Source organism: Meriones unguiculatus, chromosome 7, assembly GCF_030254825.1.
Source record: "Meriones unguiculatus strain TT.TT164.6M chromosome 7, Bangor_MerUng_6.1, whole genome shotgun sequence".
In the NCBI taxonomy this organism is placed as follows: domain Eukaryota; kingdom Metazoa; phylum Chordata; class Mammalia; order Rodentia; family Muridae; genus Meriones; species Meriones unguiculatus.
Window position 1 is genome coordinate 100,460,858 of NC_083355.1, and position 72,089 is coordinate 100,532,946.

Below are 72,089 nucleotides of genomic sequence, written 5' to 3' on the forward strand. Positions count from 1 at the left end.
ATGCCCATTAGGTATTAGGGTTGTCCCCCAGGGAAACTGCATCACACTGCTGACACAATTGAGGTCCTTAATACCAGGGACTTAAAATACCTATTGTTGAGTTCTTGTCATTTCCTGATTTTTTTTTTCTTTTGATATTTTTCTAAGCTTAAGGTTCATGAAAAGGTGAACATTAATCACAACATTTGAGAAAAATCCCTTAGCTTGTTATGTGTGATGAATATGTTTAAAAAAAAAAAAAAAGGATTAAGCCCGGTGCCAGAAAAATGTTACTTTTGACTTTTTTAGTTAATCATGATAACTGCTAGAATCAAAGGAGGAACAACTTTGAACTTCCAGTCTTCTGTAGCTAGGAAATTGTGTTTTTACACATGAAGACCTTCACATCTTTTTGATTTGCATCCTGATTAAATTATAGATTAATCACTATATGTATTTTAAACATTTTGTTAATAATGCAGTTGAGTAAATTTACAACTTACAGAACCCAGTATAGACCTCTGTTTAAGCAAGTAAGTACTCAGTTGGGGGTTGGGAGGTTCAGTCAGAGAAAAGTGCCCTGATGTAAGTATGAAATGCCATAGAACAAGCTTTATTTTACATTTAAGCTAAATTAATTAGTACAAACAATAAGCAGCACTTTCAAATATATTTAAAGGAACTAATAGTACCTATATTTTTGTGTTTTTCCTCTTTTAAAATCTATCTACAATAAATTAACCTATCTAACAACTTTTGCTATGTATAATAACCTATTAATTTTTGCTATGTATAATAACCATAAAACAAAATAATTTTATTTAAAGAGACTAGATCATGCTCTGTTATATGTACAATTTTATGTTGGATACTTTGTTTATTTTATTCAGTGTTTTCTCCTAAAATAAGGATAAGATATTTAAGTAAGTTGGCAAAAGTATATTGTATATTAACTTTGTATCTAATTAACAGTCAAAATAAACATTAAATTGGAGGAAATCAGAGCTGATAAAAACCTTAATGTTTTAGTTTTTATTTTTTAACTAAAATAAAGTTACATTGTTTTTCCCTTTTCATTTCTTCCCTCTAATCTTTCCATGAACCAACCACCTTTGCTACTTCTCAAATTTATAGCCTCTTTCTTTTTATAATTGTTTTGGTTATACACATATACTCATGTACACAAACACACATTATGCACATATACATATATGACTAAATATATAATACAGCCTGCTCAGTCTATTCAGAGTTATGTTACTTATATGTCTACAATACAGAAATATTTATCAATACATACAATTAAATTAATATCTAAATTAATGTCAAGTTACTTATAAATTCTAAATTCAATACGTTCAAAGAGTAGTTACGTATTATGCTTATAGCCTTCTGTAATTGATTTAATTCTTCTCTGAGAGTAATCTAATAGTAAAGATAAAGTAAACATTAGTTTGTCCCAAGGCAAAAACTAGATGAATGCCAATTTTTCATAATCATTCAATAATGAAGCATTACGTACACAGTTAAATGAAGAGCTCAAATAATCTTTCTCTTTTGTGAAGCTGGGTTGGCCATTCTAAGGGAAAAACAAATATAGCAACGCAATCAAGGTTAACAAATTACGCATTTCAGGCCATTGTTTTAGCTCTAGTGGCTCTCCCCCTGCCAAGAGCAACATAAAGGAATCTTTAGTCACCAAGAAAGTGGTGACAGGTAAAAACTGTCTTCAGAAATGCTAACATGTTTCAATGTTTATACATGGAAGAGAAAACAGACTCCTCAGGCTTCCTTTCATGTTGATTTTGAACTTGAAAATTTAACAGCTTCAAAGAGGTATATAGGACAGTGTAGTAACTGATGGCAGATGCTCCACAAACACTCATAAGTGCCATCTTTGCCTTTTGCAATACAATAACAAGATGCATTTTCATAGGATATTCATTATTTAAGTATTTGAAAATGTCTGTGCTAGTTTCTCTGCATTGAAGCCGCCCTTCTATGCATGAGGCTGTCTCCAGAAGCCAGCTTTGGATCCACTAACTCATTTTTCTGCAGCTGCATCTGACTATATACCTCTGAGCAACTCTACAGGATATAGTTGGCTTTGCTTAACAACGAGTTCTGAGAGAATTATCAATGTGTTCTCCTGGGTAAGATTAATCATTGGGCTTTCTGGCCTCTTGGCCAAGTTTATTAGCAATAATAAATCACTTTCGGCCACCCTCTCCCTCTGTCGTCTCTCTTTGCCAGCACACACAGGCAATCTTCCTTAACCCTCACTGTCTTGGCACTAGGATGGAATAGGTTTTGGTCTTATTCTGCCATTCAGAGAACACTGACTAATTTCAATGCACACTCATTCTCTGGGGTCATCTGTTCCACATATATACTAACTTTAAAGCAAGACCATGGCATTTTGGGGGACATACAGTTTACTCAGAAGTTAAAAGTATTCACTGCTTTTTCAGAGAATACTGGTGTAGTTCCAACCATCAGTATGATGGCTTACAACCATCTGCAACTGGAGTTCCAAGGAATTCCACACTGTACTCTGGCCTCAGCACAAGACATGCCACGATTCACATGCATACATTCACAAGTATTCACACATGTAAAATAAAAGCAAACACATCTTAAGTAAGATAATGGTAATGTTAATGTTTCTTAAGTATCTTTTGAAACTATTCTATAATTAACATTTCTAGATTATCCTAATGTTGCCAGGCAGTATACCTGACTATTTTGATATATATTGTCATACCCCCAGGTTTTACAATGTATGGCAGAAAACTCACTAGGGTTTCCATGGGTCAAAGTATTAGTAATATGTACTTTTGTCTGTGATTATTTTGTTCATTGCTAGTTGGTTTGTTTGTTGCACTTGCTAGTTAAAAACCCTACTACTAAGCTACATCCTTACCCCTTTGTTTAGCAGGTGTTTTTTAATCTTTGTTTTTATATTAATTACAGTTTATTCACTTTCTATCCACGCTGTAACCCCCTCCCTCTTCCTGTCCCAATCCCACCCTCCCTCCCTCATCTCCTCCCTACCCCTCTCCAAGTCCATAGATAGGGGAAGTCCTCCTCCCCGTTCATCTGACCCTAGTTTAACAGGTTTTTAATCTGCATTTGTTAGCTCTTTTATGTGTATGCATATATATATATATATATATATATATATATATATATATATACCTGTCTGAATGGGCACTGCGTGTGTACAGATGCCTATGTAGGCCAGAAAATGAGAACTGATTCCTCAGACCAGGACTTAAAACATTTGTGAGCTCCCTGAAATATCGTCTGGAATTCTTGCCTAGGTCCTCTGCCAGAGAGTCTATGCTTTTAACCACTGTGACTCCTAGATTGTTTTAGATATAATTTAGAAAAAAAATAATGGTAATTTCATCACCCTGGAATGACAAATGCAGTATTTGTGTAATAGCTTTGCATAGTCAAAAATAAAGTTTTCATTTAAAAGTATTTATTGATTTATTTATGTATGTGTATGTTTGTATGTTTGTATGTGTCTGTCATCTGTGTTTGGATGTGTTTATGTATATCTGTGTATAGATGTGTATTTATGTTTGTATGTGTAGATTTGTGTATATGCTTTCAGGCAGGGAACAGAAGAGGGTTTGGGTCCTCTGGAGCGAGATTTACAGGCAGTATTGAGCTACCCAACATAGGTGGTCAGAACCTAACTCATGTCTTCTGCAAAAACAGCAAGCACTCTCATACCACTGATATATCTCTCCAACTTACCAAATACCAATCATGTTTTATATCATTTATCTATATGAACAGATGATGCATTAGGTCAAGCAGGCTGGGAAAGCCTGTCTCTGGGAACATCCCACATTTTTATGAAAAGGTATTTTGGAAAAGAAGAAGGAGAAAAAGAAGAAGAAGAAGAAGAAGAAGAAGAAGAAGAAGAAGAAGAAGAAGAAGAAGAAGAAGAAGAAGAAGAAGAAGAAGAAGAAAAGGAGATGTGATCTGGGGAGAAAAAGAGACTGGGAGCTTGAAGAAATGGGGAGGGAAGAAATGAGGTGTAAGGCAAGACTGTGGAATGTAATATCATAATAGAATTAATATCAGAGCTTTTTAAAGACTTTTTAAAGACCTACCAAATTCAAAGTCCTCAGAACTTGCGTAGAAAGTTCCTTCCAAAATTTTAAATTTTGGCAAAGTACAGGGAGAGTAATGTTCGGAAATTAACTTTCACTTCAATATAAAGATGCCTATTGGAGATTTAAAAATCTATGATATAAAAGATTTATTCATGGTAACTTAATCAAAAACCTACATGAACTCCAATGTAATGTCACAGCATTTGACTCATGCCTTTATTACTACATTTATCCTGTATTTGTGACAAGAACAGTCTCTGTGCTTGCCCCTTTACCAGTCTATGATTTTTATACGTAAGGTAGGTTTCATAAAATATATACTGAGAAGCTGCTTGTTGGACGATACCTAAAATTTGATACGAACATATATGTACTTAACGTTTCATAGTGTTATTTCTCACCATTTTTTCATAATTGGCAAAATATAATACCTAGAGTCAATATGTATACATACATATTAACACACAAAATGAAGCTGTATTTTGTTTTTTGTAGAAACGTAGGGTGAAAATTTGATACTGTCTTCCATATCTATTGATCAGAGAGTTTGAAATACTGTTCATCTCAGTATTAGAAAAATTAGGACAAATTGAATCTAGAAGCTTAAGATTGTTATCACTAATTTACTAATTGGAAAAATACAAGAATGTCTGATACATGAGTCCCAATCTTTTTAGGTGATCTCGTGAATTCTAATGCAAATAGCAACAACAGATTCAGCTGCTGAAAATGACATTCTAACAGGCCTAGATTTTTCCGACTTTTTCTTATTATCCTATCTGCTTCCATATCATTTTTACTCAGCGTGCACTGACTGCAGGCTAGGCTTAATGGATTTCCAATTGGGAAAGTGCAACATTCAGAGCTATCAGAAGCAGGTCGGTTCAGGGGTACAGCTCCTGGAAGGTTTCACTTATCATCCTCTAATCACTGAAATATCAACGGGATTGCCTTCAAGTCCAAGTGACAGACTTTCTGTGTCGATTTGGAGCAAAGTGAACTGAAACTCCATCAGAAAAGAAAATAAGGGCCATTCTCAGTCAGAGAGTTCATTACCATGATATTTTTCTGAGATGTTTCTAAATTGTCTTTGTGGATGGACTAGAATGCATAAGTTCTTTATGTTATTTCAGACAACTTTAGTTATTACTGACCCTTGACAGTATCATGTTCTCAAGAAAGGCCTTCAAGGTATTGTCAGATGAATTGTTACAATGCAGCCATTGACACTATATCCATTTAAAGCATTTAAAAATACACATCTATACTATGAATGTACATTAATTGTATTTATGTTAAAATATACAAATTATGTTACATATTATCTTGTAATGTAGGTTCTTAATATACTAAGTTATTGGAGGCATGTGTATATTTACATGAATTCAATACATTTTTATATCAATAAATGTCTTTATGAACTTTAGTTAAAGAAGGCAAACTTATTCAAGAAAAAAATATGATAGCTTAATGACAATTCTAACTATGCAAAGTGTTAGGGTTAGGGTATCATATTCTGCAGATACTATTTTTTTTTCATGAGAAGTAAAAAAGTAAATATTTTAGAAAACATATTTGATAAGGATAAAAACACATACAAAACATTAGGCATTTGTAAATAAGTTGTTTCTTAAAATCAACTAACACCCTGTAGTAACATTCTTATAAAATAGTTCAAACAATTATAATAGCAGCAACAATAGCAATAAGCATAAAACAACTAAAAACAGAATTTCATATGGGGCTGGAGAGATGGCTCTGTAGGTATGGGTGCTTTCCACACTTACAAATGACCTGTGTTTGGTCCCCATAACCTGAATTTTCAGATGGCAACCACTTGACACTCCAGATCCATGAGTTCAACTCTTGGGTCAGTAGACACCCATAGACACACACATTCACATACCTCCTTACTGGCACAAATATAAGATAATAAACAAATAAATTTAAAAACTAAATAAAATATATAAATAAAAACAGATGAATTTTGTGCCAGAGGAGGGCCAGTGAAGTGTTTTATGAACACATAAACTATGGTTCATGTAGTTGCAAATAAGGATTATCCTTTGAGTAAAAATCTTCAGTAAGTGACTACTATGAACCACAACAGTAACTAGCATGACAAGAACAGTGGTACTTATATCTTGGTGGTAATAACAACTTGTTATTTAGACTTAAGGCCAACTCAATATGAGGAAATTCATGCCCAATACGTAAACCTGGACAAATATCTGTCACTGGAATAGCTGTGGAATCTAGAGGCGAGTCCACTATTCCCACTTCCCTGAAATACTGTCATTTCTAGCTGCATTCTGAGTACTCCTTCTTATACCCACAGCTAGATGTAGTGCCTTATCTAATAAGCTTCTATTGTTGCAGTAGATCTTATAACATAAAACTATAACTAGTTAAAATGCAAAGGACCCAGGATCATCTATATTGATACCTCTATATAATATAACTGCTATAACTAGGGTTCATGGAACTTTATCGGAGATGGTTTGGAAAGATTATAAGGCCCATAGGACCAAGATATCAGATGTAAGATATTGTCTTTTAGATATGACAGGAAAGTATCTCTTCACTACAGTTGCCTAACTAAAAACAGAAACACGATCCCAGAACTTGTCAGGCCAGCAAAGATGGGAGAAATGTCAGAATGTCTCACCCTTAGATCAAGAGCTGCAGGAAGTTAGGGACTATTGAAGAAGAGGCTCAGTTTTTCTCTCAGCATGGCCTACATAATTCCTTATTCAATCCCAAGAGGTTACCTCTAAGAACATGTGAGCAACGCTAATCAAATTATCAGCTTATATTTGTACATAGATTTGTAAATACATATTCATGTAAAAAGGAGCCTGAATTTGAAAGAAAGAAGTTGAAGCGGCAGGGGGAAGAAAGACAGGAGGTGAGGAATGAGATAAATTTATCAAATATATATTAAAATTTAAAAAAATTGAACATTTTATTATGGGGAAAAAACCCACAATAGAATCAAAACATACATAAGTAAAAGAAAAGGGCATAACGTAATGTAAGACAAGCTACGATGAAGATGCTTATGTCAAGCTACATGTGGGGCATAGACACATGTAAAACTAGATAACGAATGACTCACAGAATTTCCCCTATAACCTACATACACATACAACCATGTATGTGCACAAACATAAACACACACACACACACACATACAAATAAATGTAATTTAAAACAAAAGTATTCATTTGCTAGGATGACTGGAGAAAATAAGCTTACGATGTTAGTCGTTCAATTTTGATAATTTGAGGAGTGAAAGAGAGTTTATTATTTAGACTGCAAAAAAAATGAACAAGTGCCATTCAACTCTGAACTGTTCTGTGCAGGTTCTAGAAGTGATTTATTGTGATTAAACGATACTATTGATCCTATTAAGTATCATGCGATAATTTCATTAAGAATAAATGAAAGGGATAAATAATGTAGGAAATTGCAAGCCCTATCTCCTAACAAATTGGTGTTTGAAAAGGAGGTGGGGTTATTCACAGCCTTTGTAGTCAGCTACCTTGTTTTTAACCTTTCTGCACTCGTAGCTTACAGTGTGTGCTTAGTAAATGACCTAGTGTGGAAAATAGATTCCTGCACAAGACAATGGACAGATGAGCTAGTAAGGATTTTTTTTTATTATCTTTCTCTCTCTTTCTAATATTAAGAGGATTCATTGATCGTGCATTCCACAACTCTGAATCAGGGACTCTTTGCTCAGTTTTCAAGGGCAGAATGCACAGTTGCTAATAGAATGCAAAGAATTCCTCTAAAAGATGTCCAACCTTTTCTGAAATATGTTTCCTATTTTCAAAGAATAATAAGCTGATATTTTGCTTTTTGCTTCCAGTTACTTAAGGTTAATTTACCCAGAGAATGAGTAATTCTCACATTGTATAAGAAAAATATGCAATCTTCAATCATTGAACAATATTTCTTTTTGTGGTTCCTTATATAAAGCAAATATCTCTCTCACAGTAGTTCCAAAAAAAAAAAAAAAAAAAAAAAAAAAGGAAAAGAAATACTGTGACTGTTATCTAAAATACTCAAAGTGGTTTCTCACTTGCCTTGGTGAGCTGATGACTAAGAATGTTAAATTTAAACTAAAACCAGTAAGTTTTCTACATCTTGCTCATGATTTGGAGATTGCATGTACAGAAGAGCAGTTTTTGGCTTGCTTTGTGGCAGTAATTTGTTGCCCAAATGTGTGGATATCTGCCCAGACACAAGTGGGTCATTCAGATTGTGAACAAGGATGCTTCTTGTGAGAGCAGATTTTTTTATGAGGACAGCTGTCTAGCAGGAAGTGTATTGCCATGTGGTACTTTTGGATTTAGCAAAAGGCTTTCAAATACTCCTAATAACCTACTTAATTTTTAGTGAGTACCTCTATGTAGTAGTGTATTAATAATCATTCTAACTTTAGAATAGAGGTTATTGCAAGTTGGTTCCAGTGAGAGATGTAAATATGCACTAAATTATAGATGACACAGCTTATGTGTTCAAGTAGCATTGGATCTAGTCACCCTAAAGAATTTCAAAGAAGTTTGAAGGTAGCCTCTTTTCGTAGAGCTTCAGAATTCTGATGTGAAACAATGCTGAGAGCAACTAAATGGAGGGACTCTACTGCTGAAGGGATATCTGAAGGGAGAGTTCCTATTGAGCCTGTCTGTGACATAGGACAAGGAAGTGTTTTCCCCAAGCTTCTGTGAGAATACTTAATTTTCGGTTCACTTGCACTAGACTGTAAGCACTGACCTCGAAACTGCCACATCACTTTCATGAGACCACAGACTTTTTATGAGACAGGTGCTCTCTTTTAGCACTGCTATCTGGTTCTTTGCCTGGGAATATGAATGTGATGGCTTTCAAGCTATGGGTATTAGGCCGTCATAGGAAGCCCCTGATGCCAACATTAATGGCAATATTAGCACATGATTAAATTGGATTTTTTGAAGTTTCCTGTACAGGTCGGATAATTGCTTCTCTTGCGTTAGATCGTGGGGTGTTCACTTGCTCACAGTTTCTATTATGATGATCATAGCTCAGGTTTCTCTCTCTCATCTTTTGCCTCATTATTTTACCATGTGGAATATTCTGTCTTTTAAATAAAGCAGATGGTCATTTTCTTGTTGTTTGCCTGAATATTTTCATTTATTTTGCTCTTAAGCATCACAAAAAAGAAATACTTTGAAATATCATAGCAAAATCCTCAAAATGCACAGTTTCAAATTCATAAATTCATATATATTGTAGTAACCCCTTATTTATAGTCCAACATCCATTTATAGCACTGTATGATATAGAGTGCTCACTTGAAAATGAAAGGTGACTGAGAAATGCTTCCGGTTGAGTGGCTCACCACTTTGCTGAGGAAACGTTGAAAAGTTTTTTGTTAGATGGGTCAAAACAACAGGTGAGGCAATAATTGCATGTTTTGGGAAGTGGCGGAGTGAAAATATCTTAAACGAACACAAAAAGACAGTAGCTCTCCAATTCAAATTCCATTGCAGCTTAACTTGATATAGAAATATTTTAATACAGTAAGAACACAAGCACAGTTTCTGTTAATATGATGATATATATATATATATATATATATATATATATATATATATTAATTGGAGTCTTCATCCTCAAGAGGTTCTGTGTTCCACCTACATGTGAATTTGTAGAGCGAAAATAAGAGTGTCTTCTAAAAAATCCACCTATATAACACAAACCAAAGTTACATGTGCATTTTAAATAAAAATATTTTTTCTGAAAAAAAAAATCAAACAAAATCCTTGCTTTTGGATAGTGCATCTTACTACTCGACATTTCTGCCCTTTTCATGCACTTAATGAGTGTAGTTCAGGGTGAAAACATACTTAAATTTAAATACAAACCTTTAAGTTAACCCATGTCTTCTAACACTTAGTAAACATACTCTTAATCAGAGGACTTCAGCTTTGTTGAAAATTCATGTTATTATTTATCACTGCCATTGCTAGAAAGACTGGTTTCTTTAAGTTAAAACACAAAATATTTAACAGACTTTTAATTTAGGGAAAGTTACTTAAAAAAAAAAACTTTCAAATGTAGTTTACCTTAATGATGAATTGGTTTGTGCTGATGATACAGTTAAATGTCATCTTTTAATATGATAAAATTTTATCAAAAATATCATATCAATTTCTATATAAAACAGAGACCCATGATCTCTTAGCATAGATCACATTTAGATTTGTTTAGAGTTGATTTGTCACTGTTCTACACTAGGAAAAGCAGTAAGCCAAAAGAAGAAGGTAAAGAGAGAGGGAAGCAGAAGAAAGAAAATGAGGTGGAAAAGGAAAAGGAGAAAGAGGAAGAGAAAAAGAAGGCATGAAAACACAAAACACACAGCAAATAACCTTCTCTCGTGATGTAGAAAATAACAATAGAAGAATACCTGAGTGGTAGTTTAGGTCAAGTTGCAGTTGTGTATCTCTTGTTCTTCATATACATCTTTTCTTTGGAAGAGATTTCCAGCAATGTAAAATCATAAAACCTTTTCCTCGGAGCCATTTGAGAGCATCAGTTTTACAACTCAGAGTTAAATGTTTTCTGACAAATAAGAATGAATGTACTTTTACATTTTTATTTCACTCATTATTTATAGTTGGTGAGGTAAATTCGAGGTGAAGAACCTGTATTTGTTGAAAAAAATAGTATCTATAATACATAATTTAAAGAACAATAGAAAATACCCTTGAAGTTGGATTTTGCACCAATGAATTTATTGTTCCAATCTGAGCCAGATAAATTGTGTTAAAACTTTTACCAGTGTAAAAGTTTTGTCGCTTAATTAATTAATTAAGTTCATGAAGTTAATTAGTTTATCGGTTATAAAAGAAAAAAAGCAACTAGAGAATTTATAAGAGCGCAATTACCTTGAACTGTAAAAACACTGAATATACTGCTTAGATTTTTCTTAAGTTGGCACAAGCCCAGATTATCCTGGACAAAAAAAAAATCATAATATACAAAAACACCTCCATCAGATTAACCTGTGGACGAGTCTGTTGGTGGACATTTTCATGATTAATTATTGGAGAAGGAGTATCTAATGAATGTGGATGGTGACAGCCTCGATCTGGTGGTCATAGATGATTTAAGAAAGCGGGCTGAGCAAAGCAAGAGAACCACATTAGTAAGCAATATTTTTCGATGGCCCCTGCATCAGTTCCTTCAGCTAGACTCTTTCCTTGGGCTCCAGGTATGACTTCCCTTCATGATGAACTATAAGTTGTAAGGTGAAATAAACCTTTTTGTCTCCACATTGTTTATTGTTATTGATGATGCTGCTGCTGCTGTTGCTCTGGTTTTTGAAGACAGGGTTTCTTTATGTATCTCTAGCTGTCCCTGGAATACAGTTTGTAGAGCATGCTGCTGTTCAACTCAAAGATCTCCCTGCCTTTGCATGCCAAGTGCTTAAAGGTGCACTCTTGAAATAGTGCCACATCACTTTTCCTCATCCTTTTCATCCCCTGAGCCCATCTGATGTCTCATTCTCAAGCTGATAGCCTCTTTTGCAAGTTGCTTTTTGTCATGAGTTTAAACATAGCAATAGAAAGAAGACAAGGACACTAAATAAAGATTTGCTTTAAATTGGCAATTCCATTGATTTCCAAGTGGAAAACCAAGTTCAATCATGTTTATTTTAAAGGGTAGAACTTTAGTCATTCATTAAACATTTAACCCATTGACAAACTGTGCACTTTCCAGTATGTTTCACTTCGGGAATTAACGCTACAGAAAGCCAGCCCATTACCTGATTATACCTTCAGGGTGGTTAGCATTTGTATTGGTCCCTTTACCGTTCAACATGTACTTGATACTAAACAGCAGTGTAAAAAATAGGGTTTACTTTGGCTTAGAGTTTTTTATGTCCTCATCCATGATGTTTGACTCCACACTTTCGGGCTGTCAAGTAAAAGGTTGGGGTTGGCATGTGTTATAGAGTAAGACCACTCATGTTGTAGATAAAAAGAAGAACTGGAAGACCAGAGCCCCACATTCCTCTCAAGTCACTCATTAATGAAACAAGAACTACTTCTCACTTGACCTCAGCTCTAAAGGTTCTATGTCTCTTTCCTTTGTCACAGTACAAACAATTTGTCTTATATTCTTCATCAGTAAGTGTATCATTCTCGTATATAGCATTACAAAGGCTCTTTTTCTACCCACACTTGGAATATTCCAAGTTTTTCCTCTCTGATTTATCTTACTCAAGATTCTCACTGTAAATTTATCCAAAAGCAGGATTGTAACCATTCTCAGAATGAATACTTGATACTTGGAAATCCTACACCAACCTCAATATCTATAACCTTTAATGTGGATCTCCCAGCGAATAGACAATACATCAAAATCTTTTACTTCTCTATTGCAGTAGCTTTTACTCAGTGTAACAACAAACTGTGATTGTTTTTATAAAGAAAAAATGTATATTTAAGTACAAGTTTATGAAGCTTCCTGTGTATGAGCAATTGTCCCCCTGCTTTGTGCCTGAGCATGGTAGTGGTCTTTTGTCATGGAAAAAAAATATAATAAGGAAAGTACTAGTGTTCTACAAAGATGTGCTACCAATAAAGTAAAGATGCTACAAATTTCCAAAAACACGTTCACTGCCTCACAATTTCACAAAAACCTGAAACAAAGTTTTTATCATATGACCATTTGGGGACTTAAGATCTTACTAGGTTAGCATGTAATTTTAAAATAAGATTTAAAAATTCAAAAAAAGTACATAACTACATTGTAGATCATTCAAAGGATGGATAACGTAGTCTAAAGAGCAAATAAGAAGAAGAAAGAGCTGTAGGATTAGACTTTTCAAACACAAAATTTAGTGTTCTTAAACACTTTGACTGGCCTTCCAACCGCTGACACTAGTTAGAAGAAAAAACAGGTTGTTAAGGACAAGCAATGCAGACCACTCTAGCTACTTCCTACTGGTTAGAGGTGTTAGGTTTTATTCATGCAATACCAGGCTCAGTCGTGCTTATTCCAGAAGTCCAGCTACACAGCAAACCAGTGTTGGGGTCTACAAATTGCCGAAGAAAGATCCAAGAATCAGGTAGTATGCACAAATAAACAGAGTGTATTCTGTAGAGAATTCCAGCATGAAGGGGTCACCACCTTAGCAAAATAGCAATGACCCAGAAACAGGCTTGCAGGCCCAATTTAAAGCCCCTTAAGAGAATTCAAAGGGTGTTGAGGTAATCTCTATTTTGATTGGCAGGCTACTAGTCTAAAGGTATGGCTAGGCTTGGGATTGGTCAGGGGCTTGGGGACCTTTCAAATCAGTTAGGGACTTTCCAAAGTGGTTATTGAGTGACTATATCTGACCCAAGCCAGAGATTGGGGCTGATGCTGATTGGCTGCTCTTTCCTTGAGGTTTCTCTTGGAACAGAGAAAATGAACTGAGGCTTGGTCAGGCAAAGCACAAACCAAAGCCTGTCAGAGAGTCTGGTTAGCTCATTGGAATTAAGTTCTCTCACGCTGAATCCAGCAAATACAACAGGAACCACCAAGTGTGCTCTGTAGCATTTTCCTCTGGGAGCATCTCCAAGTGATGTGAAGCAAAGAAACCAAGGTATGAAAAGAGATGCAAAGGGAGCTCTCTTTGGTTGGGGCTATTTTATACCTTCCCAAAGTCCATATAGGATGTTTTTCAGCTGACAAAAACCATGCCTTCAACCCCACCCTCTCCCCCCTCCACCCTCCCCTGACACACACACACACACATACACACAGGAGACAGCTTCCAGCTTGCACTTTTTCACAGGGGGTTGTTTTTTGAGGGGGTTATACCCAAAACATTTCCACATCCCCCACTTGGGGTCAAAATAAAAACATGTCTACATCCACTACAAAGAGATGTTGGAATAGGTTTGTAATGTGAGTGGAGATTAAATGGTCAGCTAGAGAGCAAGTATGGTGGGAAAGGATCTTGAACCACCACTTGAAGGAAAACATTTTCGTAGATAATGAAATACATCATGAGTTTATAGAGCATATGTATACAGGAAAATAAAGTGTTTTCCCTTTTGGTTTGCATATGCAAATGTGGGCTGAGTCTCACAAAAGAAAATTTAGAAAAGTAGAGGTATTTTAATGAAGAATAGTGAACTCATTTGGAACTGACCAGGAAGCATTTGCATTTAATCGACAGCATAAACATAGATATGCATGATTTCAGAGGCTGTTGTAATTGAATACTGTATGTCCACAAAGGCTCAAGTGTTTGAATAGTGGCTCTTCAGCTTGTGATACTCTTTGGGATGGCTATGGAACCTTTAGGAAATGGGTCCTTGCTGTAGAAATTACTTAAATAGGGGCAGGTTTTGAGGTTTTCTAAGACCAAAACAAATTTTACTTTTTAAATCCTTCAAAGTGCTTAGAAAACAAGTGAGTGAGTTATCAAGATTTTTGTCAGACATATTACTGAGCTAGAATTCATCATTAAAAAAAAATGGAGGTTGATATGTTTTATTGCACTTAGTACCAAATTAACGAGAGCACCAAATTTGTAAGGGTGCACATGCCTTTATTTCATTTATTTATTTATTTATTTATTTATTTATTTATTTATTTATTGATAGTTTGTGTTTCGGCATTGGAACACACAGTCACTCTCTGGTTAATTCTATGTGTCATGTGCTCATGTTCCTGTAAAGTTAAGGAGGTGATGGAGACCAGTAAATTTATCACTGCAGTGTTCCTTTTCCTGACATATGCAGTCTATAAAGTACACCCAACTACACATTCACTCTCTTTTTATTGCAAATGACTGAGGGGTGAGGAGGACAAAGCCGCAAATGCAGCTCTCTTTTACCAAAGGACGGGGTCTTCCTAGCAAGATATTTTGATAGGAGATATTCTTTCCAAGAATTAAGATTGAAAGCTTACAGAGATAGAAGAGGGGCATGAGAAAAATGTGCTTGATGGCATCATTTCCTCTTAATTTAGGGAGCCTAAAACTGAAGAATTCAGTGACTTCAATGACCATTACAAGCAAATTGCATTTTGTTATACTATCCTTGATATTAGAGATGATAATCTCGATAATAAACATGGAGGCTTGATCTCACAATCTAGACTTTATTTGTTGACACTCAGAAAAGAGGGCTTAGAATTCCATCAGTAGACAGTCACTCTGTGTGTGTGTGTGTGTGTGTGTGTGTGTGTGTGTGTGTGTGTGTGTGCGTAAACCATAGGAAAATCTTGTTATCAATATTTAGGTACCATTGATTATCTATCTATCTATCTGTCTGTCTGTCTGTTTGTCTGTCTGTCTATCTATCTATCTATCTATCTATCTATCCATCTATCTACAGCAAGTTTTTCTCATTGACCTAGAACTTGCCAAGTAGTCTAGTTTGCCTTTCCAGCATGGACTAGAGGTCTGCCTATTTCTGCCTCACAAAATGAAATCACAGTCAATATCTACTCTGCCAGGCTCTTATTATAAGGCTTCTGGGGATCAAAATCGAATCTTCCTGCTGGCAAGGAAGGGACTTTACTAGCACACCTTCTTGTGGGAACAATGATAACATTTGAGTTATAGAGTCTATATGTATGTTTTGGTTTCATTAACACTTTTTAAATTGTTTTTATTTTTATTAATTACAGTGTATTTACTTTGTATCCCCCCTGTACCTCTCTCCCTCCTCCCCTCCGAATCCCACCGTCCCTCTTCCCCACCTGTGTCCCTTTCCCAGTCCACTGATAAAGGAGGTGCTCCTTCCCTTCCCTCTGATCCTAGACTATCAGGTCTCATCAGTAGTGGCTGCATTTTCTTCTGTGGCCTGGCAAGGTTGCTTCCCACTCAGTGGGAAGTGATCAAAGATTTTTCTGTCAGAGACAGTCCCTGTCCCTGTTACTGTGGAACCCACTTGGACACTGAACTTCCATAGGCTACCTCTGTGCAGGGGTTCCAGGCCATCTTCATGAGTGGTCCTTGGCTGGAGTATCAGTCTCAGAAAAGACCCCTGTGCCCAGACTTTTTGGATCTGCTGCTGTCTTTGTGGAGCTCCTGTCCTCTCCAGGCCTTACTATCTCCTACTTCTTTCATAAGATTCCCTGTACTCTGCCCAAAGTTTGGCTATGAGTCTCAGCATCTGCCTCGATACCCTGCAGGGTAGAGCCTTTCAGAGGCCCTCTGTGGTAGGCTCTTGTCCTGTTCCTTGTTTTCTTCCTCCTCTGATATCCATCCTCTTTGCCTTTTTGAATGGCGATTGAGCATCTTAGCCAGAGTCCTCCTTCCTGATTAGCTTCCTTAGGTGAACAGATTTTAGTATGTTTATCCTATATTATATGCCCATAGCTCAAAAGTGAGACCCCAGTCCTTTGCTTTAGGAACAAACAATATGGTTTAATCAGTCACACATCCCCACTCTCATCACTTATAGAGCTGATAAAATTGATGTTATATCCTTTGCCTAAATTTTCTATGATACTTTACCTGGAAGCTAAAAGGTAGAAAAGGTAGCTATCTGAGGAGCTAAATATTTGTGATTTGTAAACTTGGTAAGTGATGAAGGCAGGCATCTTCTACCACTTGTTTAAGAACCTGGAAAGTAAAACATTTGTCCTGAGAAGCTGATAACAATGAATACATTGGAGAACAGGGATATTCAGATGTCAGCCTAAATTCTTGCTTCTGGTTTTTCTTATCACCTTGCCTTTAGATAGCATGAGAAAATCAAATCAACACATCAACTTATTCCTCTTAAATCTTTAGTCTAATGCCTCAAGTGTGTTGTGGCTGGCTTTGTTTTCACTCTTCACAAATAGATGCTAAATGACCTTATTAGTATTTGGTCTAGATACCTATTAGCTAAGTGACTGATAGGTAATTATTATGTAAATATAATACTGTTGATGCAAAATCAGTTTATAATATAGTATTTGTCTTAGTAAATCTGACTTAGTATATCAAACTGTAAAATCAAATAACCAGAGTCTGTACTGGGTAGTGGAGTAAGGATAACTTTTTAATTAATTCATAATTAGTCAAGAATAAAAAAGCATCACTCAGAGGTGTTACTGTTGCTTGAGGCAGAGCCAGGGCTTTAGAAACTCCAGTGTGCCATGTCTATAGGGTCTTATAAAAAGCCCAAGATCATAACCTCATTTATGTCATATGGAATCCATATCTGAAAGCAGAGTGTAAAGTTTTAACATACCCTTGATTCTGATTGAGGAAAAAAAAATAAATTTACTTCAAGATGTATTTTATGCCATGGTTTTTAACATTAGAATTTTTCATATCAGTAACTTGAGAGACCAAAAATAGAAAAAAAAATTAGGAATTTTCTGAGTACCACACAGACCTGCTGATTCAGTACTTTATCCAACACATATTTACACAGGATCCCCAGATGAGACTGAAGCAGTCTTCAATTTAAGAGAAACAAGTTGAAGCTACTGTAAAGGCTGATTCAGAAATACAGGAAGATGGTCAGCTCGTACTTGTATCTAACCCAAATAATTTGCAATATATTTTAAAAAATATTATTTATTTTGTTATTTAAGAGTTGCATAGTTTAATATAATATGTTTATATTACTCTCAACTCCTACTATCTCTTATCCCCTCATTTTCTGAGACTCATCTGCTCCTTTGCTTTGTTTTCTGACCCACCAGGTTCAACCAGGGTCTTTGCTTGATAGGGTTTTGGAATTATCCATTTGAGGCTAGTGAGCTCAACAGCGAGTATATAATGAAAGATAATGAGTCTAAGTCTTCCAGAAACTAACTGTAGCCACCATTTCTGAAGGAGTGAGTATGTCAGCTATGAATACCTCTGTCATATATTTGTCTGCATTTGCTTTCACTGCTAAGAAGGGCTTTGCTTTTTAGGGTGGTGAATAGGAGTTTTCTATGGATATAGACAAAGCTATGTAGGAGTCATGGTGACCCTGAAAGCATCAGGAGTGAGTTTTTTCTGCTAGAGCCTATGACTTCCCAGCCTCATAGTTTCAATTATGACCAACCTTGTATATCAAATATAGAAGCAGTAGATTTTTCAGTAGACACATTTGATGTTTTAATCAAGCACAAACCACTCTATCTCCACATTGACCTTTTTTAAAGCAAGTTCTAAGGACTACCCTTCCTTTCGTCTGAACTTTTGTTGTTGTTTTGTTTTGGTTATTTTTCTTATTATTCTTTAATTTGGATGCTTTCTTACCACCTTAATATAAATGGTAAATAACTAGAGGTGGAATTGACTGAAACAGATCTCTTCATTTAAGTCCTGAACTTTGCAATATATCAAAATTCAAAGAAAGGCCAAAAATCCAGACCATGTGAAAATAAAAGAAAATTGTATTCCATGCTGTCCTACTTTCAGCTTTTTCATTTTCAATTACATGTTTCAGAGGATGAACAAGGTCTATTTCATATTATATGAAAACGTCAGCATAAGAAATCATGGTATGTACTCACTTATATAGACCTATAAGATATGATAAACATACTGAAATCTATACACCTAAAGAATATAAACAAGAAAGAGGACCTGGGGTAAGATGATCAATCCTTACTTAGAAAGACAAATGGGAGGTGCATTGGACATAGGAGAAAACAAGTAACAGGAAAGGAGCCTACAACAGAAGGCCTCTGAAAGATTCTATGTAGCAGTGTACCAAAGCAGATACTGAGACTCATAACCAAACCTTCAGCAGGGTGCAGGGAATCTTATGAAAGAAGGGGGGGTTAGAATGACCTGGAGAGAACAGGAGCTCCACAAGGACCAAATATATCAGGGCACAGGGGTCTTTTATGAGACTGTTTCTCCAACCAAAGACCATGTATGGATATAACCTAGAACTCCTGCTCAGATATAGCTCATGGCAGCTCAGTATCCAAGTGGGTACCCTAATAAGACGAACAGGGACTATTTCTGACATGAACTCAATGGCTGGGTCTTTGACCTTCCCCCACTTCCCGAAGGAGGAGCAGCCTTGCTGGGCTACAGAGGAGGACTTTGCAGCCAGTCCTGAAGAAACCTGATAAACCAGGGTCAGATGAAAGGGGAGGAGGTCCTTCCCTATCAATGGACTTGGAAAGGGGCAAGGAGGAGATGAGGGAGGGTAAGATTGTGAAGGAATGAAGGAGGGGGATACAGCTGGGATACAAAGTTAATAAACTGTAACTAATATTTAAAAAATAAAAATAAAAAACACAAGAAAAAAAGAAAATAAATCATAATCTGTACCACACTGAAATTGAATAATTTACCCTTTCAATTTTTTCCCCATTGTAAACACCAGCAATAGAGTTTAGTAGTTGAGAAAATGCTAAAATTTCTTCAAATCTGTAAAGACAATTGTCATTTCTAATCAGAAACATTTATAGCTCCTGGGACTTGCCTTTCTCCATTCTTAGTTGTTGTTGGTTTTTTGTTTTGCTTTGTTTTGTTTTTACAGCATATGCTCATTAATGAGAGAATACAATGTATTATTTAGTTGATGCGGAATGCTGTTTTTAATGCATGTATGTAGTATGTACTGATCAAATCCAGTCACCTTTCTTCTACCCCTCCTGCCTTGCTTCCTCCTGTTAATCAGATTGACTATGCAAACTGTTCCACGTGAGAAAGAATAGGCAGAACCTGTCTTTCTGGGTCAGTCTTATTTCTGTTAGGAAATATACCCAGTTCCATCTATTTTACTGCAATAATATAATTCCACTCTTTATTGATGCAAAATAATCCATATTTCCTTTACTATTTCATAGATTGGTAGACATATAGGCTTATTTTACATATTAGCTGTTTTGGACTTTGTTTTGAACTTTTGACTGTGTTGGTATCACTTTGAAATCCTGAGTTCATTCTCTTTGGCTATATTTACTGAAGTGGATTTCTAGATATTACTGACATATGTATTGTCGTAAAAGTATTAAGGCAGATCACTTATTCTCATTTATAGTTCTTTAATTGAAATGTTATTAAACAGTTTTCATATCATAATTTGCAATTTAAAAAGACAACAAAATTATGAATGCTAATTCAGGGAATTGAAACAAGATCAGATTTATAAAATACTGGTAAATAATCTGAATGTTTTTTGAGGATAAGTTTTAAAATAAGTGAGGTTCTAGTTTTGAGAAAATACTGTCTCATCCAAAAGGTGAGGTGAATGAAGGCTCTCTGATCATTTCCTGGGAAGAGGTGGAGGAACATCCCCAGACAAATTTTGCAAAATAAAACCATCAGCTCAGTCCACTAAAGAGAAGAATTCAAATGTAAGCCCGTGGCAGTGTCTGCTGGATCATTTTGGATCAATTGTCCCTGGGAAATGTGACTAATATTATGGAATTCATTTGCCATAATGAAGTATGTTCATTTGCTGTGGCACCACACTCACTGTTAAAGGGAGTCACTGTTGTTTAGAGTAAGTAAGGGCTGATGATCTGATATTACAAAACAAACAAACAAACAAACAAACAAACAAAACCCTGTCTGCCAGAAAAGCATTCAATTAACTCAATACCACATTTTGTTTTCTGTATTGTTCTCAGTTAACATTATTTCAGTTAAGAAAATATCATCCAATTCCTTTCATTTTAATGTTTATGTGTACACACACTTGTGTGTACATGTGTAGAGCCTAGAGCACAACCTTGGTTGTCATTCTTTAATCTTCATTGCTACAGTCTGCTTCTCTTTCATTAAACCATGTAGTAGCATAGGCTGTCTAGCCACTGGGAAACCTCCGTGATCTGTCGTCTTTGTTTTCACAGTGCTTGTTATCACACCTGGTATGATTCTTGGTCTCACACTTAGGTTCTCATACTTGCCAGAGAAACACTCTACTATCTGACCCATCTTCAGCCCATGGTATAGTCTTTTAGTTCGTTTAAGCTTTTACCAAACTTTATGTGGAAACATTTTAAAAGTTTTCACCTTTGTCATGTTTGTTATATCCGTTTCGGCTGTTTTTTACCTTCAATATAAATTATTTTTTTCAAAGAAAATTAATGTTAGACTAGCTAATTCTAATTTGTTATTCTGCTAACATTTTGAAAAACTCAACCTGCCAATATTTGTATCTCTCATAAGTACTTAAGCCTGGGAAAAATAAATACGCAATACTTTTTTCATAGTTCAAGTTAACATTCTTCTTTATTCAACTTGATTGTAGTTTCTTTTCTTTTTTATTTTTTAATGTATCCATTTATTAATTGCATATACCAACCACAGTCCCCTCCCTCTTTTCCTTCTGGTCTCACCCTCCCACCCATTTTTTTCTTTTTTCCCTTCCCTTCTCAGAAAAGGGGAGACACTCCCCCTTCCAAACATACCTGCACATCAAGTCAAATCAGGACTAAGCACATCATTTTCCACTGAGGCCAGACAAGACAGCCTAGCTAAGGGAATATGATCCAAAAGCAGGCAAGAGAGTCCGTTTTAGGGACAACACCTACTCCACTTGCTAGAGGACCTACATGAAGACCAAGCGGCCCATCAGCTATATGTGTCATAGGCCCAAGTCCAGTCCAACCATGTTCTTTGGTTTCTGCTCCATCATCTGTAAGCCCCTATGGACCCAGGTTAGTTGACACTGTTGGTCTTCTGGAGGAGTTCTTTCTCTCTGCTGGAACTTCTGTCCTTCTCCTGACTCCTCCACAAGACTCTGAGTTCTGCTTAACGTTTGGCTGTGGGTCTCCAGACTCTGCTTTGATTTGCTGCTGAATAGAACCTCTCAGGGGACAGTCATGATTGGCTCCTGTCTGCAAGAAGAGCTTAGAATCATTAATAGCGTGGGAGATTAGCTTTCTCCTAATGGAGTGAGTCTCATGTTGCCTCAGTCATTGTTTCTCCATTACTTCATTCTCTGCTCCATATTAATGCCTGCACATGCTGTAGGCAAGATAAATTTTGGGTCAAGGTTTTGTAGGTAGTTTAATGTCCCCCTCCATCTACTGGAAATCCTTCCAGGCTAGGAGGTGGTGACTTCAGTCTCTATGTCTCCTGAAAGTAGGAGTCTCAGCTAGAGTCATGCTCATATCCTCCCAGGAGCCTACTCTGCCGTTGGTCCCCAACTTGTTATCGAGATGTCCTTCCACATTAGTTTCCTTTCTCTCTCCCAGCACTCTTGCCTCCCAACCTGCTCTCCCCACATCTATATAACATTAGCCATATACTACAAGATAACCTTACTATAATCCACAGATCCAAAGAAGCTAAGTAACGAGGAGAGCCTAAGGGAAGATGTTTGTATCCTACTCAGAAGGGGAAATAGAATGGACATCGAAAGCAGATAAAGTTAGGAAAGTGGGTGGGAGAGGATGTGGGGAGGGGAATGAGGGTTGGGATCAAGTATAATAATTTTATTACTTAAGTGAGGGCCATTTTACGTCATGTCTAAAAAAGAAGTTACATAAATGCTTTAGTGTTTTGTGTTGTAGAAATGTATTTTTCTTGTGAAAACATGTTATAAATTCATGTAAAATTTATAAGATGCTATTTTTATATTTGATGAAACTGTGTATAAAAAATATCTAGGTTTTTTAATTACTTTTTTATTTTTATATTAATTGCAGTTTATTCACTTTGTAGCCCAGCTATAGCCAACTCTCTCATTCCCTCCCAATCTTACCCTCCTTCCCTCATCTCCTCCCATGCCTTGCTCCAAGTCCAATGAGAGGTCCTCCTCTCCCTCCATCTGATCCTAGGTAATCAGGTCTCCTCAGAACTGGCTGCATTGTCTTCCTCTGTGGCCTGGCAAGGCTGTTCCCCACTCAGGGGTTGGTGATCAAAGAGCAAGCCACAGAATTCATGGTAAGAGACAGTCCCTGTGCCGCTTGCTTACTAGGATATCCAATTGGAGACTGAGCTGCCATGGGCTACATCTGTGCAGGTTTTCTAGGTTATCTCTATGCATGATCATTGGTTGGAGCATCAGTCTCAAAAGACCCCTGGAACCAGCTTGCTTGGTTCTGTTGCTCTTCTTGGGGAGTTCCTGTCTCCTCCAGATGTTTCTATCTCCCTCTTCTTTATATGATTCCCTTTACTCTGTCCAAAGTTTGGCTATGATTCTCAGCATCTGCTTTGATACCCTATTGGGTAGAGTCTTTCAGAGGCCCTTTGTGGTAGGCTACTGTCCTGTTTCCTGTTTTCTCCCTTTTCCAATGTCTAACCATTTGCCTTTCTGAGTGACAATTGATCATCTTACCCAGGGTCCTCCTTCTTGCTTGGCTTCTTTAGATGCACAGATTTTAGTATGTCTATCCTATATTATATCTAATATAAACTTATAAGTGAGTATATACCATGTGAGTCTTTCTGAAACCCAGATGTCCCTCAACTAAGGAATGGATACAGAAATTGTGGTACATTTACACAATGGAATACTACTCTGCAATTAAAAACAAGGAAATCATGAAATTTGTGGGCAAATGGTGGGATCTAGAAAAGATCATCCTGATTGAGCTATCCCATCTAGGTTTTTTTTTAAATGTGTGTTTATGTTTCTTTTAAACTTCATGCATAGAATGAACTCACAGGGTGTCAATATATTAGTTATAAACGAGAGACATGATTCTGAAAAATTAGTGAATTTTTAATGATGGCATAAGATAACAGGTGTTCTATTTCTAAAGCTCATATTCAATTTGTTAGACAAAGCATAGTATCATTCAGCTTGATATCAACTCTTGTCATTGGAGCAGAGTTATGTTCTTTCATTTATAGACAGTATCTGGCTCTACCCATGATGATTGTTGAATTCAATAACGACAATGAAGACCTATGAATGGTGAATCTTAATTATTATGTATAATCTCTTTTATTTACTTGTATATTAAATTTTATCTTCTACTTCATATCTGGGCCACTTCTCACAAAGAAAGATATTAATGAAAATTTCCTAGAATGTAACCAGTAGGAACAAAGAAATATGAGAGGCTCTTATTGTTACCATAATTGTACATATAAACAGCTAATATGAGGTTTATTTCTTCATTCTGGACTCTTTATTGAGAGTAAATTGACTTTAGTTAAATTAAGTCAAATGATATTTTGGACAAGTAAGAGCACCCAGTCAAGAGTGGAAAACAAACTTAAGAGGGTCCAGTGATGGTCAACTATATTTCACAGATCTTACATATGAATCTCTAGTCTCCTGTTATGTACCCAAAGAGAAATATTGACAAATAATATGATCCATAGCATGGTATATATTCTACACATAAAAGTCAGTTAGCCGTATTATCTCAGTGTTGGATATTTGCACATGTAGAAGTCAGAGGATTGGGAATATCCACATTGACAGGTTCTGCATAAATTGATGGTCCTTGGGAGCTACTGCCTCCAGAAAACCCTCTACAAATAGAAAGGGAACCCTCTTCTTATATAAATATATTATTTTTATTCTTTACTATGAATTATTTTTTAAAATTAGATGCAATATATTTTGATATCATTCTTTCACCTCCCTCAACTCCTCCCAGTTCCCTCATACATACTTCCATGGAGCTTGTTTTGTGTTAGTTAGCCAGCTATTCTTGAGCATGGAGCCGGTCCTGGAGTGTAGTTACTTTGTTCTATCTAGGAAAATATCTATTGCAAGGTCTGTTTCATGAGATAGAACCCATACTTAAAAATGAAAATAAGGCAAAACCCCTCCAACTATGTAGATCATGGGCCCTAGCAGAAAACAGTATTCTATTCTACTAAAGAAGCATAGCTATAAAAAGACTCCTGGTGGTATAGTGGTACAGTCTTGGATAGTTGTGTCATCAAGCCCTCATCAGAGAAGCTTCTTCTTGCAGTAGAGGGGATTTATGCATAGAACATGTAGACAATATTCAGAATGTGAGAAGTGTGGGAACACTCAGATCTAAATGGGATGGGTTTATCTTACTCCTCACATCAAAGCTCAGGGGTCTATGCATAAGATAAGATGAAAAGATTTCAAGAGCCATGTACAATGGATGATTCCAAAGAAACAGTATTTTCCAGAAATAATAGGAGTGATGCTCTAATGATGGCATAAAATAGGGGGGAGTGCACACAAGACCTGAAGTTTCAAACCTTACAAAATCCCAGCAAGGTGAAGGAGAGTGGGAAGAATGTGCTACCCTTCACAAAAAGATTATTTAAGATTATATAAGGGGTTTAGGCAGTAAGTGCTTAGCTACTAAAGTTTAAGAAGTCTCAGCTTTCACATGTATCACTTACACTGTCTTCCTGGAGTGCCCAGTGGCTAGACACTTCCAGTAATAAAGGCCACTGGACACTCCAATCCGCCTCTGACTTTTGGAGCTCCAGATTTGACTCAAGCTTACTCTGGATTCACATGCCAAGAGAGGATTAATTGCAAAGGACTCAACAAACTGCTCTTGAAATTTTCCCCTATCAGTTAGGCATTGAATGTTAAAAAGTATCTGAATATGCATAAATATTTAATAATTTAACTTCTTCACATGCCTTCCCTGGGAGTCTTTATTTTAAGTATCTCTACATGTTAGCTTATTAAAATACACATTGGGTATGCAGATAAATCTGCATCACACATCTAATCTCGTTCCCTCACTGAAAATTTCTTTTAAATTTCATATCCATGTTTCTTGTCACTGTAGCCAGATTTCTTCCTATGGAGACTTTCTAAACATGTGTATGCTCAGCAAAAGCTTTTTTTTCTATTTTCTGCTTATATAGGGAGAAGAAAATATTTTAAAAGGTTTACGATGAGCCAGAAATTATTTTAAATTCTTCAATACACTACCATTTCAATGACTCATGACCTAAGCAATGTTATTGCTACTTCATATCCAGAAAAACAAGCACTAGAGAATATGGAATATATGGAGCTCTTTAATGCCATATAATTAGGACTTGTCAGACTTATGAATGTAATGTAATCCATTTGTATAAATATGATGTTCCCTAACTGTACATCAACAAACAAGAGAAACAAAGGTCAAAATCTTTCAGGTTTTTACCATAATTTTTTGAGCTGTAGTATTTTAAAAATTTATTTTTTTATTAATTTCAGTTTATTCACTTTGTATCCAGTCTGTAGTCCCCTCCCTCATCCCCTTGCAATCCCATCCTCTCTCCCTTATCTCCTCCCATGCCCCTCCACAAGTCCACTGATAGGGGAGGTGCACCCTCTGACCTTAGCCTATCAGGTCTCATCAGGACTGGCTGCATAGGCCTCATCTGTGGTCTGGATGTTTTGTTTTATCATTCTTACTTTAACATATAACTCATTTCTGCTTTTTAGTGACAGCATTGAAGTTGTATATCTGTTGGTATAATTAATTTTGCTTCATTATCTGATCAGTAGTTATTATATTGTTGGTAAATGGTTTAATTTATTGCTTTTATATATAGTTTCAAATATTTCCTAAATACAAAAATACATTCTGTGATGATTTTTGATTCACCCTATTAAACAAATTATATAACCAATTCTTCGTATACTTTGTTAACTATTAAATTAATATTCTCAAGATGTTACAGGTGCTTTCTTTGTGTGTTCAAAGAATTCGAAGAATGCATATATTTGTGTATACACACATGTATGTGTGTATTAATTAATTGATAAACTCCATGTTAAGGGTGAAAAATAAAACATTTACACTCATCAACACTTGATCTAGAATATAAAAATATGTAATTTCAAGAAAATAAATGTTATGACTATGGAAAACAGACTACGAAGGAAAACAGAAGGTAAAATGCACAATTTTGCTTCTATGCCACAGCATATAAATAGGCAGGAACATTTACATTCTGGGTTAGAATTTCAAATTCTGCATATCCTTACACACTTCTCTTTCTTTCCCATACCAGCGTGATACTGCTAATGGGTCTACTGTGTCTGGGAATAACTGAAAGGAGATGAATTGGCCTATTTGCTTTACAAATTGAAACCCAAGTGGCCAGCGTGATGTCTGTTTAGTTTCTGTAGTCAGTCTTGAATTCTTTTGAAGTTCTAAGCAAAGACTAATTATTGTTTAATAGCAAGAAAAGCTCTATTCCAAAGGGAATGTTCTCCATCTATATGAGCCTGGATCACACTTAAGCTTCCCTATCTTTTCAGCCATCAGTGCTTCGCTGCCTGGTTTAATGTCAGATATCTTCTCCAGCCCATCGGGAGTTCAGTGAAAGATAAATCCTTGCTTTTCTCTGGGCTGACATACATTCACTTAATGTATTTACCAAATTACCTCTGATGAAATCCTTTTACCAGTTATCTGTATGTGTTCTGGGAAAGGTGGAAATCATTATTGGACTTGTTTTCAACTGTATGGCATTTTACTAAAAAGGAGAAAATTTCTGCTTAGAAAAAAAAATGCAGAAAAAATGTAAGTTATCCATGACTTGTAATATTTACTGAATGTTATAAGTAAAATGCCCACCATGCCATAACAAAAATGCTTAAAGATAAAGATAATCAGATATTCCCTTAAAAACAGTAAGAATAAACAGACATGATCAGCAGGCCAGAAATCATCTGAATGCCAGATTTACCATCAGGAAGCATGACGTGGATAAAAACAGCATGGCATTTTCATAAGTGCATTGTGAAATTAAAGCATGAGAAATCACTATTCTGAAATATACGTACTTCAGAAATAAGCTTAAATAACGAAATGCTGTGTGAAAGTAACTAGGAGAATTTAATTTATGCAATACTATTCTCCAAGTCCTACCAGACAAAGTTCTTAAACTGGATAATGATTCCAGAATGAAGTTTCCACTTCAGAAATGAGAGGAAAGCATATACATGATGAAAGGGAAAAGATAATTAGACCATGTGATTGCCTGAGTTCCTTAAAAATTGAAAGCAAAAATACACAGATGTAGCAATCAAATAAATAATACGGTAGAATAAAATAGTGTCATTTGCAATGATGAAATATTGATCAAGAAATATATAAAATGTAAATTCTGTGGGTTTTAACCCCTAAAACAAGTACTAAAATAGTACACAAAGATACTTCACAAACAAAATAGTCTGTATACTTCAATGCAAGGAATAATTTTCAAATTTTACTATGAAAATCACGAGAATTCAAAATAAAGACTACAGGTAGGAATCAAATAATAAGATAATTTAGGGCTAAATCCAAGCATATAAAAAATCTAATTAAGTGAAAAATCATATAACCATACAACTGAAAGGCAGGCATCTTGGTTTTATATAAGAAACACCTGTCTTTCTTTGAATGTAAATCTCCCTGTATAGTCTAAGATGGCTAGACTCTGAGTTGGAGTCAACCTTTCTATGCCTATTAATTCTGGGTTTACACACAATCATTTTCATATCCATTTCAGTTGGTCTGTTTGCCTATTAGTTATTTGTGTTATGGTAAGGATTTGAACTTATATCCTGATGTTTTCACAGAAAGATCTTATCTCCTTAGCCCCTTGATAATGCATTAAATTGATTATAAATTGTTATTATTATGATTATTAATAGTAGTAGTAGTTTTTTTTAGGTATAATTTATTCACTTTGTATCCAAGCTATAGCCCCACCCTATCCCCTCTCAATCTCAGCATCCTCCCTCTTCTCATATGCCCCTCCCCAGTCCAATGATAGGGGATGTCCTCCTCCCCTTCCATCTGACTATAGTCAGGTCTCGTCAGAACTGGCTTCTTTGTCTTCCTCTGTGGACTGGTAAGGCTGCCCCCTCCTCAAGTGGAGGTGATCAAAGAGCCAGCCACTGAGTTCATGTCAGAGATGTTCCCTGGTCCTATTACCACTCCCAGGCATATATCCAAAAGAGGCTCAAGTATACAACAAGGACATTTGCTCAACCATGTTCGTAGCAGCTTTATTAGTAATAGCCAGAAGCTGGAAACAATCCAGATGTGTCTCAGTTGAGGAATGGATACAGAAATTATAGTGCATTTACACAATGGAATACCACTCAACAATTAAAAACAAAGAAATCATGAAATTTGCAACCAAATGATGGGATCTAGAAAAGATTGTCCTGAATGAGGTATCCAAGAAATAGAGAGACACACATGGTGTATACTCACTTAAAAATGGATATTAGACATATAATATAGGATAAACATACTAAAATCTGTAGACCTAAGGAAGCTAATTAAGAAGGAGGACCCTGGGAAAGATGCTCAATCTTCATTCAGAAAGGCAAATGAGATGGACATCGGAGCCTATCATAGAGGGCCTCTGAAATACTACACCCGGCAGGCTATCAAGGCATATGCTGAGATGCATAGCCAAACTTTGGGCAGAGTGCAGGGAATCTTATGAAAGAAGGGGTAGTAGCTAGAAAGACCTGGAGGGAACAGGAGCTCCACAAAGAGATTAACGGAACCAAAAATCTGGGCACAGTCTTTTGTGAGACTGATACTCCAAACAAGGACCACACATGGAGATAACTTAGATCCCTTGCATAGAAGTAGCCCAAGGTAGTTCAGTATTCAAGAAGGTTCACCTATAATAGATAGGACCAGGGACGTTCTCTGACATTTGGCTATTAACAACAGATATTTATTGAAAGAACTTTGATAAAGAAAGAACAAAGATGTACTTTAAGCCCAAGTCACCTGTTTTGTTGTGTTAAAACAGAAGTCAAGAAAAGCTTCCTAAAAACCTTTTATACACACACTGGTTTTTAAATGAATACTTAAAGGGAATATTAATTAGAAAAGCAATACTAAGCTTTCAGAAAATACTGTTTATCTTTAAAGCATTTGTATAAAGCATAGATAATGTGGGTGTTTAAAATACTACTTTCCAAACTATTTTGTTGTATGATAGAAACATTTGTGAAGGATATCACTCATTTTCTCTGGCATAATATGATTTTTTCAAAAGAGTCAGCAGTTGAAGACAAAAGCATCAAGGCCTTAAGGCTTTCCTTTTAACATACGTGAGTTTCTCTTTGGAGAAAAGCAGTGCTCAGTTGACACTGGCTTAATTGTGTGGAGCTTGCCTAACCAGGGTCATTTTTTGTAGGTCTGAATGAGGTCTTTCTACTCTATCTCCACTCAGAACAATGAAGAAGAAGCTGGGTCTAGGTAGCAAAAGGCTGAGTGAATGTATTTTTTGATGCTTCTAGACAGAAGTACAGTTCACTTGCAAGTAAAAATGTTCTCTAATGGGGAACAATTTATTGGAAACCATGATGCGCTCTATTATTGTGATGGAGTTGAACCACTCTCTCCACCTGATTCTGGAAGAGCCTTTACAGGTAGACTCAGCACAGTCCTTCCAGGAGCACACACAGACATAAATGCAAGATCCAGATCAGGCCTACCTGGGCACACTCCAGGGGAAGATAAGTATCCTCATCTCTGAGCCCCATCTCATTACTCTGCCTTTAATGAGACTATAGGTGAACACCTTCCCTCCAGTAGGACAACCAGCCCAACTCTTTGGCCTAACAGTGCTTTGCTTTTGTTCTTTTCTTCATCTTTAGTTTGTATATAACTGTTTAAAGGAATCAGTACAGTTGTGTATTTTAAACCTTAAAAAAAAAAAAAAGAATACCAGACTGTTAGTTTATAATCTCATAGCCTAATGTAACAAAATAAATATTTTCCTCATTGCTTTGACTGGTCTATAGCATTTTATTTCTTAACATCATTTACTAAATAAAGTGATCCTCCAATTAGTTGGATCATAAAAATCACCTAGAGGGCTGCTTAGAAATACAGTCATGAGCCCTCTCCCAGACTCTATAACAGAATCTTTAGGGAAAAGGATTTAAAAGCTCCCAAGATTACTTGGAGAAGATTGACTTAAATTCTGTGTTGAATTTTTTAATTCCGGGTAACCCCAGTACATTTCATTTGTTTATTATATTCTAGCCACCAGATTTTCATAATTTGAATTCAAAGAGGTAATTTTGCTTATATAAACAATAGTAACAATTTAAATCTGTGAGCATCTATTGTCAACATAATCTCAGTCAAGGCTGGATTAATCTACATTTTTAACACTGTATCACGTGTCAGGGTAAGAAGTGAGTGGACTAAGATGCTTGTCTGTGTTTGCCATTGCTATCACAGTACCTCAACAGGAAAGAGCACTGTTGCCTCCAAAGCAGCTTGAACATTTTCATTTTCAGCATTTTGAACAATAGTCATGATCTGATAAGGAATTGTAAGGTTGTTTCAATCAGTGTTCCAGAAAGTACTAAGAAGGCAAGTTGGGAACTAATTCCTATTTTGCCTCCCATCCCCAAATGTGATAGTTTAGAAATTCACTGTGGAATTTTGAAAGTAAAAGATTGACAAGCCTCAAATCCCATACCTTGCGTTCAGGTATTGGATGTTTTTTACAACCGTCACATTTTCTCCAGAGAACTTTGTTTAAAATGTGCCGCTCCATTGGCCTGTGGGATGACTGGGGTCCTAAAATTACATGTCACACAAGTCTGATGGCCAGAGTTCAGTCACTAGAAGCCACAAAGAGCTAGACACAGTCATATTCTTCTGTAAACCCAGTGTTCCTGTGGGGAGATAAGAGGTAGGGAAAAATTGCCAGGATGCTCCCAGGCCAGCTAGCCTGCAGTGTGCCTAGTCATAGGAAAGACCTTGCTGTGGGAGAACTGACTCCTCAGAGTGGCTTTGTCACCTCCACAACCACTGGGGTGTGCACCCACACACGTGCCTGCACAAACACAAGACAAAGAACAAGTCAGTAAATAAAGTTTTCTACTCTGACATCTATCAGGCCTTTAATATATGTTTTTTGTTACGATTTTTCAACTCTCTCTTGAAAGACAGCACATTCTCTGAGGTCTCCCTCCACTAATGAAAAAGCCTGAGTGGAACAGAGAGTTGATGACAAATACTGTGTAGCGCACAGTATTACCTCCACAATTGAAATCTTCAGTGGCCCCTGCTCCTGAGTGCCCAGAACATTCCCTTTTCAAGTGCATCAGCTCTTCTGTCTCATACTTCCTTATCTGCCATACATTCAATTGTGTATGATCCCCACTGTGTTATATGACTGACTTAGGTAGATCCCTCAACAAATAGTGTGATTGTTATGCCCCGCAAAGCAGTGGCACTGGGTCTTCTCTCCAAAGCCATTTTGACTGTTCACTTGGAATCGCTCAGGTGAAACAGGCTCTTCTGAGATATACATCTCATTAATGTTACAGCATTTCATGGGCATTTCAATTTGGGGCTAATATTTCTGAGATATACATCTCATTAATGTTACAGCATTTCATGGGCATTTCAATTTGGGGCTAATATTTCCACTACTTTTTATCTTTCTGAAAAGATTACCCTTCTCATTTGGAATTTCTCAGGGTTGACATCACCCTGACAGACTGCTGCTTTCTTCTGAGTGACATGAACGCCAATGAACACTATCCCAGTTTTTATTTATCTTGCCTTTGCAAAATGTCTCCTTAATTATTGTGAAGCAACCAGCTTTGCACAGATTTCATAGCTTTCAACTTACTGAAGATTCAAAGTTTGTTTTCTATTGTTGAAGTTTGAAAGTTTCAACACATAACTGTTATCAGCACAGTGTATGCTTGTGGTACCAAGGGGGAAATTTCTTTTAAAAGTCTTAAAGAAGCTGGTCCTTTCATATTCTTTTTCATAGGTCTTTCTCAGACTAATTTTTAAATTTACATGCTGTGCAAACCTAATTTAAATAGTATGTCCATACATGTGTCTACACAAGATAGGGGATTGACATGCAAGTAAATTTTAAAGAACTACTACTTGAAGTTGAAATGAACTATTTTGAATACTCGATGAAGGGGATGCAATTAGATGTTCAGACATCTAAACTAGAGTAAGTTTAAAATATAGTCCGCCCTTTGTTCTAGCATGACCAATGTTCCTGTAGTCAAAGTTTCTATAAGCAATTTTGGTAGAAAAATGTTTACTGGAGCTGGGAAGAGTGTTCTGCACTTAGGAGTACATAATGTTCTTGCAAAGTACTGGGGTTTACCTCTCAGCACCTAAGGTTAGTTGACACATGAGGACTATACACACTAGGACTCCAGCTCCATAGTAATCTGGCAATTTTCTGGATTTCATGGGCAGCAGCGGTCACATGTTCATATGTCCCGTTGCTCTTGACAGCACACACTTTACACACAATTAAAAATAAAAGTAACTGTTAGAGTAAAAGATATACTGACATGTTTTTAAATACCTAGTATGGTTTGGGTGACTATATCCAAACTTGCCATACATAAAGACTTGGATCCTTGGGTGGCAATGTTTGAAAGTGCTTCCAGTCTCTATGGTGGTAATCCTACAAGGGGCTATAGATTTTAAAGGATGTAATTGAATGTGAGCTGCTGAAGTCCTTGTAGTCATACCTTCGAAAATGTCACAAATATCACAGACTTTCTCTGTTCTCAGGATCAAAGTAGAATAGTTCTGTCTTCATAATTTTTTTATTTTTGCTGTGATAGATATCTGGGAAAAAAGCAACTTATGGCTGCAATAATGTCACACATGTTTTTTTATTGGACTTAAGAACAACTAAACAAGAAGGAGATCATGCCTTGTACTATAAAACTAGCAACTACCTGGGGCTCATAAGACCAAAGATCTTGGGGGATTCCGCCACCTTACTAAACTAAGAAGAAAAAAAAACAACCTAAAAACATTCAAATATTTATCCTTATATAGAAAAATATTGGCCTGAACCATAATCAAAGATAAAGCTTATAGTTGACAGAGACCAATATAGAAAAATTTCACAGAGGTGTATGTAGAAAACAAGTGACTATCATGACTCCTGGATATACAGCTCAGGAATCACAGAGTAATAAGAAAGATTTTTAAAAGCCAGAGGCACAAGAAGTTTGCTGTGGAATACAGGTCTACTAGACATATCTGAGAAGCTACATCAACAGAGTTCCATCAGCATGGCTGTCTAAAGACCTGAACCAGAATGACAGCAATTGACCTATTTACGTGAACAGGTAAAACCTCATAGGGTCTCACCTTTCCACAAAACAAACAAACAAACAAACCTGTGGAAAAATAAGGAGTTCAAGAGAGGGAGAAAAAAGCCTTTCCTGGGAAAAGGCCCCAAAATGACAATCTAATACCAAATAATAACCCCTGAAAACATATACTCACAAATACATTTATATGGCCAGAACAAGCTATATTTATATACTTTAAATGTATGTATGTATGTGTGTGTGTGTGTGTGTGTGTGTGTGTGTGTGTCCATGTGGTATGTGCACAAAGAGGTAGAGAATTTGAGGGCCAGAAAGAGGAGGGTAATGGTAGGGGTTGGGAGGAGGAAAGAGAAGTTATAATTGTATTTTAATTGATTTTTAAAAATAATGTCAGGAAGGAAGGGTTTATTTTGGTTCATGGTTCATAAGTCCATTATGGCAAGGAAGGCAGAACTGAAGCAGCTGATGTGTGTGTGTTCACAAAGGAAACACAGAGAGATTAATACAACCCCCCCCTTTTTTGTGAACTCACTCCCGTTGAGATAATAACGCCCAAATTTAAAGCAAAACTTTAAATTTGAACATCTCTGCAAGTATATTCCGACATATCTAGAGATGTTTCTCTTAGGTTACTGTAAATGGAGTTATTAACAGTAAATGAAAGTTACAAGCCTCCAGCTCCTTACTTACACACAAGTATCCAGACATAACTTCTATGTCTTCAAAGTAGTTCCAAGCCAATGGACCACCTAACTATGTACTTGACTGTCCAAAACTGTAAGGCAAATAAAACATTTGCTATTATTTAGTTGCCTAGTATTTCACTGTTGCAGTCTGAACTGTTGATATATTAAGTTTCATACATCATCAATAATATTTTTAAAAAATTTTGTAATTATTTTTCTTATATTTTAAAGTGTACAGACTTTAACATCTTTTAAATGATTTTGGGATTACTAAATTACAAACATTGGTTAAAACTTTCAGATCCCCTGTTTCTGTGATTGTTACATTACTTTTACTATTCTATAAAAAGACAAAATAGGAAGGAATTTCAATTCATGGAAGCAACTTGAAAGTGCCTTTTTTAAAAATATATTTCACTTTTTTTTTTATTATTATCACCATTTGACTAATTTGCTTGGCATTGTTTTGCCCCATCCATTCAGAAGTAAGTAATTTTCTGTCTCCCTTCTAACATTTATTCCAGGTTTGATGTTTATTGGATGTCAGTGACGAATGCCAATTTACTTGAAATGTTATGGATCACTAAACGTAGACGTCTAAGAAAACAGTGGCTTTAGATAATTTAAGTGCCTCCTAATTAATCTTACTGATCCATTTCCCTCTTTCAGAGACTGCCCCGAACAGCAGCTATTAGAACACTGCTGAGAGGGAGTTTTACTAGGACACCTTGTTTTTGAAGATTACTATGTGGAGGAGAGACTGAGTCAAAGAGAAATCCAATGTCTGCAGATGATAGTAGGTCAGACAGTGAGCAGCCCTGCCACTCATGCTTCTTCAGCACTCACTGTTTGTTTTGTTTCAGATAAGATCTCATGTAACAGGCTGGCCTCGGTTTTGCAATGTAGTTGAGGTTGACCTTGCACTTACGATTTGTTTCCTGTTTCTATCTAAAGAATGCTTGGATTACAGGCATGTACTACCATGCTCAAATTAGGGGTTACTGGAGATTGAGCCCAGGATTTCTTTTTTATTATTTTTTTAATTAAATTTTAATTTTTAATATTAGTTACAGTTTATTAACTTTGTATCCCAGCTGTATCCCGCTCCCTCATTCCTTCCCAATCTCACCCTCACTCCCTCATCTTCTCCTTACCCCTTTCCAAGTGCACTGATAGGGGAGGACCTCCTCCCCTTTCATCTGACCCTGTTTTATCAGGTATCTTTAGGACTGGCTGCAAAGTCCTCCTCTGTGGCCTAGCTCCTCCTCCCTTAGGTGTGTGGGGGGGAGGGGGGATTCAAAGAGCCAGCCATTCAGTTCATGTCAGAAATAGTCCCTGTTCCCCTTACTAGGAGAGCCACTTGGATACTGAGCTGCCATGGGTCACATCTGCTACAATTTATTCACTGTATCTAAGCTGTAGCCCCCTCCTTGGACACCTCCCAAACCTGCCCTCCCTCCCTCTTCTCTCTCCATTCCCCTTCCCCAGTCCACTGATAAGGGAGATCCTCCTCCCCTTCCATCTGATCCTAGTCTATCAGGTCTCATCAGGACTGGTGGCATTGTGTTCTTCTGTGGCCTGGTAAGGCTGCCCCTACCTCACAGGGAGGTGATCAAAGAGCCTGCCACTGAGTTCATGTCAAAGAAAACTCCTGTTCCCCTTACTAGGGAACCTACTTGGACACTGAGCTGCCATGAGCTATATCTGTGCAGGGTTTCTTGGATGCTAGATCTGTGTTCTACCAAAACAACTTTATCTTTTCACATCTCTAAACATACCTGTCCACCTCTACTTATGCAGATCCAGATATTTGGCTTCATCTCTTTGCTGAACACACAGCATGTACCTTTTTGAGCTCCCTTAATAGTCTGGACCAGGCTCCCACATATATTTGAAATAACTCTTTGACGCTTTGTTTGTGTACTTACAAAAACAAAACAAAACAAAACAAAACAAAAAACCTCTTTTATTTACATGTTTTATGTCTTTTTCTCCCTACTCTTCCCCAATCCCTTCTAACACCCCAACACCAGGTAGGAGAGAGAAAGAGTTAGTGGGAGAGGGGCCACAGTTCTTTGTTAATGGCTTCCTGCTGTTTAGGGTCATTGGGTTCCTTGGAGCCAGTTCAATCATCCTTTCAGTAGAGCTGCAACTTCTTGTTTCACAGCAAAAACTAGGAGCAGCAAGGTGGAAGCAGGAGCAGCCTTGTTCTTTTCCACTCTTTTCTGGGCTCTGGCATTGATTCTCTCCACAGGTTCCTCAGATTTAAACTATCTGCAGCTGGTAAAGAGCTCCTCTCAGAGCCCTCATGAAGCAAATAGTCTGCCACTGTGACTCAGCCCCACATCCCACACCTGGGACTCAAATGAAAACATGTTTATATCCACAACACTCCTTTCAAGTTTTTGTTTTCTCGTTAACTTCCATGAGAGGTTCTGTTTCAAATGTAAGGCTTCAACTTGCTGTTCCACTGCCCTAATCTAATTTTTCTATGATAATTAAAGTAACAAAACATAACGAATTAATACATGTTGTTTAATCCCTGCTTAGTAGAAAACAATCTACATGAAAACAGGGATTGCCATTTATTTGTTTCCCTGAGAACTAATTCTTCAAACCAAGTGTTCTAAATATGTTTGCTACATAAAATACATCTCAGGTCTTAGGTTTCTCTGTAATCTGATCATGGTGAGGAAAGTGCTGGAAAAGAAGACTGAACACATGATGTATCTAAATCCTTGGAACAGAGTGTCTAAGTTTAGAAGACACCTCCTTAGAGTCTAAAATTGAGAGTAGCATCAATTTGTAAAAAGAAGTGAAGCAGATGAGCAGAATTGGATGACACACTTGAGCTCTTTCTGGTTGTGCTTTGTACTCCACATCTAAGCAGCACTTAAGGCCAGTGTTCCTTGGAAGCCACAGGACAATGCAATTAGTCAAGTGGGCCTTAGACTCTATGACATCATTCCACCATCTGTCCTCACAGGACATGTCTTATCCTTGAGTTAGACAAGCTGTGTGTACCATGGGTGTCCCTTGTAGGGATAGCTGGTTCTTCTCACCAAACACTTTATGGGCTCTCTCTAAGTTTGTTTGCATCCCAGTTGGCAAGCATAGTACCTCATGCAGAGCTGGCAATGAATACATTCTGATTGTATAAAGAAAATTTTATGTAAGCTTTTGCACTTCTGTCCCATATGTTCCTTCTGATACCAGTGTCTCCCTGGTTCCTTTTATGGGCATTCTGCTGCGGCAGCACTTTGTTAGAACAGTAAAAATACACTCCCCTCTTTCTGTGTCTATTTCTCCCTCTGTGTCTCTCTCTGTCTGCTTGTCTGTCTCTGTTCCCCCCCCTCTCTGTGTGTGTATGTGTGTTGTGTGTGTGTTCTTGCTTTCTTCTTACAACTTTCTGTTACCTTAAAGGAAAACGCAAACTCTTAAGTGTTAAATACTTCTTTTCTGGCTTTCTTTAGAGTGATCCATTCCTCATTCCACATTGTTTAGTCACAGCCCAGATATTATCTCTTTAGTAATGTAAGATGTCTTTAGAAGCATCTTTTTCCATACTGTTGGCTGGGCTCATAAGATACTCTAGTTTCTCCTAATGATGTTCTCTAGTATAATCTCTTTGTTGACTAAAGTTGTTAGAACCATTTAGACACACACACAAACACACAGAGACAAATAAAAAAAATCTGACCATGACCTTTTAACAATGATTAAAATTTGCCTGGGAGCTACTGCATAATAGATACTGAAGGTTGATTGAGTTGAGGTCAGGCAAGACAAGAAGACTGAATTATATCAGTACCTTTATGCCAATGACTAATAGATTTATATATATATATATATTTAAATCATTATTTGGCTCTGTTAGTCTCCTTGTGGAATTCCTGTCAACTCCAGGTCTTTCTATCTCCCTGCACTCTGTATGAAGTTTGGATATGAGTCTCAGTATCTCCGTTGATACCAGGTGGGTACAGTTTTTCAGAGTACCCCTGAGAAAGGCTCCTGTTCTGTTCCTTGTCTTCTCCTACTTCCGATGTCTGTCCTATTTGCCCTTCTGTGTGAGGTTTCAGCCTCTTCCCTAGACTCCTCTTTGTTGTTAAGCTTCTGGAGGACTATAGATTTTAGTATGTTTATCCTATATTATAAGGCTAATATCTGCCTATAAGTGAGTATAGACCATATATGTCTTTCTGCTTCTGGGTTACCTCACTCGGGATGGTCTTTTCTAGTTCCCACCATTTGCCTGCATGATTTCCTTTTTTTTTTTTTTTCTTCACTGAGTAGTATTCCATTGTATTCCATTGTGTAAATGTACCACAATTTCTATATCCATTCTTCAGTTGAGGGAGACCTAAATTGTTTCTAGATTGTGGCTATTAGGAATAACATGCTATGAACACAGTCAAAAAAAAGGTCCTTGTTGCATGGTTTAGCAGAGACTGAAGAGAAATGGGACCATCCCAAATTAGAAAGCAAAACAACTGGACCTTGAATAAGGGCCAGCTAAGAAGAAAGAGCAAGTCAGGCAATTTAGGGGAGGACTGTCCTTGAAGCTGTAAGCGGCCTGCTACAGAACCGAGAGATGGGAGAAGAGGGGAGGACTGTCCTTGGAGCTGTGAGTTCCCTGCTACAGCTGCCAACGGCATAACTGCTATCTTTTCTGCTAACTAATCAATGTAAAGGCCTGATATTTTAGGAATAAAAACTCTGTGCTTTGTATGCTCGGGGTCGTCTCCTGCTTTGAAGGGACGACCCCCATCGCGATTGGAATAAACTGCCTCTTGCTTTTGCTTAGAACCGCGGTCTGTGAGTCACTGTGGGGAAGGGAGCGGTATGGACCCTGCACCCGGAGTGCAGGTTTTGCACTGACACTCCAACAAAGTACTATGCATGGAGAGGACCTAGATCCCTTGCTCAGAAGAAGGCCACAGGCAGCTCAGTTTCCAAATGGGTTTCCTAGTAAGGGGGGCAGGGGCTGTCTCTGACATGAACTTAGTGGTTGGCTCTTTGATCACTATGTCCTGTGGGGTGTAGCCTTGCAAGGCCACAGAGGAAGATAATGCATCCAGCCTTGATGAGACCTGATAAGCTAGGATCAGATGGAAGGGGAGGTGATCCTCCCCTATCAGTGGACTAGGAAAGGGGTATAAGGGAAGAAGAGGGAACATGGGTGGGCCTGGGAGGAGATAAGAGAGGGGGCTGCAGCGGGGATACAATGCGAATAAATTATAATCAACAAATAAAATTATTATTATATTGTGTCTGTGTGTGCATGTGTCTGATGTATGTGTAAGACTGTGGGTGTGCCTGCACTACAAACTCATGTGGAGATCATAGGACACTCTAGTGAGTATATTCTGTACTTTCACCATGACGTAGAGGTTGAACTCAAAACCTTAAGCTTGCATATCAGGTCCTTTTATCTGCTGAGCCAGCTCACAAATATCTTTGTCCAAATATTAGATTACAATGAAGTAGAAAATTGTCTCTGGTGAAGACTTCATACCAGATGAGGCATTAGAGTAGGGTTGTATACAGAAGCAAGAAATACTGTTTCTGATAGGGAGAAGGAGACAGAATTAGTGATGACCCAGCTTTTACTCCGCAATGCTTTCATGAGAATCCGCTATAAGAGGTCACCACCCTCATTCCACGGCTGTGCCAATAATGACCTAAAGGCTTCCCAGGAGACACTTCTCTCAATGGTTCTTTCATCATATGGGTTTCCAGGTTTCTTATAAATGAACATCTGGGAGACAATTAACATTAACACAAAACTACTATGCTGCTCTCTTCTAGTTCTGAAATCTCAAGAGAAAAAGTGGTTAGAATCACAGGTAACGCAGTAATTCCTGTAGTAATGTGTAAGGTACCTTCATAAGCACGGTTTAGGGTCTCAAGCCAAAGAAAGAGTCCAATGTGGAAGAGATCATGAGCTCACCTAACATGTAAATTAAGTCTCAGCTCAGCTGGAAATCCATGTGCTGCAGATCAGGACCAGAAGTTAATAGTACCTAGTAAACTGCCACAAAGAAAATTGAAGAAAAATAGATCCAAACTGGATCAATGCACCAGTTTGGCCTGGTTTGGGAGGATATTCCATTGGCAAACATAAGAAATATTTCTGGCAACATCAGATATCACCAAATCTGGCATTCATGAGATGAATATCTGCTAACCATCTGGATGTCTGACAGTATAATGAGCTACTTGTACCATATAACTTTGGTAAAAGTGTACACAGTACTTTATCTTAATAGACTAGAGAAATTAGTACATTTAAAAAATACCCAGACACCGTATTCTCATACAACCTTTATTGAGCTCTCCTATAATACAATCATCATCTTTCTTTTTCAAATATTTCTCATTTTCCTGGGCTGAGTTCTAGGGCCAAAGAGCCATAGACTTCAGGTTTAAGAACCTATGTATTTTTCCATCTTGAGTGCTGAGATTATAAGTAGGATACATCATCTTTTTTTTAAACCTATCTGCAGAAGCTTATGTCTAACAACCTGTACCAAATTTTCATGATGCATTTTATTTCTATGAAATTTGGTTCTTTCTCTTCATAAGTCATACCAATAAAACATGGATTATCAGCGAATAAGAGATTCTACAAAAACATTTTTTTTGGAAATCCCACAATAGTATATAATACTTTGTATAATAATTTAAAACAAAACTAAATTTTAAAAAAAGTCAAATCCATATAAAGGCATATATTCCTCATTTCTGTATTTTCTCTGTGTATCTTTTGTTGCTCAAACATGTCTGGAACAAGGGATAGACTGCTGGAACACATCTGGAAAAAGCAATGCACTTTACAGATAATCCTTGTATAGAAACGATCTCTCTACTTGTCCACCTCATTCACTCAGCAAATAATTCCTTTGAAAGGAGAATGAGGAGATAATGCTTCATTTATTGCCTATCACGTCCACTGACAGAGTCATCTTACACAGCACACAGTGATAAATATTTTGTATGTAGCTGATTATGTGAAACACAAATACTGCCAAAACAGAAACACTGAAATCGTCTTTGTCTCCAAGACCGCTCCTGTGTTGTGGCCGCATGGTTGTCATTACCTTTGTGTGATGCTCCTGTGGATTTTCACTGTCATGGAGGTTAGAAAGGAAATGTTTTCATTTCAGATTCAGACAGAGGGAACCACATGAGGAGTGAGTCCCACATTTGTCACTGACATCATAAGGATTGGAATATAAAATGTAAAAAGCATAATATTCTCTGAGTCATACATTTTTCCAAGGCATAACCCTACTGTATTTTAATGTAAATGCTATGTATTTAATTAAATAATATACTTATTGATATTTGTCTTTTCACACAAGAAGAATCTCCCACACATTCTACTTTAAAGTTAAAAATTATCTTCAATAGAAGCCATTTGAAAATTAAGTATATTCAGAAGGTAATCAATACCAAAAGGTCATGTTTTAAAATATGAATCACCATAATGTGTTAAAGAAAAGAAAAAACACTTATTGATAGATTTAGTTACAATTTGTTGGCTTGTTTTAAAGATTCCTCAAGCAAATATAGATGTTGAAATAGGAATTTGAGTGCAAAAATATCTACAACCTAAGATCCAATTTCCCGTCTTGCTATGTGGGAGTGTGCTCAGAAAACTTTTACAATAAATACTCATGAATCAGTCCTTGATTTTCCACAATAAATGATGTTCACTGAGAGGACAGGCTTCCTTCTGTATACTACATTTTCAGAAAAAAAAAAGTAAAAGTGGAGAATTTGACATTAAGTGGAGGATAAGAAGGTTTTGACAAGGATTTGAGTTAAATAAAAATATCTTTAAACTGAGTGTAGTGGTGTAAGCACATGATCACAGCAATTCGGGAGGTTGAAGAGTATAGTCTGTGAGTTTCACTCATTCAACCTGTGTTAACCTTTACTCAGTTTCTAAGGAAGAGTACTTACTAACAGGGATGCACTGGAGAGAAAGACATATGCAGCTTGAGCACTGAAGTAGCTAAATAAATGGACACGTGTTCCTTCAAGATAAGAAGGGTGTGCTCAAGGATAGGAAAGATGCTACACATGAATATAAATTTGTGTGACATAACCTACTCTGTTGTCTTGGCTGAAAACAGATGGTTTTTCAAATTTGAAAATCCACACAGCTCCTGGAGAGAAGAGATGAGACCAGGTCTTCCAGAAGTATAGTAGGGCAGCAGAGATGAGTCTTCATGCCATAGTATTTGAAGGTCCTTGAGTCTTTCTACATTCTAACTCACCATCTATTACTTGCTTGTGTGATTGGTTTTAGGCTTAACGTTTGCTAGATTAAGGGATAGCTAGAAAGGAAGCTGGTGAAAATTGTTTCTAATGATTCTGATAGTGTATTTACAAGGGAGGTATAATTTGTTACACTGCACAAAGTAAGAACTACTTTCACTGTGACTGGGCACCCCCCAATAGGTTAAGATTCCAGGGGGAATTAAACAGCAGAGGAAACATGAACACACTTCCTGCTCAGCACCTGCGATAGTATTCCTTTCCTGTCTTTAATGTTGACACTGCATTTCCTTTGGGCCTAAGAACTAACACAATTGCATACTTGTTGACTAAATCATCAGGGCTTTTCCTACGTCTGACAGTCTCTCCCCACCTCAACTTCCACGGCACCGAGTCCTTCAAACCTGGGCTGAGCCATGTTTCAGCACCCTTGGTTCTCCAACTTGCAAACAGCTTATCAGGGAAATCAGTCTTCCCATGCCCTTGGGTGAATTCTACTGAATCCCGTGTCGTTTATTTAGCCAGCTGTATCTGTTCTATCTTAATGGAGAATCCTGACTAACACACTCACATTTGTTGATGCCCACATATAAAGGATTTGTTCATCTCTCCCTTCCTTGAACGGTTTCTCCTACTTCTTCTCTTGAATACTACTGATTCATAACACATTGATAAATCTCAGTTATCAAACCCCTCAAGAAGTTTTTCTGGTTTAGCATCTGATGCATCTCTTTCCACTGTGTTCTCTAGTTTGACATCTTAAGTGACACAGTGGAGCAACTAATTCTACTTGAATAAAGAAGGTAAAAAAATAGAAAATAAAAGTTAATGCATGTTTACTAGCTCAGTGTGACTATATATATAAATATGTTCATATATATATGTATATATGTATGTATGATTATAAAAAACATTACCAAGGGCTTTTTGTGTTCCTTAGTTCCAATTTTGTGACATCATTATCACTGTTATCATCATCATCACCTTGAGTTTTGTGTGTGGTTCATATCTGTGGCATATTCATGTGTGTGCATATGTGCACATAAGCGCATAAATACAGAAGCCAGAGGACCACTTCTGTGCCTTCCACTGGTACTTTCCGCCAATTCCAGTGAGACACAATCTCTCCCTGAACCTCAAATTCATCATTTTTGAAATGCTGGCCAGCCATTGTGCTCTTAGGATTGGCTTGCCTTTTATTTTATTTTATTTTATTTTATTTTATTTTATTTTATTTTATTTTATTTTATTTTATTTTATTTTATTTATTTTATTTTTTTTCCCAATGATTAGATTATGATCAACTGTCCCAGTGCAGGAGTTTTACATGGGTGCTGTGGATTAGCTCAGACCCTCATAGGCTCTGAACCGTTTAGTCAGCTCTTCTCCCTGACACATTTTAACTATCTTTCTGGAAAAAAAGTCTTTAAGAAATCTTTTTCCCTACGTTTAAATGAGCTGAAAAATAAACACACTGAAGCCCAGAAACAACAAAGTAGTCATTTTCAGACGCACAGCCGCATAAGAAGCAACCAAAATGCTATCTATTATAATGAGTCTTTCTTTAGCGATTCAGTATTTGACTGAGTTGAGGCTTCTGTATGCTCTCGGGGAATTGCCAGTGTTAAGGCTGAAACATACTTGAGCAATTAGACTCAGTACTGGAGAAAAGTAATTATAGAATTAAGTGAGTCATCCTGGATGGGATATATTGAAAACGTATGCCATAGTCATACAGTTTTCCCTCACAATGTTGTTGTGGGGACGAAGAGAAAAGCAGCTAATGAAAACTACTTCTATGTTGTATTCACAGAAGTTGCTTTGGTGATGTTTAATTGATTCACCATGGACAATAAAAAGTAAAAGGATCAGCATTGCTGATGCTTCACTTTGATTTTTTTGATTCTACTCCCTAAACCAAACTTTTTTTTTTTTTTTTAGCTCAGGCATAATCATAAAATGCCTTTTATGCTTTTATTATTACCAATTTCCTCCCCTATTTAGAAAAATATAAATTCAAGTGCAGGTTCTAAATGTTCTCAGGTTGCATATGAAAAGCTCCTGGAGCTACTTTCCATTTGAAAGAATCAAAACTTTATTTGGGGATCGAGGGAGGTAATTTCATACATAATGCTGTGCAAATTTGAGGAAAAAAATTTAAATAACTGAAATTTGATTTGCCCTTGGAAAAACAGCTTCCAATGAGCTTTGTTCTTGTGTCTCTGGATAAGACACAGTGCAGGGAATTACTTTATCTTGTCCCTAGTAAAACCATTTTTTTTTTAAACCTAGAACCCACTGTCCTGTCTTGACATTCCTGTAAGATTATGCCTGGGCCCATGCCAGATTTCATTTGACTCTCAAATGCCTATGCACCACTACTTTTTCCATTAAGTCTTTAGTGGCATTAGGGTGATGCCTTGAAAATGGCCAGTGAAAATCATGCTCTACTTATGGAAATATTCATTTTCATGCTTATCTCTATTTATAAAAATACATTTATAAAGGCAGGATTCTTTTTTATTGGGTATACTGTATTGTTGGTATGATATGCTTAGCTAAATTCGGCACATTCAGTAAAATTTTGGTGAAAGTCTAAATAAACAAACACTCATTTCAATGCTATTTGAAGTTCCTGCTCTTTATCACAGTAATCACACTGATTTTACTAACATCTACCTGTGGGAACAAAGTTCTTCAGAATTTGCTTTGCAAATTTTGCACTATATTTACCCACAAGTTGGATTAAGATTAAATAAGTATGCTTTGGTTTCTTCTATGGCTTGAATGCATGTGACAACAACTAATAAAAATTTTCAAAAGTGTATTATGGCTGCTAGCTTGGTGTTCTTGTAAAACTCAAAAATGCGAGCAAGTGTGTCTTGAATGAGTCTTTGCCTGATCTTGGGACTCTTTTCCTCCTATTGGCGTGTCTCATTCAGCCTCAGTATGAGGCCTTTTGCCTTGTCATATTTGTATCTTCTATTTTCCTCTTTGACTGTTATCACTTGGAGGCCTGTTCTTTTCTGAAGAGAAAGTGAAAATGGAGTATACCTGAGTGAGAGGGAAAATAGGGTGGATCTGAGAGGAGCTGAAGGAGGAAAAACTCTGGTCAGGGTGTATTGTGTGAGATAAGAATTTATTTTCAAGAAAATAAATATTTGTTTTTACATTCAATAAAAAATAATTACCCCATGAATGTTAAATAAAGCAGAGAGAGGTATGTAAGGCTAGGGCAGCTTGAAGAAAGGAAAGGGAAGAAAAAAATATATTATTATCTAAAAAATAAAAGGGATACTTTTTAAATAGATGGGACTATTAGGAGAGAAGTAAATTGTGAGGCAGAATACATTTTGTATATTTTTGCTCTGATATCATATAGGAACATCATATTAGAGCCCTCCAACACATGCAACAAGAAGTCAGCCTGGAAGGAAAGGAACAGGGTATCTGTAGATGTAAACTGTAAATAACATACCAGTAACTTAGTCATGCATGTTCTAGATTCTAGAACTATAAGAAATGAAACTGAAGAAATCTCTAAGACTGCAACATATTAAAAAAGACTCTGTGGCTGGGCAGTGATGGTGCATGCCTTTAATCTCAGAAGACAGCGGTGCTCAGAAGACAGAGGCAGGAGGATCTCCATGAGTTCAAGGCCAGCCAGATCTACAAAGTGAGCTCCAGGATAGCCAAAGCTATACAGAGAAAGCCTGTCTAAAACAAACAAACAAACAAACAAAATAAAAAACTTCAAGGAAAACCTCTACATCATGTTTCCTTTGTATCATGAAACCCTTCCTCTGATGCACTTTCTAATACACTATACCCTGAAAGCACTGTCCTGTATAGCCTGAACTTCATTGTCTTAGTAAAAAAGTGATTATTTAAAATAAAAGCTGATGATGTCGTCAAAGCAAAGACTCATGACCAAACCTTTGGCAGAGTACAGGGAATCATAAGAAAGAAGGGGAGTTAGTCTGATGGGGAAAGGATAGGAGCTCCACAAGGACCAAATATATCTGGGCACAGGGTCTTTTCTGAGACTGACATTCAACCAAGGACCATGTATGGATATAACCTAGAACCCCCGCTCAGATGTAGCCTGTGGTAGCTCAGTAACCAATTGGTTTCCCAAAGTGAGGGGAACAAGGACTATTTCTAACAGGAACTCAATGACTGGCTCTTTGGCCTCCCCACCCCCAAGGGAGGAGCAGTCCTGTTAGGCCACAGAGGAGGGCTTTGCAGCCAGTCCTGAAGATACCTGATAAAACAGGATCAGATGAATGGGGAGGAGGTCCTCCCCTATCAGTGGACTTAGAAAGGGGCATGGTGGAGATGAGGGAGGGAGGGACTGGGAGGGAATGAGGGAGCGGGACACGGCTGGGATACAGAGTTAATAAAATGTAACTGATAAAAAAATAAAATAAAATAAAAGCTGATGATTATGAATAAAGCTGCTATGAACATGGTTGAGCAAATGTCCTTGTTGTATAGTGGAGCATATTTCAGATATATGCCTAGGAGTGGTATAGCTGGACTGGAGGTAGCACAGTTCCTAATTGTCGGAGAAAGTGCCAGATTGGTTTCCAAAGTGGTTGTACAAGTTTACATTCCCACCAGCAATAGAGGAGGGCTCCCCATTCTTCACATCCTCTCCAACATGTGCTGGGACTTAAGTTTTTTATCTTAGTCATTCTGATGGGTAAAAGGTGAAATCTCAGGGTCGTTGTTTTGATTTGCATCTCTCTGATGACTAAGGAGGTTGAACATATCTTTAAGTGTTTCTCTACCATTCTACATTTCTCTATTGAGAATTGCCTCTGTGCCCCGTTTTTTAATTGGATTACTTAATTTGTTGCTTTTTAACTTCTTGAGTTGTTTATATAGTCTGGATATTAGCCTTCTGTCAGATATAGGGTTGGTGAAGATCCTTTCCCAGTCTGTATGCTGTTGTTTTGTTCTGAGGACAGTGTCCTTCCATTTACAGACGTTTTTCAGTTTCATGAAGTCCCATTTAGTGATCTTAGAGCCTTTGCTGTGGTGTTCTCTTCAGAAATCTGGAAACAACCCAGATGTCCATAGACTGAGGAATGGATATAGAAATTGTGTTGAATTTACACAACATAATACTACTCAGCAATTAAAAACAAGGAAATCATGAAATTTGCAGGTGAATGGTGGAAACTAGAAAAGATCATCCTGAGTGAGGTATTCCAGAAGCAGAAAGACACACAGGATATATACTCAATTATAAGTGGATATTTGACATATAAGATAAATATACTAAAATCTGTACATCTAAAGAAAGTAAGCAAGAAAGAGGACCCTGGGTGAGATATCAATCCTCATTCAGAAAGGCAAATGTGGTGGACATCAGAAGACAGAGAAAACAGGGAACAAGACAGGAGCTTACCACAGAGGACCTCTGAAAGACTATCCAGCAGGGTATCAAAGCAGATGCTGAGACTCATAGCCAAACTTTAAACAGAGTGCAGGGAATCTTATGAAAGAAGGGGGAGATGAAAGACTTGGAGAGGACAGGAACTCCACAAGGAGAGCAACAGAACCAAAAGATTTGGACCCAGAGGTCTTTTCTGAGACTGATACTCCAACCAAGGACCAGGCATGGAGATAACCTAGAACCCAAGGCAACTCAGTCTCTAAGTGGATGTCCTCTTAAGGGGAACAGAGGCTGTCTTTGACATGAACACAGTGGCTGGCTCTTTGACCACCTCCCCCTGAGGGAGGAGCCAACTTGCCAGTCCACAGAGGAAGATAATGCAGGCAGTCCTGAGGAGACCTGATAAGCTGGGGTAGATGGAAGTCCCTATCAGTGGACTTGGGGAGGATCATGGAAGGAGAAGAGGGACTGAGGATGGGATTGAGAAGGGATGAGGAAGGGGAAGCATCTGGAATATAAAGTGAATAAATTGTAATTAATAAAAAATAATTAATTTAAAAAAGACTTGAAAACCATATGTGAAAAAAAAATAAAAAAAAAAAAACCTGGTAGACAATAAACACCTTTTCTCTGGTGGGCACAGAAGAAAAAGAAAACCTGTTTTCTAGCTCTAGAACTGTGGTGTATTATCTAATCTCTAAAAGTGTACTTTGAGTTCTAAAATTCAGACAATTATACTTTACCTACGAGATTCCTGTTCATATGAAGTAACGGAGACTATCTAATCCAGTCGATCGATATTTAGAAGGCAATTGCAAATGAAATAATTTTTCATTATTATAAGAAAAGCGTACTCTCAGAAGGAACATCTGAAATTAACATTTTCTATACATTTCTTTTAATAGAGTAAAAAATGCATAGCTGGTTTCACGTCAAAAGAGGAAAAGATGAAACTTGTCCTCTGATTCCTCGAAAGGTGTTACAATGTAGTTTAAAACGCTACCAAAACAGCAATTTAGTGAGGGGAGAAAGAATTGAACAGTTTTCAAAAGAAGATAGTTTAATGGTTGATGGATCAATGCAAAACTGTTCATCATCGCTAATTACCACAAAATACAAATTAAAACACAATGGCATATCATTGATTGCCTGTCAGATTGACTCTAATCAACATAATGAAAGGTTAAAAATATTATTGAGAATGAGAAGAAAAAGAACCTTAAACCCAATCTAAGGCACATAGTTTCCAATCCAATATGATCCATCAATTCTATGAAATTAAATTAGTATATTTAAGGCATACATGTACTTGTATACCAAAATAAACAATATATGGAATCACCCAAGAGTTCATAGGAAGAGGAATAGAACAAGAAATTAGATTATGTGTACATGATGGATCATTACTCAGCCATAAAACAAGTAAATCCTTTAATCTGTAATAACAATGCTGTGTTTAGGGACTATTGTGATAATTCCGATGAAACAAAAAATCAGATTTTCTATGATCTTACTCGCAAGTGAAATCTATATAATAAATTGAATTTTCTTTCTGCCATTACATATAAGGCAAGTTTTTGATGATGTGGGCAGAAACCAAAAACAACAACAACAAAATACAAGTCCTGATTGATGCTTCATGCTTGTCTGCATTCCCCCAGTGAAAATGAGATTTTGAAAGCTATAATTTAGGTGGTTTCTCTAAGAGAAAATTCAAGTGAACTGAAAAGCTGGACATTTGTTGGAAGAATTGGGACTCAAAAATATTGAGCTCAAAATTGCTGCCACTTCTCAGATCCTGTATTGACTAATGTTCATTGTTTTCTTGATGGGATGTCTAGATGTTTGGACACAAACACTGTTCACATCTACTAGGTCGTTTCCAGAAAAGTTTAACAATCAGAAAAGAAAAAGTGGGGACGGCCCCATTTCTTAGGGTGCAGCCCTAAAATGGATGAAAACAAGAAGTATTCATCTCTTTCTGCTTTTTGTCCCTAGGTGCAATTCGACCTGTCACTCTGTGATCGTACCAGCATGGCTCCCCATCATCATGACTGCATTCTCAAACTGTGAGCCAAATAAAATTTTCCTCCCATAAGTTTCTTTTGTTGGGTATTTTTGTCACAGCAACATGTAACTGATATAGGCGTCATTTTCCAAGAACTATAATATTTAGAATATTTCACTAAAAAATATATGAAGGACAATCTGTGGGTTTCATTCTGTTTAATTCTGTAGCTGCATCTTGCTAACAGCAGAGTCATGAGTTGCATTATTTCCAAAGAAGCCGGGATGAAGAATAGAAATATTAGGACTAAAAGAAATGTACTTAGAATAATTTATAAATCTTCACTATAACTTGGGAGGACCCTGATAAAACAAAACATAAAATTTGAGAGTAGAATGACTCCAACCAAGCAAGTGAAAGACCTGTATGAGAAAAACTTCAAGTCTCTGAAGAAAGGATTGGAAGAAGATATCAGAAGATGGAAAGATCTCACGTGCTCATGGATCAGTAGGATTAACATAGTGAAAATGGCTATTTGGCCAAAAGCAATCCACAGATTCAGTGCAATTCCCATCAAAATACCAACACAATTCTTCATAGATCTTGAGAGAAAAATTATCAAATTCATATGGAGAAACAATAAACCCAGAATTTCCAAAACGATCTGTACAACAACAGATCATCTGGAGGCATCTCCATCCCTGATCTCAAGCTTTACTACAGAGCAATAAAAACAGCATGGTATTGGCATAGAAATAGAATAGTGGGGAACTGAATAGAAGACCCAAAATTAAACCCATATACCTATGGATATTGATTTTTGACATAGAAGCTAAAACCATTCAGTGGGAAAAAGAAAGCATCTTCAACAAATCGTGCTGGTCCAACTGAATGTTTACATGCAGAAAAATGAAAATAGATACATATTTATCACCCTGCACAAAACTAAAGTCCAGGTAGATCAAAGATATCAACATAAAACCAGATACACTAAATTGGTTAAAAGAAAAAGTGGGGAAGACATTGGAACTCATTGGCACAGGAGACAACTTCCTGAACAGAACACCAACAGCACAGGCTCTAAGAGCAAAAATCGATAAATGGGATCTCAAGAAGCTGAAAAGCTTCTGTAAAGCAAAGGACACAGTCATCAAAACAACATGGCAGCCTACAGACTGGGAAAGGATCTTCACCAACCCTACATCTGACAGAGGACTAATATCCAGTATATACAAAGAACTAAATAAGCTGAAAAGCAGCAAATCACACAATCCGATTACAACATGGGGTACAGAGCTAAACAGAGAATTCTCAGTAGAAGAATATAGAATGGCAGAGAAACACTTAAAGAAATGCTCAACATCTTTAGCCATCAGAGAGATGCAAATCAAATCGACCCTGAGATTTCACCTGACACCCACCAGAATGGCTAAGATCAAAAAACTCAAGTGACAACACATGCTGGAGAGGTTGTGGAGAAAGGGGAACCCTCCTCCATTGCTGGTGGGAATGAAAACTTGTACAAACACTTTTGAAATCAATCTGACACTTTTTCAGACAATTAGGAATAGTGCTTCCTCACAATCTAGCTTTACCACTCCTAGGTATATATCTAAAAGAGGCTTGAGTACACAACGAGGAGATTTACTCAACTATGTTTTTAACAACCTTATTCGTAATATCCAGAACCTGGAAACAACCCAGATGTCCCTCAGTTGGGGAATGGATGCAGAAATTGTGGTACTTTTACACAATGGAATACTACTCAGCAATTAAAAATGAGGAAATCATGAACTTTGCAGGTGAATGGTGGAACCTAGAAATGATCATCCTGAGTGAGGTATCCCAAAAGCAGAAAGACACTCATGGTCTATAGTAACTTATATAGACCTATAAGATAGGATAAATATACTGAAATTGACCCACCTAGAGAAGATAAACAAGAAAGAGAACACAGGGTATGATGATCAATCCGCACTTAGAAAGACAAATGGGATGGACATTGGATGTAGGAGCAAACAAGTAACAAGACAGGAGCCTACCACAGAGGGCCTCTGAAAGACTCTACCTAGCAGATATTAAGACTCCTAACCAAACCTCCGGCAGAATGCAGGGAACCAAAAAAAAAAAAAAAAAAAAGAAAAAAGGCGGGGGGAAATTAATACGACCTGGAGAGGACAGGAGTTCCACAAGGACCAAATATATTTGGGCACAGGGATCTCTTATGAGACTGTTTCTCCATACAAGGACCATGTATGGATGCAACATAGAGCCCCTGCTCAGATGTATCCTTTGGTAGCTCAGTATCCAAGTGGGTACCCTAATAAGGGGAACAGGGACTGTTTCTGACATGAACTTGATGGCAGGCTCTTTGACCTCTTCCCTTCCCCCTCCCCTCCCCCCAGGGAGGAGCAGCCTTGCTAGGCCACAGAGGAGAACTTTGCAGGCAGTCCTGAAGACTTCTGATAAACCAGTATCAGATGTAAGGGGAGGAGGTTCTCCCTTATCAGTGGACTTGGAAAGGGGCAGGGAGGAGATAAGGGTGGGAGGGTAGGATTGGGAGGGAAAGAGGGAGTGGCATACAGCAAGGATACAAAGTTAACAAACTGTAACTAATATTAAAAAAATAAAAATTAAAAAAGAATTGAGGGTAAAAAGAGGGTTACGAAGCCTTGAAAGCTAGTTGAACAAGATATTTTGGCCAGCAGATAAAATTTGGAGTTAGATAATATGAAAATAGTAGTGCTACTTTCACAGTAAGGTAATGAAAGTACATTTCAAGTGATCTAGAAGAGAGAATTAAATGTTCTTTTCTTTCTTTCTTTCTTTTATTTTATTATTTTTTTATCAGTTACATTTTATTAACTCTGTATCCCAGCCGTGTCCCGATCCCTCATTCCCTCCCAGTCCCTCCCTCCCTCCCTCATCTCCACCTTGCCCCTTTCCAAGTCCACTGATAGGGGGGACCTCCTCCCCATTCATCTGATCCTGTTTTATCAGGTATCTTCAGGACTGGCTGCAAAGCCCTCCTCTGTGGCCTAACAGGACTGCTCCTCCCTTCGGGGGTGGGGAGACCAAAGAGCCAGTCATTGAGTTCCTGTTAGAAATAGTCCTTGTTCCCCTCACTTTGGGAAACCAATTGGTTACTGAGCTACCACAGGCTACATCTGAGTGGAGGTTCTAGGTTATAACCATACATGGTCCTTGGTTGAATGTCAGTCTCAGAAAAGACCCTGTGCCCAGATATATTTGGTCCTTGTGGAGCTCCTATCCTTTCCCCATCAGACTAACTCTCCTTCTTTCTTATGATTCCCTGTACTCTGCCAAAGGTTTGGTCATGAGTCTTTGTTTGAAAACAATGCTAGTTAGAGTCTCTCAGATGCGCTCAGTAGACTCCTGTCATACGTTCAATGCACATCCCATCTGTCTTTCTAAATGAGGATTGATCATCTTACCCCATGTCCGCACAATTGATTATGTTTTTTAGGTGTATAGATTTCATTATGTTTATCATATCTTATAGGTCTATATAAGTGAGTATATCCCGTGTTTGTCTTTCTCCTTCTGGGATATTTCACTCAGAATGATCTTTTCTAGGTCCCACCATTTGCCTGCAAATTTCATGATTTCCTCCTTTTTGATTGCTGAGTAGTATTCCATTGTGTAAAAATACCACAATTTCTGTACCCATTCCTCCGTTGATGGACATCTGGGTTGTTTCCAGGTTCTGGCTATTACAAATAAAGCTGCTATAAACATGGTTGAGCAAGTATCCCTTTTGTGTACTTGAACGAACTTTGGGTATATACCTAGCAGTGGTATAGCTGGGTCTTGAGGAAGCACTATTCCTAATTGTCTTAGAAAGCGCCAGATAGCTTTCCAGAGTGGTTGTACCAGTTTACATTTCCACCAGCAGTGGAGGAGGGTTCCCCTTTCTCCACAACCTCTCCAGCATGTGTTGTCACTTGAGTTTTTCATCTTGGCCATTCTGATGGGTGTAAGGTGATATCTAAGGGTCATTTTGATTTGCATTTCCCTGATGGCTAATGAGGATGAGCATTTCTTTAAGTGTTTTTCTGCCATTCGATATTCCTCTGTCGAGAATTCTCTGTTTAGCTCTGTTCCCCATTTTTTAATTGGATTACTTGGTTTGCTGCTTTTCAGCTTCTTTAGTTCTTTGTATATACTGGATATTTGTCCTCTGTCAGATAAAGGGTTAGTGAAGATTCTTTCCCAATCTGTAGGCAGTCGTTTTGTTTTGATGACTGTATCCTTTGCTTACAGAAACTTTTCAGTTTCATGAGGTCCCATTTATTGATTGTTGCTCTTAGAGCCTGTGCTGTTGGTGTTCTGTTCAGGAAGTTGTCTCCTGTGCCAATGAGTTCCAGGCTGTTCCCCACTTTTTTTTCCAATTGATTTAGGGTATCTGGGTTTATGTTGAGGTCCTTGATCCACTTTGACTTTAGTTTTGTGCAGGGTGATAAATATGGATCTATTTTCATTTTTCTGCATGTAGACATCCAGTTGGTCCAGCACCATTTGTTGAAGATGCTGTCTTTTTTCCATTGAATGGATTTGGCTTCTTTGTCAAATATCGAGTATCCATAGGTGTGTGGATTTATTTCTGGGTCTTCTATGCAGTTCCATTGATCCTCCTTTCTGTTTCTATGCCAATACCATGCAGTTTTTATTACTGTTGCCCTGTAGTACAGCTTGAGATCAGGGATGGAGATACCTCCAGATGATCTGTTGTTGCACAGGATCGTTTTGGAGATTCTGGGTTTTTTGTTTCTCCATATGAAGCTGAGAATCTTTTTTTCAAGGTCTGTGAAGAACTGAGTTGGTATTTTGATGGGAATTGCATTGAATCCGTAGATTGCTTTTGGCAGTATGGCCATTTTCACAATGTTAATCCTACCAATCCATGAGCACGGGAGATCTTTCCATCTTCTGATATCTTCTTCGATTTCTTTCTTCAGAGACTTGAAGGTTTTCTCAAGCAGGTCTTTCACTTGTTTGGTTAGCGTTCCACCAAGGTACTTTATGTTATTAGTGGCTATTGTGAAGGGTGTTGTTTCCCTAATTTCTTTCTCAGCCTTTTTGTCTTTGGTATATAGGAGGGCTTCTGATTTTTTTGAGTTGATTTTGTATCCTGCCACTTTGCTGAAGGTGTTTATCAGCTGAAGGAGTTCTCTGGTTTTATTTTTGGGGTCGCTCATGTATACTATCATATCATCTGCAAATAGTGACACTTTGACCTCTTCCTTTCCGATTTGTATCCCCTTGATCTCCTTTAGTTGTCTTATTGCTCTGGCTAGGACTTCAAGTACTATGTTGAAGAGATATGGGGACAATGGACAGCCTTGTCTTGTCCCTGATTTCAGTGGGATTGAGTTAAGTTTCTCTCCATTGAGTTTGATGTTAGCTATAGGCTTGCTATATATTGCCTTTACTATGTTTAGGTATGTGCCTTGTATCCCTGATCTCTCCAAGACTTTAAACATGAATGGGTGTTGGACTTTGTCAAATGCTTTTTCGGCATCTAAGGAGATGATCATGTGGTTTTTCTCCTTCAGTTTGTTTATGTAGTGGATTACATTGATGGATTTCCGTATGTTGAACCACCCTTGCATGCCTGGGATGAAGCCTACTTGGTCATGGTGGATGATATCTTTGATGTGTTCTTGGATTCGGTTTGCAAGTATTTTATTGAGTATTTTTGCATCAATGTTCATAAGAGAGATAGGCCTGAAGTTCTCTTTTTTTGTTGGGTCTTTGTGTGGTTTAGGTATTAAGGTGACGTGGCTTCATAGAATGAGTTTGGTAGTGTTCCTTCTGTTTCTATTTTGTGGAATAGCTTGAGGAGAATTGGAGTTAGCACTTCTTTGAAGGTCTTGTAGAATTCTGCGCTGAAGCCATCTGGTCCAGGGCTTTTTTGGAGGGGAGACTATTAATGACTGCTTCGATTTCCTTGGGAGATATAGGGCTATTCAGTCTTTCTACCTGATCTTGACTTAGTTTTGGTAGATGGAATCTTTGAAGAAAATTATCCATTTCATTTAGATTCTCAAATTTTGTGGCATATAGGCTTTTGTAGTATGACCTAATAATTGTTTGGATTTCCTCAATGTCTGTGGTTATGTCCCCATTTTCATTTCTGATTTTGCTGATCTGGATAGTTTCTCTCTACTTTTTAGTTAGTTTGGCTAAGGGTTTGTCTATCTTGTTGATTTTCTCAAAGAACCAGCTTTTTGTTTCATTGATTCTTTGGATAGTTTTATTTGTTTCTAGTTGATTGATTTCAGCCCTTAGTTTGATTATTTCCAGCCGTCTGCTCCTCTTGGGTGTATCTGCTTCTTTTTTTTCTAGGGTTTTCAGTTGGGCCATTAAGTTGTTTGTATGTGATATTGCGAATTTCTTCTTGCAGGCACTTAGTGCTATAAATTTTCCTCTGAGCACTGCTTTCAATGTGTCCCATAAATTTGGGTATGTGTTGCCTTCACATTCAATTTTCATTTGAATTCTAGGAAGTCTTTAATTTCTTTCTTTATTTCTTCCTTAACCCAGCTGTCATTGAGTAGTAAGTTGTTCAATTTCCATGTGTGTGTCGGCTTTTTGTTGTTTCTGTTGTTGTTGATGTCTAGCTTTAGTCCATGGTGGTCAGATAGTATACAAGGGATTATTTCAATCCTTTTGTATCTTTTGAGGCTTGCTTTGTGACCCACTATATGGTCTATTTTGGAAAAGGTTCCATGTGGTGCTGAAAAGAAGGTGTACTCTTTTGAGTTTGGGTGAAACGATCTGTAGACGTCTATTAGGTCCATTTGATTTAGGGATTCTGTGAGTGCTTTTATTTCCCTATTTGGTGTCTGTCTAGTTGATCTGTCCCTTGGTGAGAGTGGAGTGTTGAAGTCTCCCACTATTAAGGTATTAGGATCAATGTATGATTTAAGCTTTAATAATGTTTCATTTACGAATGTCAGTGCTCTTGTATTTGGGGCATAGATATTCAAGATTATGATGTCCTCTTGGTGGATTTTTCCTTTGATGAGAATATAGTGGCCCTCCTTATCTTTTTTGATTAACTTGGGTTGAAAGTCTATTTTGTTAGATATTAGGATGGCTACTCCAGCTTGTTTTCTGGAACCATTTGCTTGAAAAACAGTTTTCCAGCCCTTTACTCTGAGGTAGTGTTTATCTTTGTTGCATAGGTGTGTTTCTTGGATGCAACAGAATGTTGGATCCTGTTTCTGTTAGCCTGTGTCTTTTTATTGGTGAGTTGAGTCCATTGATATTGATAGATAATAGTGACCAATGCATGTTAGTTCCTTTTGTAATGGAGTCGATGATCTAACCCTGTTTCATTGCTTGTTTTCTTTTCATTTTTGTTGGGATCTTATTTGTATGCCCTGTTTTCTTGGGTGAATTTGTTTTCATTGGATTGGAGTTTTCCTTCTAGTATCTTCTCTAGGGATGGTTTGCTGTGTAGATATTGTGTAAATTTAGTTTTGTCATGGAATATTTTGTTTTCTCCATCTATGTTGATTGAAAGCTTTGCAGGGTATAGTAGTCTGGGTTGACATTTGTGATCTGTTAGAGTCTCCATGATACTTGCCCAGGCCCTTCTGGCTTTCATAGTTTCTGATGAGAAGTCCGGTGTGATTCTGATAGGTCTACCTTCATATGTTACTTGGCCTTTTTCCCTTGCTGCTTTTAATATCTTTTCTTTGTTCTGTAGATTTAGTGTTTTGACTATGATGTGACGTGATGTGTTTCTTTTCTGGTCTAGTCTATTTGGAGTTCTGTAGGCCTCTTGTATATTTATGGACATCTCTTTCTTTAAGTTGGGAAAATTTTCTTCTATGATTTTCTTGAAAATATTTTCTGGACCTTGGAGTCCGGAGTCTTCTTTTTCGTGAATTCCTATTATTCTTAGATTTTGTCTTTTTATAGCATCCTTGATTTCTTGGATATTTTGTGATTGGAACTTTTCTGATTTTACTTTTTCTTTGAGAGAAGTATCCATTTCTGCAAGTGTGTCTTCAGCTCCAGAGATTCTCTCTTCCATTTCTTGTATTCTGTTGGTGATGCTTACTTTTGTGGTTCCTGATCTTTTCTCCAAGTTCTCCAGCTCAAGGGTTTTCTCATTTTGTGTTTTCTTTATTGATTCTAATTCTGTTTTCATGCCTTGCACCATTTCTTTCATGTGTTTGAATTTGGATTCCTGTCTCTCTACGATGGCCTCTATTTCTTTCTTCATTTCCTTTTTATATGCCACTAATTTTTCCTCTACTTGTGTATCTATTTGTTTGGCTCTGTTTGCCTGTGTTTCTTTAAGGATATTGTCTATTTCTTCTTTCTTTACCTCCAATTGACTGGCCATCTCTTTGAAAGACTTGTTCATTTCCTCCTTATGAGCCTCAAATAATTGGGCAAGCATGGCTTTAAAATCATTTTCCTGTGCTTCTGCTGAATTGGAGTATCCATCCATTTTGGGGTTTGCTGGTGAAGTCATGATGTCCTGATTTATGTTGGAAGTGTTCTTTCGTCTATCCCTGGCCATTGGCTTATCTGAAACCTTCCCTGTTTGCTTTTGGATTCTGCAGATCAGACTGGTGCTGTCTCACTCTGGTGTCTGGAGAGTTCTTCAGGAAGCTGAGCACTCTCAGCGTGTGCTGAGGACTAGCTGTACCTGTGGGAGGAAAGTACGCAGGCGCAAACGGGGCAAATGCAAGCGTGTGTGCGCGTGCGTGTGTGTGTCTGTGTATGTAAGTGTGCGTGGATGTGTGTCTCGAGGGATTGAGTGATGGCTAATGTTGAACCCTTGAGTGTGTGGGAGGGGCTCTGCACTGTATATGTCGCAGGCGCTAATGATGATCACAGAGCAATTTCTGGCATTAACTGCCTAACTCCTCAATTAGGCCCACAGGGCAGGAACTTCAATGTCCCTAGTGCCCCTCTGTTTCCCAAAGCGGGTATGTGGGTGCAGGGGGGTTCGATGCCTGGCTTCTGATTTAGAAGGACCCAGGATCTGGGGAACTGCAGAATCTCAAGGGTGCACTCACTTACAGGCAGGTCTCTTGGCAGAGTGGCCAAGGGTATCCGGGGCTCTCTGCTCTCTGGTTTGGCCCTGCTTCTTTGATGTGCTCTGCCAGTTCTGTACTGCTGTCACTGCCAGGTTCTGAGGTCTTGCTGCAGCTGGAGATTTCAGGGTAGTCACTTCAGCAGGGATGGGGTAACCAGGCTCTCTGTTCTCTGGTTTGGCCCTGGTTAGTCTTAAACTGGAGGGCTGTGGTGCCCCGCCAGTTCAGTGCTGCTCCACTGTCATGTCCCACTGTAACTGGAGACTGGGTCGCTGCTCCAGATGCTTTCTGGGAAGTCCTGGGATCTCCTCGTTGTGTTCTCCAAGCTTGGGAGGCCCAGCGCCTGGTGTGTCCAGGTTGTATGACGTTTCTGCCTGGTTTTGGTGAGTATATAGCGTATTCTCTGTCACTGTGGGATTGGGCGGGCTGTACCGTCAGTGATGGCAATCCTGTGGAGCTAGTATGGCGTCTAGCAGATTCGTGCCCTGGGAGGATGGTGCAGCCGCTGTGCGAATCTGGGACTCCGGGACAGTACTGCTGGCTTTTGTCTGCCGCTAAAGTGCTTGGGGCTCTGTCTCAGAGGCTGTATACCCCAGGCAGTTAGGTCTGTGCTGAGAAAGATGAGTCCGCTGTGCCGCTGTGCAGAGGAGGAAGGAGGTCTGGGGGAAGGGAGTGCTGCAAGATCAAAGGATCGTTTCTCTCCTTCCCCAAACAAATCCCCTGGTGACCTGAGACCAAAAGTTTTCACCTCCTGTGATGTTCCCTGTTGTTCAGAAAGCCTCACCGTGGTTTTCCTGGGTTAGGGGTCCTTCCATTCACCAACTCAGAAGATCAGGTATCCCACCTCTCAGAAACTGTGCATGCTAGTCGCCATCTTGGCTCTGCCCCCCTCTAAATGTTCTTAATAAAAAAAAAGAAAAAAGAAAAAAAAAAGACACATGAACCCCTGCACAGATGTAGCCTATGGCAGCTCAGTGTCCAAGAGGGTTCCCTAGTAGTGGAAGCAGGGACTGCCTCTGACATGAACTCAGTGGCTGGCTCTTTGATCACCTGCACCTATGGGGGAGCAGCCTTACCAGGCCACAGAGGAAGACAATGCAGCCAGTCCTGATGAGAACTGATAGAATAGGGTCAGAGGGAAGGGGAGGAGGACCTCCCCTATCATTGGACTGTGGGAGGGTCATCATAGGAGAAGAATAGGGAAGGAGGTTGGAAATGGGAAAGGATGGGGGAGGGGCTACAGCTGGGATACAAAGTGAATAAACTGTAATTAATAAATATAAAATAAAGTTTAAAAATATATATTTATAAAAAGAAAATTAAGTATATGAAAAGTAAAAAAAAAAATCAATAACCCTTTGTGATAAAAGGCCTGAAGAAATTGGCAACAGAAGAAGTTTCTATCGATGTGACAAAGGCTATACATTGTGGTCAGTCTAAAAACATTAATAATAAACAAAATCTCCAATTTTCTTATTTGATATAAACATAAAAAAAGAAATTAAAAAAATATTATACATGTTTTAGACAGTGGTAATAATCCTCATCCTCACTTGATGATTTTAAATTAAATGATATCTCAATTTTTTAGATGTGTTTGTTATTTCTGTGATAAGCCAGATGTCCTAGAACTTGCCATGTGGACCACACTGGTTTCAAACTCACAGAGACATGCCTGCCTCTGTTTCCTAATTACTGGAATTTAGGGTGTGCACATGGCATTCCTCCATAAATGGCATGTGGAAATAACACTTTGAACTATGAAAACACAAAGTGATTTCATCTGTCAACATAAAACAAAGTGTAACTTGAAAATTAAAAGTCATTATTTTCTTAAATGCGCCAAAATTTTGACAAACTGCATAGTTCTATAAAGCAAGATTTCGTTCTCACTCTTTTGAGAATTCAAAGTTGCAAGTGTTCATTCTATCCTTTGGAAGACTCACGAGAAAAATCTTTCCTTTTGTCTCTTTCATAGATTCCCTTGGCTATAACAATTCTTGACATTCTTTTTCATTTAGTCCCATAATCCTAATCTCTATTTCACTCATCACAGCTCTATCTTCCCCTGTGTTTGTTTCTTTGTCTCTTGCCTCTTAATTAGTACTCTAGTCACTTGAGTTGGTGAGGTGTCCTGCTAAATTGTATTCTAATCACATCTGCCATGTCTCTGTACACACATAAAGTTCAATTCATAAATCCTAGGGATTGATGTACAACCATATCTTTTTGAAAAACAAAATCTATGTAAAAACATAGAGAAAGTATAAAAAGCAGAACATAAAAGAAGCAAAGAGTGAAAATAAATATCACAAGCAGGAGGAGATCAAGGTCAAGGGCTGGTTTTCAAATGAGTAATAAAAGATATGCAATGTTCACAGACCTGGAACATGGCTGGTGGAAAAAGATTTGTAATTACAGAAGGAAAGAACATGTTCTTTCTTATACTGGCTTTATTTAGCTTTTTTAATGTTTATGGATTCATTCAAAATAACATTAATTCATTCTTATAATAGATGTAATAAAAAATTTGAAGTGTGATGAATCTGGTGTAGTTCAAACAAGATGAGTTTATAATGTCTGAGGTAAAGGATGTGAACCTTAGGTCTCTGATTTATGAACTGTGTGAGCATAGGACATTCTAAGAAATTCCAGGAATTCATTGTTCCTAAAGTATGGAATACAGTGAAAGAGACATAATCACAGTATGTTATCTCCGATTTTCATAGAAAATAAAAATGAAAACATCTTACAGTTTGAGTGACAGTGAATGTATGACTACAGGATACTAGACAAATATCAGTTTAGTATCTTGTTTAAATATCACTCAAATTAACATTTCATGGCTCTGAAACCCTCACTTCTTGACCGTTGGTGATAACATTTCTCTCTGTTTTTTTCTTGACTCTTTGTTAAAAATTTTATCACCACATTTTTTTGTCTCTGAATAATGTTGTGTCTATTCAACCTTTATCCTCTTCCTTTAAATTTACTATGTAAGAAAAAATAATATTAAAACATTACTTTAATGAAGATAGACACTTCATGTAAAATAATTTTAAATAAGGAAAGAACAAAAGTCTGTGATACAAAACAGAGCTAAGTTTTGGTTGGAACAGACCTAACTGTGCTTGCCTAACTGATAGTTTTATAGGCACAAAATAAATACCATGAGAACACAATTGAGATGTAATTTCCATTGGGTATAAAACATAAACCAAGATAGTTCTTTACCCGTCTTCTATATATGGTTAAAAAAGCTTTCAAGCAGGGGCATGAAAACATGGGTCCAAAGTATGGCTGCAGATCAAGTAGTGAAAAGAGAATTTACTGTCTGTAACGCATGTTCTCATCCCATGACCATCTATTGTGGGAGGACGATAGGCCCTTGATGAATCACAGATTGCTCCTATTGTTGGTACAGTGTGAATAGGCGTAAATTATGGGCTACAAATATCTTATGGGCGATTTCCAATGTGGGTGCCTGCTATCATTTCTTTTCTTTTCTTTTTTTTTTTCACCTCAGCAGTGAGTTGATATTGCCTCTTAGATAATCTAAACACCTTCCCTTTACCAATGTTCATGACAATTTAAAGAAGATACACACAATCTTGAATTAAGCCACAGCACTTTTTTTTAAAACTAATGATTATTTTTACAGACCTTGGTGTCATCAGTGGAGCCTTTGCAGAGGAGACCCGATGATACATGTTCTCTCTATTTTCCTTAGCTATAAATCTTATTATTAGAGAAAAAAAAGAGGTTAGTGATTTTATAGTCCTTATGAATCATAAAGGGTTAATAAAATAGAAAATATATCAATAGATATTAAAATATGAAGGATATTATTGGCCCCAAAACTAAATAAAAATATTTCTAAAATTATTCTATATGAAAAAGAGTGGGCAAACAGCATAACTGAAGGTAAAGTACTGGAGAAACTTTATTGTGAGTTGACTATAGAAGTTATGGTTAGACAGAGTGGGTGAGCATATTTTGGTGCTTCCAATATTTCTAAGCATTTAGGCTGGTGCTGAATGCATGTCAATGTGAGAGTTGTTCATCAGACTTGACGTTATAAACTTCCTTTATGTACTCTGTCAGCCACAATGAACTTAATAGTCTTTAGAGCCAGGTAAGTGCTGAATACTTCCAAAACTGAGTTGGAAAATGCTTTAGCCAAAACACATGTTCTATATGTGTTAATAGGAGAAAAGGCACACACAGGACTTAGATATATGTTTGAAGCCTAGTCCACATAGTCTTTAAAAACCCTCAGAACTGAACAGTGTGCTAGAGAAATGAGGCTGCAGAAGACACGCATGCAGCTGAGCCTCAGAAATATCAGCCTAATGGCTAGACTCTAGCAGGTATAGAACCCCAGAGGCTAATGGCTGCTTTTGAAGGTTGATCAATCAACTAACCTCAATCTCAGTGATGCCAGACCCCACCTCAAGGATGAGGCCAGATTTAAGCCACAGAGGAAAGAAACCTGTACACTATTTTAATTGTTGACTGAATCATGACTCATATCACCTAAAAAGTTCTTAGTGGCTTCCAACACTCTTTTCTCTGTAACTGTATTATGTGCCTGTCTTTCACTGGCAGTCTTATCCCACATTGCTTATGACTGTTCTTATACCAAGTTTCTTATGACTGTCTCTGATTATCAGTTCCCAGGGTAGTTCTGTGTAAAATAAAATCTCTTAAAATTATGCTTTACCAAAGACTTATGGGACATAGGGAGTGATAAAATGTACCTGGAAGCCCAGAAAACAGAAATCATTGTATCACAACTATCCCAAATCAGGTTCAAGGTCTTTGGGTTTTGTGATCTTGTTCTATCAGTAAGACTGTCAATCTCTTTGAGCATGTTTGGAAGTCTTACTTAAGGTTTCAGTTGCTGCAATGAAATACCATTATCAAAAGCAGACTGGAGGAAGAATGCATTTGTTTTGCTTACATTTCTATAGCAGTTAATCATTCAAAGAACTCTGGGTAGGAATACAAGCAGGACAGGAAGGAAGAGGAAGAAGCTGATGTAGAGGCCACAGAGCAGTGCTGCTTACAAGATTGCTCTGCCTAGTGTCTTATTGTACCCATAACTTCCAGTGGGGTGATATCAGCCATTAATTATGAAAAGAAAATGCCCTTCAGACTTTTCTACAACCAGATTTTATAGAGGTGTTTTCTCAAATGAGAGTTCTTCTTCCCAAGTGACTCTAGCTTAAGTCTCGTTGACATTAAAATAACCATGGCGTTTTCAATACTCAAAATTTCAAGCATTGTACAAAAGCGCGATTACAAAGATCGCTTGAGACTCAAGACATGAGCTCCTGTAAGAACCCATGGAGTACGTGACAATTTATCAAAATCCTATACCACTGGAAACATTCCCATGGGGAGGACAGTGTAGAAGAATACTGAGGAAAGATTAGACCAAATAAGGTTAACCAAGATGGGCAATCATGAAACCTTGTAGTTGTATGTCTGGTAGGTTACACATGACACTCTGCTGTAAATTCCAAAGCCGTGAAAATCCCTCCATCCCTCCCTGCACTGCCTTTTCTGATGCATTCCCTATCGCCACTCTCTTGGTTTGGCTCCAGTCCCTGTCTCTGGCTTAAAAATAAAATAAAATAAAATACATTAGAAGGAAGGAAAAGAAGACCTCCCCTATCAGTGGACTTGGGGAGGGGCATGCATGCAGAGGGTGGAGGAAGGGAGGGATTGGGATGGGAGGAGGGAGGGAACCACAGGGGGGGATACAAAGTGAATAAAGTGTAATTAATAAAGGATTAAAAAATAATAAAAAATATGTTACTTGTTCTTGGCTTTTCTCACTTCCTGAAGCCTCTATTGAAGATTTGGCTTCATATGTGTAGCTTCATATATCATCTTCCAATGACATAGGAATTGATATGTTTCCCTCACATATCTGATATGTTTCTCTCTCATTTACCAAAATTGTAAACTCTCTAAGTATACAAAATTATTTGATGATAATGTCAGATAATATTAACTTATATGACAAAGATAAGTTTTCATTTTAATCACTTTATCTTATCATTGTAGCAAGAGGCTTTGCTGTTTTGTTCTCAGTCTGTCCCATTTCATTCCAGATGGCTACATTGTTATTCAAACAATGTGAACAGTTCACTTGTTTGACTAATGACTCACCACCATTCTATTGAGATTCTGGTTGACTTCAAATCCTCCAACTTATGATACTGTGTCATATGATTCTATGCATATGCATATGTAAAAAAGCTTGCACATGATAAAGAAAATGGCGAGACACAATAGTGAACACTTAGTCATAACTGTAGGTTTACATCCACTATAATGCCCATTAAGTGATATAAACTGGCAATAGGAAGAGAGAGAGTGTGTACAATGTAAAATGAGAAAGACATATTAAGTTCTGTTTTATTCCAGACACAGAAGTAACCCTCAGTGGTCTCTTTCATGTCTTAAAATCCACAAAGAGGCTTTCTCATTGTTTAGCACATAAAAATGTACCATAGTCATATTTGAATATTTGCATAGTCTCTAATATAAACTTGCAACTGGGTTTTAAAACCTCTTGACTAATTTTTGGTTAAATATGTTACTTTGGATGGAAACAAAAGTGATAAAAGCTGAAATGTCTAACATCCAAGATCTTATTTAACCCAGAATGAGAAACAGCACTCTTCCAAACTAAATGCAAGTTGCATGTGCTTGTTGGCAGGTACACACGAAGTTCTTTAGCTCTAATTAAGTCTAAAGAACATTTCCCACTTGCCTTCCTTTACTGTTAATTTGAATACAGAGGAAAGTGCTTGTCCACAATGAGTAAAAATCATCAATTATGTTTATTTTAATTTCAATATACTTGACTGAGTGATACATTCTTTTGTATTTGAAGTTCATGATTTCGGATATTAATCACATGCATATAAACATACTAAAGAGTGGAGAAAACTAGACATTTTACAAGGTGAAGATATTCAATATTACAGTTGGAACGACGAAGGCTGAAAATAAACAAAAGATAAGAACATCATATGATAGAAGTTGATACATTCATATGTAATGTATTGTAAACATAAGTATGTTATTTCTTTTAAATATATTAAATGGTTTATGTATTTTGTAATATTTTACTGTCATTGAAATGATTAATGCCATTTCTACAACAAATAAAATGGAGTGAGATACAATGTCTTAATCATAATAAGCTACATATTTAAGTTCATTTACATGCAAATAAATCTTAGAAAAACATGATAAAAACATTTACAGCAGGTCCTTTTCGTTGTGTCTGTGTATGTGTGTGTGTGTGAATGTATTCATGCAAATACTTGTGTATGTATTTGTGAGGTGCAGACCCGAGATAGTATCTAGGTTTATTTATTTATTTGTTTATTTATTTATCTATTTATTTATTTTTATTAACTTTGTATCCTAGAGCTCTAGCCCGATCCTTCATTCCCTCTCAATCCCACCCTTCCTCTCATCTCCTCCCTGTCCTTCTCCAAGTCCACCGATAGGAGAGGTCCTCCTCCCCTTCCCTCTGACCCTAGCTTATCAGGTTTCTTCAGGACTGGCTGCAATGGCCTCCTCTGTGGCCTAGCAAGGCTACTCCTCCCTCAGGGAGAGAGGGGGAAGTCAAGGAGCCTGCCATTGAGTTCATGTCAGAAATATTTCTTGTTCCCCTTACTAGGGTACCCACTTGGATGCTGAGCTACCACGGCTACACGCGAGCAGAGGTTCTAGGTTATATCATACATGGTCCTTGGTTGGAGATACTGTCTCATAATAGACCCCTGTGCTCAGAAATATTTGGTCCTTGTGGAGCTCCTGTCCTCTCTAGGTCACACTAACTCCCCCTTCTTTCATATGATTCCCTGTACTCCTCCCAAGGTTTGGTTATGAGTCTCAGCATCTGCTTTGATACAGTGCTAGGCAGAGTCTTTCAGAGACCCTCTGTGGTAGGCTCCTGTCCTGTTACTTGTTTTCTCCTACTTCCAATGTCCATCCCATTTGTCTTTCTAAGTGAGGATTGATCATCTTAACCTGGGTCCTCCTTCTTGTTTACCTTCTTTAGGTGTTCAGATTTTAGTTGTCTTTTTTCATGAGCCACTCACCATGTTTGGAGAGGAGATCTTGCTCTGGTTCTGAGGCTAGCTGACTAGCATCCACCAGCTACCCAACAGGTGGAAGAGAGCATATCTTTATCTCCTCGGTACTGGGATTATAAATCTCTCTCACTTTACATGGGCTGCAGTTACAGAACTCAGTTTTTCATGCTTATGCCTTTCACTGACTGAGTCACTGCTTCCATCCCTAAACACATATATTTTCATAACATCATATGGTAAGACATATTGAAATGTTTTCTGACAATACTATCAGGATTCCTGATATAAATAGTAAATATTAACTTTTGCCAAGTGTAAATCCGTTGACAAACAAACACATAAACCCACACATGAGCTCAGATAACTATTTCTACTGCAGAAGTTCCTTTCTTAACTAAAATTTAATGATGTGATAATCTACCAACATATGGAGCATGATTCACCTGGGAACTGTAGTCTGAAGCTTGCGCTTCTGCTTGAGGACATTATTAAAATTGTGGCTTTCTCAATATGCCAGGCATGTATTAAAATTACATGGAACCTTTGGGGTAAAGACGATACTTTCAATGAAACAAGATAATGAAATTCCACCATTGACTATTATAGTTCTTTATTCAAGACCAAATAGTGATTTATGTTGATTCTAGTGTTGAAGATTTGAAAGTACCCCTTTAAACTGGTTAGAGGAAAAGATAGAATCAAAACAAATAAGTAATGAATAGGAATGTAAGTAGACATTGAAATTAAATTTTTTCATGAGCACAATTCTGAATCAAATAAGCAAATAATGTTTTTCTCAGCTATCATATTTCATGCTTTGCTACTGAATATTTATACGCATCCAGTAGTAATTTGGGGGCATTTAATTATTATTTATATTTGAGTGAAAAAATAAATAATTATATTTATTTATAAATATATTTATATATACTATTCTTTAGTATCTTCTTCTGCAGATACTGAGATGTGACTCTGGAAGATAAGAAATGAATTTGGATGCAGTCCCTTCCAATATTCTAATTTTTTGAAATTGTATTTTCTTTCTTTGAATATACTTCAAAAAGTATAAAGAAGAAGAAAAGTAAGCAAACCAATACAATTCAAGTGAGAAAATCATAATAAAATTCTAATTTACAGTGTCAAGAGTATTATCAAGTAAGGGTGGAAAATCACAACAGTTCTGAGTACATCCTAAATTTAGCTTCACTTCCTCACAAAAAAGAAGCAGAGTTCATATGAATGATTCTTCTGGAAAAGAAGGCAAATGTGCTGTAAATAAAATAGACAATGTAAATGAAATAATCATTCATATATAAAATTAAGTCTGAGTGTAGATTAATGACGTTGAAGGGTTGTATATGATATTATTAGCTAAACATAGTTATTTTATATAGTATATTGATATTTAAATATGAATGGCCATAGCATTTGCAAATATGCATTCTGTGTAAAGGAGGAAGTTAATTTAACTTGATAAATACTATTTTCTGTAACTGTAGGTTGTTTTGTCTTCATATCTAAGGTAATATCTTGGTGCATTAATTTTCATTGGCTGTACTTTATTTTGTTTGTGATTGCTGTGCTAACAGATAGGAAACTATTATTTCTATTTTTTATATCATCACTACACTTTGGTGCTCTGAAGTTATTTCTGCTGAATGGAAAAATCCACCCTGGAAGGATAAAGAAGTCCCATGAGGCTCAGAAAATTTAGAAGATTAACAAGACTTATAAGTCCTATGCATTTTTTTTTTTTTTACATTATAAAAGGCAATAGCAGTTGCTGAGGAAGATGACATTTTTCAGTGGAGTTGCCTTCAAGTTGAGTAGTAATCTCCAAATGTCAGTATTCCCCATTGCCCAGGCTGGAGTGGGCAATACTGCTGTTTTGAAATGCTTTACTCCTTCAAGTAACCCATCAACCATGCTCTGGTAAGTACTCACAAAAATCTCATTTGATCACTAAGCTAGACAAGGGTGGAATAATTACTTTTGCCTACTCGATCTGGAGTGAATAGATATCTGTTTGTGTCTCCGCTGGAAAGCCATACAGATTTATATCTATGATTAGCATACACATTAAATATTTATTCATTAAGGTGCTAGACGATGAATTTTTTTGTAAAATTTTTCATAACCATTAATATATCTAGGAACTTCACAAGAATATCTTGTGCTATTCTTTTTGAATTAGTCTTGCATTCCAAGGCTTCACAATGTCTGTTCTAGCTTACTGGCTTTAAAATAGGAAGATATCCTACAGCTGTAGCCAGGCTTTAGGCAGCTGCAAAGCACTGAGTAGATTCCTTGCAAGACAGAAGACTAATAATTGGTATTACCTATAATACCAATTTAACTTCATTGACCATAGATAATTATATATTGTCATATAGTTATAGGTCAAATTTAAATACTATATAAAATTGTTCTCCTTCTCCAATGGCTTCTACAATCAGTTGTCTTATTCCTTATTTGAAAAACAGAAATACAATGATAAAACTTTTTTGTTGTGAATTAAACCAGCCATCTTCTATGATACTGTGAAGACTCACAACAACAACAACAGTGTTGGAAGTCACAGATTCAATCAGTGAGCTAAAGCAAATGTACTCCCATCTCATGAGAATTTATACATATTCATAATCAATATTTTTGTAAATATTGTGCTCTCAAACGAGCTAAGTGACTTCTCATCTCCCAAGTGAAAAGCCAAAATAAGCATGAAGACAATCAAGTTACTTTGCATGACACCTACACATCCTTCTAATTCACAGTCCCCTAGGTTGATGGGGACATTCACAGTGCTTAATGGAAGATGTATCTCAACGCATCGTAAAGGACTCAAGAAAGTCCCGCGGAGACCCACTGGAACATGTTTCTTTTCTCAGAAGTGCTTTTAAACTCTTTCTGTGGTTTCTTTCCAGCACTCGAAAATTCCTTTGATCTTTCTAAACCATTTAAAGTACATTATTTATTAAAATCTTCAAATGCATTATGTCAAAAGTGTTTTAATGATATTGAGCATGAAAATAAGTGTGATGAGTATGTGTTGTTTGTGTCCTTGGAAGTGTGAGTGTAGCAGAAACAGAAAGAAAATTCTGATAAGTAAAAACAAAACAAAACAAAAAACCAAAACAAACAAACAAACCCCTCTCTTTTAGCAATAAGAAACATGGCTCCTTGTGAGAGTATTGTTCCACATCAGCTTGAGACCTCTCCTTGACATATATTTTTAATGTAAACATGAGGGGGTTTGCACAGTACTCTCAAGTGGAGTTTTTTTCTAATAACTCATATTACTTAGAGCAATGTGATGAACAACCGACTTTCAGTATTAACATTATGGAATTGTTTTATAACTCATCAATTTACTAATAAGCACCTAATATGAGGTAGGTCAATCATGAAACTTTATAAACTCTACTTTACAGAGACATGTATCACCTTATGAGGCAGGAAGAGATTGAGGACTGTAACCTCCAACTCTTAATATCCTTGTATACCCTATCAAGAACAGGAATTACAGCTGCTCACACTACTGTGACTTGATTTGCCATTTGTCTGTGTGTCACTTTTCATATCTGCTTTCATTTGTAAGTCATATTGATATGTTACACACAAACTAGAGTTACATAAATTGTACATTTTAAATCTAATTATCTTTACAATTCTCTCTCTACTTCTGCTTTCTGTGTTCCTTGAGGAGAAAGCTGATGAAATCCAGGTACTACTAGAGTTTGAGAGTAGTACAGTTGAGGAAGGTATTATAGAATAAGAGATCTTGGCGTAAAAATTCCCCACTATCAATAGGTTGTAGGTATTGCTCAAATTGTTCCATGGGTTGTTATTTGGATACTATGATGAACACAATTTTGTATAATTTCCCAACCTGTGCAGAAAGCAGAACAAAGCTAGAATTTATTAAACCAAGCCAGAAAGAATAACAGTTAATGGAAACATACCCCCTATGCGTTATCTGCAGAAGACAAATCTCTACAGACAAATTGAACAGATGTGATACAGATATAAGAAACTAATGTCTTTGATGGAGAGAAGACAAATGAAAGGAATCACCAAGACCAATTCAGTCAGTTGAAGTGTTTCAAAATTTTAATAAAAAAGAAGTGAAAGTGTAAGGGCTTTCATTGTATCTAAAGCAAGTGCATGTTCCATTTTATAAATGCTGAAATCAGAAGCCATTTTTTACAAATATTCTTCATTTTATCATCATAAGAAACAAAAGAGGAATTCCAAACAAGGGAATTAGGTTGAAGTCAATATGCAAACACATTTGGATTTCATAGGAATACATCAAATTATACTTTTATGTTATTCTAGCAATAGACATACAAGGAGATCTATAAATGTAAAATGGTTCAAATATACCTAGGCACCAGAGATACTTCTCAGAAAACACAAACTAATTATTATATAGT